A 72,089-nucleotide genomic window follows, 5' to 3' on the forward strand; every position below is an offset into this window, starting at 1 on the left:
GCGACTATACTTCTGGTGAGAGTATGGCGAGTTTAAAGTGACCTGATTGGTCGAGGAAATAGGGTCGGGGCGTGGCCAATGGCGCTAGCTGGCCTCGGGCATGGCCATGCCTCTTTTTGCTGATGCGGCTCCCTGTTTTTTCTTATTCTGAGCGAGGTTCTGCACCTGCTAATCCATGGCGGATTAATTAATTAGTTTGCTTAGGCTTAATTTTGACAAGCAAGGTCTGGTATATTACGCGAGGCGCGAAACCGTAACTTCTGCAAGTTAGTCAGGACGATTGACTGAACTCTATGTGTCGACACACAGCTCTTTTAAGTTCGTTTCCAGAGAGCAGCATGCTTTTCTGATTGAATACCTTATGCAGAGATCTTATTCTTGATACTTGAAGATTCGTGCTACTCTGCTGCGAGTGAACACGAATCGTCATGCCATATAAACATTAAGAGTTCAGCCGGAGAACATAGCATAGAAGGCATTCAGAGGAACTTATATTAAGTGAATATACGCGAGGCGCCGAAATTTACAGAACATCTGGGATTCGCCAATCTGGATAAATTTCATGTAAGTATATTGAGCGGCTCAATGAATATGCCAGTGGAGAGGATAGCACACGTGGCTCTGTTTCCTTGCAGAGTGACGTCACATCAGATGCAAGGTTTTATGATTTTAACCCTAAGCTAAAAACCACCATCAACACACGGGTCTTGGACTGTGAAACTGATCGCCATGATCATTGGACCGTCAGTCCCCAATATTTTGTTAAATCTCTCCTTTTCGTTTTCCCTTCTTCTGGCAAGACCTAGATAGAGGACCCAGGTAGAAAAATTGATGTAAAGATCTAGGTGGTCGAAGTTGGAGGTACCTTGATGAAATGCTTAGTGGAAAGACCTGGTGGACACCGATCGACTGTGGAAGTTATGAATCCCGTCTAAGAATTGATGCTTGCATGTCGTATGCTCTGGAAGCTGTAGGAACCTCATACGACGTTGGAATTCGATGCTTGACCCCAACTTTTGAAGCTAAGAGACTGGGTTATCACATGAGGAAAGAATCACTCAATTTAGAGTTGTTGAAGTCATCTAACGAAGCGTACACATTTGTAATCCAGTACAGAATTTTCAGATTTCATAGACCTGGCAGTAAAAGCCATATCTTTCAGCTCGTATGTACGATTGATGCGCCCTTTTGGTATGTTGTAGAAGAGATATATATGAACATCTTTTGTTGAGGAAGAATTGTCCCATTCTTCACCCGTTTTTGTAAACCCATGGCCCGAAGTGTGTTGTATCTCATTTGTAGAGGTGATGAGAACATCTTGTAGAAGACTTTGGCTTGTGCCCGCCCGTCGTGCAAGCTTTGGGAAGACTTTCATGTGAACATGTTTTCATGTATACACAACTTGATGTGAATCATTAGTGCTTGGAGACGTCCGCTTCATCGAGTAACACTTCGGAGAATGGTTAGTTGATGAAGCCATGTTATGAGGATGCTGCTCCTGAGACCGTTGTTGATGCTGAGATCACGATTGAATTTTCTCCATAAATTCTTGTTGATGTTGAGACCATGGAAGGATTTCCACCATATATCCTTGTTGATATCAATACTATGGTCAGAGTTGCTCCAGATATCGAAAAGGCTAGAACCATGATTATCGACATGTTGCTCCTCCATCCAGTGAGCCTTTACATTCACGAACTAGTTGGTGGATTGAGCATCTATAAGATGAAGGTGTACTGGGGTTCAACCTAAATTCTCCTGAACAATATGTTGGTGCCTATTGTTGTATCCTTGAATAATCAAATAGTTAGTCCAATTCAAGCTCGGTATGATTAGAACCTGAGTAATTTGGTGTCTATTACTTGAATAACAAATAAGCAATCATCGTAACCATCTATGTGAATTCATCATGCTAATTAATTTTTGTTTTTAATCTCTTACAGATTTAGGTTAGATAATTTTGACCAAACTAGACATGAATTCCTGCATATCTTTTGCGTGAGTCAACAAAATGGTTTCCAGTGTAAGTTTTTCAAAGTTCATTTGCTCTCAGTTAGTTATGTGTTTCAGGAAAGTAGGTGCAAAGTTAACCAGCTAAACGAAATATTGATTTTGGGTTTCAGAAAGGCATCAAAGATGATGATTCTGCATTTTCCTCCATTATTTTACGTGAGCCTAAACCTACTTACAATATATTGTTTCTTTAGGTATTTGAAAAGACATTCAGTTCTTCGATGGGATTATGATTTCTAACACTGATTATCTGTTTGGACCAATCTTATTAACTGATTATCTGCCAATATATTGTTTCTTTAGGTATGTGAGGACTTCTTTCAATATTTCTGACTATTAAAGATTTATTTTTAGTGGTTTCACTTTAAGTGTTTGTTAAATCGCTTCAACAAAAAAGGCATTACAAGTGTTTGCACTTTAAATTGATAGCCTATTTGTAGTCATGTGGTGAAATCGATTGTTATGCATCAATTTTTTAATTGGTTTCGAATTATATTTTGCAGGACTTGGATGAGTTCAGAAACGAACTTGAAATTAGTAAAGGCCAGGAAAAGCCAGAGAGTTAAGGAAAGATATCTTGGCTGTAAAAAGACATCAGAAAATTAAAACTCCTGAAAATACTCGATGGTCGAGAAAGCCATTGGTAAATAAATTTACATTGTTTAGATTGTCAGAAAATTATCATTGTTAGTTGAATCTGTTTTTGCCCTTGAATGTGTGAGGGTTATTGCAAAACTTTGGGTAGTCAATGTTTGCTCCCATGAATTGGTTATAAGGTTAACTTTAGTTCTTAGTTTGGAGTCGATGTTATTAGAATTTTCGCATTGGAGTAAAGAAATTGTATTTGAATAGTTGTTGCATTGGGGGACGATATTGAGTATGTTTGTGAAAGTGAGAGTTCTAGATACTTTCTTTGATTTCAATACAGTGGGGGATTATATTGAGAACAACGATGAGTACCATAAAACCGTAATATTTTTTCATCAGTTCTGTAAATTGGTTTTCAGGCTTTCAAATAATTTCCCCTGATCTTCTATTTAATTTTCTTACAGTCTTCGGTTGGTTTGGTCGTAGATTTTGGCTGCACCTCACTATTCTAAAATTGTATGAGCTTTTGAGATCTGCATTAAGAGAAGCCGGTAATACTGATGAAGGGTCATATACTTGGTCTCTTTCTTATATGCAAGAAAGTGAGCACTTCGTACACCTTAAGAAGTCTCCGTTAGTCTTTTTCTTATATAAAATCATTCTCTGAATTTTTATTTTTCATAGAAATGTTAAATATATGCAAGATAAAAATGACAGATAGTTAGAGTGTAAGACATCATTAGCAGAGATATTTGATGGGGATCGTTACTTGAGTAATTACATGTGTGTTCCAAGGAACATGAAACAAGGGGCTCAAATGTGAATGCAGTAAAGGAATCCATAGAGGCGGAAGGAACAACTATAGATATCTTTGTCATTACAATTTCAAAAGAAACAACTTTCAAAGACTCTCACGATAAGGAAAAGAAGCCCAAGCCGGAAGGAAAGGTCTGTAGTTGGATAATAGTGTTCTAAAGCCTAGAATCTTTGCTAATGCCGAATGGTGCTTCTAAGACAATTCCTCTTGGAATTTCCTCGGGAGAAGCCGAGAAGGTTAATCATTGAGGTAACTTAAAACTTTTCTTTTGTTACCTGATGCATAAGGATGATATAGGGGATCGCAAGATTGTTATACTCTTCCTACCATGTAATGTGTTAGTTGAGTGTATATCACTTCCTGTTATGCTTATTAATTTTACTCTATTTGTTTCAGCCGAAAGGATGATTTGATTCACAAACAAGGATTTTCTTAAGTATTATCAATTCATCATGGCACTGGCAACCGTCAAGCAGTGATACAATTCTTAATCCACCGATGAAGTGAACAAAATTGTTGGTACTTTGGTATGTGTGACAGTAGTTAATAGTACTAATAGACTTCTGTTCATTACTCTTGTGTGTATGATACCTTAATAAACCACCTAGAAGAGTATGTTCTGAATTTATCGCCAGACTATGATGGAAAATAGATATGGATGGAACTGTACAATCACTGAGAGATTTCGATATTCATCATGTCTGATGCCGACAATGAACGGTATAAAATGGCGAAACCTGGTCTTTGATTTTTACTTTTTTGACGTTGGTTCTTAAAATTACTAAAAGTGATGGTATGTAATTGATTTATTGGATTCGGGTAATATTTAAGAAATGAAAATTTTGTAAAAACTGAACAATTTGCAAGCTCTCAATCGTTTGATCATATTTTTGCTTAAAAAAAATTGATCATATTTTGAGTGTTTGTGGATGCTAGATTATTGTGTTTTTTTATTTCCTAAATTCATGTATAAGTTTACCTACAAATCTTTCTATAAAACACAAATTGGTTCTGAGCTATGACAATTTAGCATTGACTGGCTATCAACAATGGATGACTAATTTTCAAACCAACATGAATTAGACTATAATCCCATTACGAAGCACGGGTTACTATCTAGTTATATAATGAATTCAGATATTGATTGTTGGATCAACATAAATTTATTAGTGTTTGAACTTGCTTAGAATGATGATTTGTGGAGCGCTTGTTCAAAACCCTAATTTTTGGTCAATTGTTCGTCAATTGATGAACTGCTGAAAATAGGTCATGAGTGAAGGAGGGACCGCCCACATGGGATAATGGACGACCATGTGATGCCCAATTGCTAGAGTGAGCGTGCACCAGGGTTCTGAGTTGACCAGTTGGTGAAATAATGATGATTAAATGCGGGTTTCATCATTTATTAAAATAGTGCTCGTCTGAGCATTAGGTAATAAAACCTAATTATGAAAAAGTGAGGGACCGACCAAGAGGACATGAAACCGGCCCTTGGTGGTCGTGGGACCAGCGGATGGTCATTTGAGAAAATTCCAAGTTGGTTGGAAAGAGTTTGGACCCAATATGAGCAATTGAGCAAATTAGGTCAAAATTATAAGAATGTGTGGGACCGGCTCCTTGCAAGCCTTAGAGCCGGCCTTGGTCGGTCAAGGAAGCATGCCGTGTCACCATTATGTCCGTGTCTCAATCCTGAGAGTTTCAGTATTTTTCTGATGTGCGTTCGAGCAATATCTTGGATTTTCAGAAGAGTTTGATCTTCGACTGAAATTATTGATTTTACTCAAATGAGCAAGTAGACTTTGCTCGTTCGATCAATATTTTGAGAATATTAAAATAATAATAATAATTTAATATTTTTCGTGAGTAGCCTAGTCGGTCATGTGACCATTTGACTTTTTGGCTTTTTCATGGTTTGAGCAATATTTGAGAAAATATGAAGGAACCATGATTTTTGCTCAAACTGAGGAGTATCATGAGATGAGGGAAATAATAATTATGAAAGACTAGGTATTGTAAGGTGTGGGACCGGCCACGGCTAGGGCATGGCCGGCCGGATAGGTTGCCTGGTCCCGCAACACTTTTCCCTATTTTATTATTTTTTCATGAAACCGTAAAAATATGGAGAAACCGTGAGTTTTGCTCAAACAAGGAAAGTTGCTCAAATGAAGGAGTTTTCATGAGTTCATGAAAACAAGAAAATAATAATAAAAAATAGAGGGAAGAGGCGTGGGGACCGGCCGGCCGGTGGGCCGGGTCCCTAGGCGCCTTTTTATTATTTTTATATTATTTTCTCTCTCCTTTTTTGTGTAGGATTCCTCATTTGTCCATATTTTTGAATGCTCGTTCGTGCATTTGGGTGCTCGTTCGTGCATCATTGTTGAGTACACTTGCACCATTTTATGGGGCTTACTCGGTGATAGTCCAGATGCCCGGTTGTTGAGTATTCATTACTGATTCATGAAAGTCAGTGGAGAATGATTCATGAAACCGAGTAATAAAAGTGAGTAGTTTTTTTATTATCAATCCATAGGATCAGCCGTGGATTCGACCATGAATTTAGAATAATAAAACGAGTATTACCATTCCATGGGATCGTGGATTCGACCATGGAATCAGAGTAATAAAATTATCTATTATCATTCCATGAGATCAGTCGTGGATTCAATCATGAAATCGGAGTAATGGGATAAAGTAGATTATCTTCTAGGAATTCAGTGGTGAATGTCACGGTAGAATCAATCTATTGCAGAAGGGATATCAGCCGGTTAAAGCGTCATACCCGTTCTGGAAGGTGCATAGTCAGGGAACAGTGAGCGTCACCGACGTCCTGAAGGCGTTAATGCTCTCAATCTTATGGAGAACCGCCCAATCGTTCTTCTATGTAGAGGGTGGTCTCTCTATGTAGTCAGGGAACAACGAGTATCACCGACATCCTGAAGGCGTTAAGTTCTCAATCATACGGAGAACCTCCCGATTATGTTATTCTACATAGAGGGCATGATGAAATGTGAGGCGTCGAACGCTCAGCTAGTGGAGGCCTTTCGAAAAACATATTCATCGTGGCTCATAAAATGTGAATCGTCACATGCCTGAAGCCGTGTCAGAAACATGCAATATCATGATTTTACGATTTGACCTTTGTTGAAAATCCACCATCAACAAATGTATTCAGGAACGGATGACACTTTTGATCCAAAACGTTATTCAGCCATGAAAGGAGCGTTTGAAGATTTTTCCTTTTGCAGAAATTCCTTTTTACTTATTGGATCATCAAAATAGCCATTTGTCCTTATAACATTATTCTTTTTATAAAAAGGTTTTGTGTTATCTTTACAAGCAAAAATTGGCTCATCACAACACTTTTCTTGCCTGAAGGTTGGACTTTTAAAACCAGTAATATGAGAAACAAGTTTGATTACTTCCTTAGACATCCAGAAAAGAATGTTATGAAGTTTTTCATTCCGCAAACAAAAACGACATCTCCTTTCAAGCTGACCTTTGTTTTCGCAATAATAACACTTGAATGGAATGTTATTGTTTGTTCTCATATGGGCTGTCTTTGGAGGTTGACTGCCCTTGTTCTTTGAAACTTCTGCCGCTAAAGGTAAATTTTTACTTTTGCCATCAGTGAGATTTTTCTGCTGGAAAATACTATTAGAACCAACAAAATTAATCATACTACTACTTGGAGCGTCTATTCCTTCATAGCCCAAACCTCGTGTATCACGATGTTTTTTACAAGCTCCCAACATAGTGGACAAATTTGTTGAAATAACGTTAAACTTATTCAAGTTTTCTTCCAGCAATTTGACCTTATTGTAAGCAGCAAATAGGTCAGCCTCCAATTGTTTTTCTCTCGAGAGAAAAGCATTTTCTCTGTCGTTAAAACAACATTGTTGGGAGAAACATCTTGCTTCATATTCTGCAAGTTCTTCTTTCAACACAAAGAGATTTCGACGAAGATTTTCACATTCAGAAATCTATGAACGTACATCTTCTTCACAATCTTTAAGAAGATATTGTAAGAGATTATATCCACAATCGTAACCCTTAAGGAGTTTTCTCATTTTCTTGTTTTCTTGACAGAGAGGAGTCAGAAACTCAGTCAAACAAGATGTTGACTTCTTTTTCTTTATGTAATGGTCAAAAAGCTTGATATGTTGTGAGACTTCCTCATCAATATCTTTTCCATCATTTGAATCACTTTCATCTGAAAAATCATCTAGCTGTTCGTCTAGGCGTGTTTCCCAGTTATACACGGTTTCAGTTAATAAAGAAGACGTGAGAGATTCCTCAAGAGAATCACGGCTTTAACCAAGTCAGAACGTTACTGAACTGGTGATGCGATGTTTGAGATAGCACATCTGTCCATAGAGTCAGATTGCTACAAACACAGACTTACGAGGTCTTTAACGTGTTTGCCTGCTTTGATACCAATTGAAAAAGCGGGGGTATAACAACCACACCCAATAATACGTTCAAAAATCTGTATGGACTAACTCGAATATAATTCTGAGAGCACCAGCTTATAAAGCGAGCTCAATCAAGAAATATATCAAAAAGTTATATCTCAATTTCTCAATACAATCTGCAATCGAACAGACAAAAATATGTGAGCCCGATTGATATGAGAAATAACTTGGAAGACACCAAAGACCAATGCCCATGTGCCAATCAATTACTATCCAACAATCAAGGTCGGATTTACCAATTGATTGAACTATGCACAACCTGTGATATTTCAATTATATAAACAAATATAATGCGGAAAAGAAATAACACAGACACCAAAAGTTTTGTTAACGAGGAAACCGCAAATGCAGACAAACCCCGGGACCTAGTCCAGATTTGAACACCACACGATATTAAGCCGCTAAAGACACTAGCCTACTACAAGTTAACTTCGAACTGGAATGTAGTTGAGCCCTAACCAAGTCTCATACTGATTAAGGTACAGTCGCGTTCCTTACGCCTCTTGAACCACGCCGGATATTGCACACTTGATTTCCTTAGCTTATCTCACGCACAACTAAGATTTGATACGACCCAAAGTCGAAGACTTATAAAAAAAATTGTCTTCCACATATAAGTCTATTCTGATAGATAAATTTGTCTCCCACATAAGTACCTATGAAGTTTTTGTTCCGTCTTTTGATAAATCAAGGCGGACATGAACCAATTGATAATCATGTCTTATACTCCCGAAAAGCAGCCTAGAAATATCAATCACCTCACAATAACTTAACTATATGGTAGTAGAAGAAGTTATTGTGGAATCGCAAAGAATGAGACGAAGAGCTTTGTGATTACTTTTTATATCTTACCTATCGGAGATAAATCTCGAGCAATCTTAGAGAAGATAGAACTCAGTACGATAGAAAAAGTACGATCAGAACAAGTACGATCAGAACACGCAACTACAGATAAAATAGTTGGGTCTGGCTTCACGAATCCCAAATGAAGTCTTCAAGTCGTTAACCTATAATGGTTTTGGAAAAACCTAGGTTAAAGGAGAATTCGTCTCTAGTCGCAACTAGGACACATGAAAGTGTCGGGATTAGGTTTTACAGTTGCTAGAGTTCTCCCTTATATAGTCTTTCAAATCCGGGTTTGCTTTCAATCAAAGCTAAGATAATTTAGTAACAAAGCATTCAATATTCCCCGTTAGATGAAAACCTGATTTAAGATTCAAGCTAAGTCTGCTTAAAACCAAAGCAACATCTCTCCACCGTTAGATGGTCTTAGCTTGTTATATACAAATGAAATATAGCTTCATTTAGATTCGGGTAACCGTACCTAAACGTGTATATTGAGTTGGCTCAATAATAGTTAACCGAAGTTAGCTATATGAACAATTTTGTCTTAACCACATTCATCCAACACTTCTAGATCAACTATGATGATCAATCAATCACGAAAGATAATCAAATGAATCTAATTGTGTTTCAAATAGCATTGTTCAATTTTTCACTATTTCGCAGAAATATATATCAACCAATTGAATCAAAATCGGATTGATTCATAAGAATCAATTCATCAACATTAAGCCACGGTTTGCAAAGATTGCATTCCTTAATTCATAAATGTTTTTGTTCATGAGTATGAAAAACATACTTAACCGATTTTAAAACTTTAACCACTAAGTTTGCAAACATGTACGCAAACTATAGCTTCTGTACTTTGGTCTTGTCCAGCAGTTTGCAAACAGGTATGCATGTTGTCCCAGACCTTAACTCAGGTAGAACCGTTCGCATACTGGTATGCAAACTTGGTTCCCGGACTTTAACAGTTAAATCCGTTCACATGCTAGGTATGTAAAAAAGGTTCCCGGACCTGAATCATACCAAAACAGTTTGCATACTAGGTACGCATACTGTGATGTATCCAGACAAAGGTTTTTGTTCTAAACTCCCATTTCAATCATTGAAACATCCTTAGAAGACGACAATAGCTGTCTCACACAAACTATTAACTAATAAGTAATTTTCAAGTGATCGAATGATCAATCCAAACTTTTTGAGTCGACATCAAATGATTGTCTCACACAAATCATGTAAGATGTTTCAAGGCAATTTTCGCATGATCATCTTTTGACTTATTATTTAATTTTCAACAAATATATTGTTTCCAACTAAACTCGCCAAGAATATGATGAACGTAGCTAAAGCAAAAAGCTTCCAACACATATTTCGAGAAATAGGTAACCGAGTTAAACTCATCTCGAAATATCGAATGTGTATAACATAAAAGTCTATATAGCTATACGACTTAGTCTCATTAGGAAATAAAATAGAATAGACTTCTGAGTGTTGGATAAGTTTTAGTCTCCATATAACTTTTGTTGATGAAGTCCCTCCAAGCTCTCCTCAGTAGATCTTCGTCTTCAATCGATGAACGTCGTGAAGTCTAAAGCTCAACTACACATTTTATCTTAATCCGAGACATAGCTATAAGTAGACTAGAAATCATACTTATAGTCTTGATCAACTGAACTTGACAAACAAGCTTAAGATAGCAAAGCTTGCGATTTCGACCGAGCAATGCTCTAACAAAAGGGAAGCAACGCTTGCTATCTCAAGCTTGTTTGTCAAGTTTAGTTGATCAAAACTATAAGTCTTGATTTCTAGTCTACTTATAGTTATGTCTCGGATTAGGATAGAATGTGTAGTTGACCTTTAGACTTTACGGCGTTCATCGATTGAAGACGAAGATCTACTGAGGAGATATTGGAGGAACTTCATCAACAAAATGTATGTGGAGACTAAAACTTATCTATCACTCAGAAGTCATGTTCTATTCAATCTCCTAATGAGACTAAGTCGTATAGCTATATAGACTTTTATATTGTACACATTCGATATTTCGAGCTGAGTTTAACTTTGTTATCTATTTCTCGAAATATGTGTTGGAAGCTTTTTGCTTTAGCTACGTTCATCATATTCTTGACGAGTTTAGTTGGAAACAATTTATTTTTTGGAAATTAAATAATAAGTCAAAATATGATCATGTGAAAATTGCCTTGAAACATCTTACATGATTTGTGTGAGATAATCATTTAATGTCGACTCGAAAAGTTTCGTATTGATCATTCGATCACTTGAAAATTACTTATAAGCTAATAGTTTGTGTGAGACGGCTATTGTCGTCTTCTAAGGATGTTTCAATGATTGAAATGGGAGTTTGGAACAAAAACCTTTATCTGGATACAATGCAATATGTGCACCTAGTATGCAAGCTGTTTTGGTATGATTCAGGTCCGGGAACTTGTTTGTATACCTCGTATGCGAACGGTTTTAAATGTTAAAGTCCGGGAACCATGTTTTCATACCAGTATGCGGACGGTTCTACCTGAGTTAAAGTCCGGAACAACAATATGCATACCCGTTTACAAACTGCTGGACAAGACCAAAGTACGAAAGCTATATTTTGCGCACCTGTTTGCAAACTTAGTGGTTAAAGTTCTAAAATCGGTTAAGTATGTTTTTCATACTCATGAACAAATACATTTATGAATTAAGGAATGCAATCTTTGCAAACCGTGGCTTAATAATGTTCATGAATTGATTCTTATGAATCGATCCGATTTTGATTTAATTGGTTCATATATATTTCTCTGAAATAGTGAAAAAGTCGAACAACTCTATTTGAAACATAATTAGATCATTTGATTATCTTTCATGATTGATTGATCATCATAGTTGATCTAGAAGTGTTAGATGAATGTGGTTAAGACAAAAGTGTTCATATGGCTAACTTCAGTTAACTATTATTGAGCCAACTCAATATACACGTTTAGGTACGGTTACCCATATCTAATGAAGGTATATTTCATTTGTGTGTAGCAAGCTAAGACCATCTAACGGTGGAGAGGTATTGCTTTGGTTTTAAGCAGACCTAGCTTGAATCTTAAATCAGGTTTTCATCTAACAGTGAATATTGAATGCTTTATTACTAAGCTATCTTAGCTTTGATTGAAAGCAAACCCTGATTTAAAAGACTATATAAGGGAGAACTCTAGCAACTGGAAAACCTAATTCCGGCACTTTCTTGTGTCCTAGTTGCGACTAGAGTCGATTCTCCTTTAACCTAGGTTTTTCCGAAAACCATTATAGGTTAACGACTTGAAGACTTCATTTGGGATTCGTGAAGCCAGACCCAACTATTTTCTCTGTAGTTGTGTGTTCTAATCTTACTTGTTCTGTTGTATTGAGTTTTATCTTCTTTAAGATTTGCTCGAGATTTATCTTCGATAAGTAAGATACAAAAAGTAATCACAAAGCTCTTCGTCTCATTCTTTGTGGTTCCACAATAACTTCTTATACTACCATATAGTTAAGTTGTTGTGAGGTGATTGATATTTCTAGGCTTATCTTCGGGAGTATAAGACCGGATTATCAATTGGTTCTTGTTCACCTTGATTTATCAAAAGACGGAACAAAACTGCATAGGTACTTCTATGGGAGACATATTTATCTATCAGAATAGACTTACCTGTGGGAGAAAAATTTGTTTATAAGTCTTCGACTTTGGGTCGTAGCAACTCTTAGTTGTGGGTGAGATCAGCTAAGGGAATCAAGTGCGCATAATCCGGAGTGGTTCAAGAGGCGTAAGGAATGCGATTGTACCTTAATCGGTGTGAGACTTGGTTAGGGCTCAACTACATTCCAGTCCGAAGTTAACTTATAGTGGGCTAGTGTCTGTAGCGGCTTAATACAGTGTGGTGTTCAAATTTGGACTAGTCCTAGGGTTTTTCTGCATTTACAGTTTCCTGATTAACGAAACTTCTGGTGATCTGTGTTATTTATTTTCCGCATTATATTTGTTTATATAATTGAAATATCACAGGTTGTGCGTAGTTCAATCAACTGGTAAATCTGACCTTGATTGTTGGATAGTAATTGATTGGCACTTGGGCGTTGGTCTTTGGTACCGTCCAAGTTATTTCTCATATCAATCGGGCTCACATATTTCTTTCTGTTCAATTGCAGATTGCATTGAGAAATTGAGAAATACCTCTTTGATATATTTTTTGATTGAGCTCGCTTTTTAAGTTGGTGCTCTCGGAATTATATTGGAGTTAGTCCATACATATTGCCGAACGAATTATTGGGTGTGGTTGTTATACCCCCACTTTTTAAATTACATAGGGCAATTGGTTTGTCATCTGCAGGAGTAGATGGAGTCTTAACTTTTGGGACAAACATGATTCTTGTATGTTTTTGCCCTTACTGATGTATCCAGATGTAAATAAATTATGCACCATATAAATTACTTCAACCTTACTTTTGTATTAAAACCTGGTGGGAAGCCATCAGGTCCTGGTGCTTTCCAAGGTTCCATGTTTTTTAGAGTATCAAAGATCTCTTTATCAGAAGGAATGCTAACAAGAAAGTCATTGTCAGCCTGAGTAATAACATTTTGAACACTGCCAATTAACTCTTCACTAATGTCTGGATTAGTTGTAGTGTTCATGCTTTGAAAATGATCTGTGAGGAGTGAATAAAGAGAGTCTATGTCAGCACCCTAGTGACCATCCTTATTATTAAGAGCATTTATTTTGTTTCTTGATTTTCTCTTGTTTGCATTGACATGATGTACTTTTGTATTACAATCCACTTCCTTAAATAAAGTGTCTCTAGACTTCTGTAACCAAAACTCTTTTCTAATGTTATCTCATTTTTCAATATCAGCCTCAACTTAAACAATTGAAGATGTAATGTCTGCAATCTCAGAATTTTTACGAAGAATATCCAACTAAGTGTGAGAACTTTTAATATTTGTATCAATGTTTCCAAAAACCTCTTTGTTCCAAATTGAAAGCTTTTTCCTTGTAAAAATCAACTTTTGATTCAATTTGTAGGCAGCAGAATCATGTACTTCTTTCTCCCATGTTATTTCAATTTGTTCTTTACAAAAAGAATTTTGTAACCAACAAGCAAAAAATTTCCAGTTCCTACTAGAAAAATAGTTGTTAGAGTACAGGATTAACATTATAGGAGTATGATCAGAGCCATAATGAGTAAGATGAGAGAGTTTTGTATCTGGAAAAGACAATAGCCAGTCATCATTGATTAATGCTCTATCTAGCCTAGACTTTATCCTACCAGTCCCATGCTTATTATTAGTCCAAGTAAAAGACTTCCCATTATAACTCGGGTCAGTAAGGCCACCATCATAAGTATTCAGAATCACATGACGAGACTTAGAGCTAGATGCAGTTTTCCTAAAATCTCTATCTTTATTAGAGAAAGTAACATTTAGATCACCAATAAAAACCCAACGTATATTAACTTCCTGTCCTAACTCTTTTATATAAATTCTCATTGGGTCTTTTTCTCATTAGGTTTACAAGACCCATACACATAAGAGAAAATCCACTATGATATGGGGGGATCATGTTTAACAATACAATGAAACATATTTTCAGAAGAATGAAGAAGTTCAAAATGGAAACCATCTTTCCAAAGAAGAAGAAGACCTCCAGATAAGCCTACTAAGGGTTCAAAAACTGAATTAGGGAAGTTTAGAGCTTTCGAAAGTCTTAATATTTTATCAGAACAAATTTTAGTTTCTTGTAAAAAGATAATATCAGGGTTATGGATTCTATTTAAATTCTTAATATGATTCTTGGTGTTTTTATCATTAAAACCTTGGAAATTTCATGCATTGGTCTTTATGGTAAAATGAAACTCCAAAATATTAAAATAGTAAATGAAACTAAACTGAAAAAGTGGAGACAGAAGAGGGTATACTTGAGCAATATGCTGACCATGCATGGGCTCGACTTGCACTGTTTCAGAGCTTCTGTTGTTCATCTCAAATGTCGGGTTGTCAATCACATTCTCCAAAATAATTGGAGGCATAACATGAATATTATGAGATTCACTTGTGGCTCTTGGTTAAGGACAAAATTCCTCATTCTCTTGGACTGCTTAGGAACACCAGTTGAAACTCCATCCTCTAATTCCTCCAACATATAATTTGATAAACTACGTTCATCATTTACTTCATAAACATCACTCTCTTTTTATAAAATATCTTGGTATTTAGCAGAGTTCAAACTGCCTAGATATAAGAGATAAGCCAAATGAGCACAAGACTCTGGTTGGTGATCAATGAAAAAATATGTGACGCAAATTTTCTTTGGCTGCAACTCCCAATGATAACGAATCCAGACTCCATCTCCAGCAATGGTCTTCCACCAGCCTCCCCGATGTAGTGGCTTTTTAAGATCCATTTATATTCTAGCTTTCACTGTATTCCCATATTTTGGTTTACATTTCTCTGTGTTTGTCTTGATTTTACTCTCCATGGAGCCAATGGCTTCATCAACTATTGCCTTGTTCAGATGTTCAAGTTTGAGGTACTTAAACTGGTCAATAAAGACTTGATGATTAAAAACATAATTATTAGCATTTGTACAAGCAACAAACTTCTTCACTGCAAATAAAACTTCACCAATAATCCAAGGACCATTCTCAATAACCTCATCTTGTTCTTCTTCACTATTTAACCTCACCAACATAAGATTGTGGCCCATGATACAGATCTGCTTATTTCTATATCTTATCCATAGTGATCCATTCCTTAGTTACCTTCATTTTTATCATATCTTTATGCATGAGTTGTCCAAGCACAACATGTGACCATTCCTCCATAGCTTCATTGATATTCTGAGCCAAACCTATTGTTCTTCTCTCTGATGGTATCTTCAGAGAAGCATTCCTCAATTGTCTTGAAATCTAATTGATTTTGCTTGCACGACTGTTTGAGCTTGTCGCCATTGTTAGGGTTAACCTTCTCGAGCAAATGTTTTTTGGTCTGGAGATATTGATTATTAGCTTGATAGGTTTTATAGACTGAGTGGTTTCATATATATACTGCCACTAGATATTTATTATTAACTCATAATCCCTAATATACTTCCTTTGTTTCAAAAAGACCGTCCTCTATTCCATTTTGGCCTGTTTCAAAATTGTGTCCAGCTTCTGTTTATAGTCATATTTTTTCAATGAACTCTCTAATATACCCTTAAGTTTTTATATTCATAAATTCTTTTTTAATGGGACCCAATCTAAAATATTAATGAAATTTATATAATTGAGGAAACAAATATATCCTTCATTCCTTTTTTGTATTTCCTATTTTCAATCCCATAACAATTTTTGGTAGTTTTTATTACTAACAGTTTTATTGAAATAAATTAGCAAAGTAATTAAGGGTAGGCATGTAAACTGCTAAGGTCTCCTTAATATCTCAACAAAGTCAAAGCGGACTGTCTTTTTTAAACGGAAGGAGTATTGCTGAAAATCTTTGGAAGTTGATAAGTAAGTATAAAAAACTTGTTTACGGTAAATAAGTGTTGCATGGGGATAATATGCATTTAAGACTCGATAATGTTTCCTTTTGATAACTGCATGAGAACGGGTTATAAGAAAGGAATTTCTGAGACATTTTAAAAAGGAAGGGAAATGATATAAAAGAGTAACAACCTTGTTGACTTGACCTAAAGTTGTTGAAGTTACGGATATTGCATTTCCAAATCATATGAGGGAATTGATGGGTTTGAAATTTTTTGAATTTTGAAACTAAGGGAAATATCTCTTGAAGAACATGAAGATCTTCAGATTTGGATTTCCTGATTGACACTATGGCATGAGATGTCACTATACTGCTAGTAAAAATCATCACAACAAAGATGATCGGCACCACTGCTTTCCACACAACTGTTTTAGGTTCAGAAAGAAGCATTCCGAACTCCACCACTGGATTACCCATAAATGATTAAGATGGTGATATGCACATAAGAAATTACCATTTCATAGGAAAATGTTTAGTTTTTGAAAGAATAATTAAAAGATTGAAAAATAACATTAATAGATTACGTTGATTTGATAACAAAATCTAAGATTAATGAAAGAAACTTTTTTTAAGATAAAAAAGAAATTCATTGGATAGTTCCACAAGATCCAGTTAATTAATAAACAAGAAAACAGATAATCATAAAGAACATGAAAAAAAAAGATTAATAATAGATAGAAAGCATAAATTATCAGTTAGATTCTTAAAGTGAACGAAAACAACAAAAACCAAAGGGATGCGGAAAAAAAAAAGTTTTTTTTTTTTGTTAACAATGACTTGAAGCTCAAAAACTGAAGATCATCTTTGGGGGTCTAATTTCATGCACACTCCTTTATAGAGTGCGCACAAAACAACTCAATCATATTAGGTTAAAAACTTTGATAAAAAAGAAAGTTAATTTAATATAAATTGACAACATAACAAATTTTTTTACTAGTTTAAGCCGGAAAATTATATTTTTTAAATTTATCAATGTATCGACAAGAATAATGTATTTCATTATCGTGTAGATTGGAAATTTTCTCATTTTATCTTAAAAGTTGTTTCCTTGAAAGTGTTATCCATCATTCTTGGTTACGAGATTGTTTTTATCTTATAGATTGTTTTTGAACCTTCAAGCTTTTGTCAAGCTGTGTCGAACCAACAACATATACCAACTGTCGTGATACCATCTCAGTGAAAATACATGTAACTATTTGTGATATAAATACATAGTGGAATTAAAATTTAATGGTAGAAAATAATTGATATCTCAGTCCTCTCAGTTATGAGTGTGGAATACATATACACAATTATTGGTCGTGTATATCTTGTACATGACATTAATTGAGTTCCTCCCACTATCCTAGAAATATTTTTGATATCTAGAAGGCACAAATCAAATTTGTTAGTATGTGTTATGCCACTCCACATCAGTGATTTTTCTTTTATTTTAGAATCACAACTTAAGGAACAAGTGATGGAAAGAGGACATTATACATGAGAAGATTCGTATCAAGAGTGTAAAGTGTCTGGATTTAGATAGGTGCTGAAGAACCTCACAAGAACAAACACCCTTACAGGGTTACAGTGAATATCTACTTTTTTTAAAATGTTACTATTAGTGATCCTTTTGTAGTTTTTCTCAATAAATCGATAATCCAAGGCCATAAGGTTTAATCATTTAGGAGAACGTAATAGTGGATCCAAACTTAACATAGGAATTGATCTCATAGTGATCATTTTGTAAATTTTCACTATAAATCGACAATCCAAGGCTATCAGATTTAGTCATTGAGGAGAAGGCAGGAGTGGATCCAACTGAACATGGGAAATTGTCTCATCATATTAAGCACCACGATGACAAAAACGAGACTAAGCATGGGTTGTATAGTCGTTGGTACGCTGATATAATTACGTACATTGGGTGACCAATAAGTGAGGTCCCATCTCTAGTTTCAACCAATATTTATTTTATACTATAACCAAAGAGGAAAAAGAGGCAATTACAATTACTTCTTCAGCATGGTGGGCTAGCGTATGCACATGAATTGAAATTATTAGAAAAATTTACTATGTGGTTCATTGGTTACTACTGGTGCTATTGATCGCATTTACAATGAGACTAGGGTGAAAATGAATGGGGCGTAATGTTTATTTTGTAAGATATCCACGCCTTGTGAACTCCGGCAATGCCAAGATGACAAGGAAATGTGTTGGCTCGTGCTCAACTTGATGTTTGATGAGCTTCCAGGTCCACAATAATTTTCTATAACTGCTAACACATTGTGGCATCTTTTTTCCATAACTCGATCAACAATTTTGAACTCCAAACACTTTCTCAAAAGTACCTTTGGGATACTTTTTTTTCTCCCATTTCCTCTCTAGTTACTTTTGGATGGATTAGATATTCCTACTTGTCTGTGACCAACAAATTTAGATCTGCCTAAATTTTGTGGTGATTTCTTACTAATTAATTGAGCACTTCTTAGAGCATACCCACTGGATATTTCGTCTGATTGCTCAGATACAATACTTCTTTTCTTGCCTTGGGAAGGCCGTATTAAAAACTCATCTTAATAACTCTCTAATTAAATCTCTTAAATCATCATCCAACTCTTAATACCCTAAAGAAGAAGACGTACATAAAACAGAGAGATCTAAAGAGATAATGAAGAACACCAATGAACAACGATTAGTAAACAAATAATGAAAGACAACAAATAAAAAAGGAAAGAAAATAACCACACAAATTGATGTGTTAAAAACGTTACACAACAACATACAGTGAACAAATTAAAAAGAATACACACAACTTCAATATCAATTAAAAGGAACATACTCACTAAAACACACAAAACATCAAGATCAAATCAAAACACACAAAACAACAGGATCAATGGTTCGTAAAGCATTACTAACACCGCATCCTTCTTCAACGGTTATTTCCCCTCCTACTGTCTCGGTGAAAATATATGTAACTATCTGTGATACAACTATGTGGTGAAATTATAATTTAACAGTAGAAGATAATTGATATCTCGGTCCTCTTATTATGAGCGCGAAATACATATACACAATTACTGGTCGTGTATTTCTTGTACCATGGCACTAATAGACTTCCTACTATTATCCTAGAAATATTCTTGATATCTAGAAGGCATCAATCAGATTTGTTAGTATGTATTATGCCATTCTTTAATAGGACTGAGCATGTTTCGGACAAAAAACGTGTTATATAGGAAAAAACACATTTTTTATATATTATTTTAAAATAACGGGTGCTATAACGGTTAGTTAGAAAATAAAAAAGAATTAAGATATGCAATTGCTACCTAACGGTTATAACGTGCGTGAAACAGTTATAGCGGGTGTAATAATGTTGTTACAACGATTTATATATTTTATTTTTAAGATTTTAATTGTAATTTTTAATCTTTAATTTTAAAAATAAAAGATTATGTACGAAAATATTTTTGTATTATTTTTTTCTAAAAAAATGGTTGTGACGGGCATGAAAACAGGAAAAATGGTCTAGAAAACTCACGTTAAAATGTTATTCAGAAGAAAAGAAATACAAATTCAATTAAAAAAAAAACGGTTATGACGAATCCAAATTTGGAGATAGAGGAAGTTAGGAAGTTTCTTGTCATTCTTAACACTTTTTAAATTTTAACAGGGTTGAAGCTAAATTTGGAAAAAAAACTCAATGATTAGTGTTGGTGCAGATGAGAAGATTCAAGAACTGGCAATGGAGTTGGGATGCAAGGTGGAACAGTTGCCTATAAAGTACCTGGGTTGCCTTTAGGGGCTACTGCTAGAAATGTTTCTATTTGGGATGAAGTTATTCAAAGGATGCAGGATAGGTTGGCCACCTGGAAAAAGAAGTTTTTGAACAAAGCAGGGAGATTGGTGTTGATTAGAAGTTGTTTAGCAAGTTTACCAATCCACTTTTTATATCTTATACATATGCCAGCAGGTGTGGAACTGAAGCTTACACAATTGATGAGAAATTTCCTTCGGGATTCAAATGAAAATTAGAGGAAGATGATTTGGGTTGGATGGCCTAAGATATGTAAATCCAGAAAGCTAGGAGATCAGGGTGTTAAAATTCTAAGGCTAACTAGTAAAGCACTGAAGACTAAGTGGGTATGGAGAGATGCTAAGGATAATATAAGGCTTTATGGATGAGGATTGTGCAGCTGAAATTCAAAAATAACAGTGAATGTTTAATGCCAAGTGATGATGCAAAACCACGAGGAAGGGTGTTATGGAAGAACATTTTGAAATCTACTTCTTTCTTGGATGTTGTTGTGTCTTTTCTGTTGAGAAATGGGAAATCCATTAGATTCTGAATGGATAAATGGACTTCAAATGATCCATTGAAAGATAGATTTCCAGTTATTTTTAAAGGTGTGAGTCAGAAGAATGCTTCTATTGCAGACATGGTGGCAAATGGGAGGTACATTGCAGTTCTCGAAAAAAATTGAGTGTAGAAGAGCAGCTGGAGTGGGATAGATTGTGCAATGAACTGGGTCCTACACCTGTTTTTGCTGAAAAGAAGATGAGATTTCTTTTGAAGGGGAATTTTCTGTGCAGGAATGCTATAATAGGCAGTTGGAGGATAATACTGTGTGAAGTTTTGAGAAGTTTGTTTGGAGGAGTGACATTCAATCTAAAGACAACTTCATGCTACGGGCCAATTTTCATAATTATCTTCCAACTTCGACAATGTTGAGCCACAGGGGTGTCAATGTTCAAAGTAAGTTATGTTTATTCTGTCAACAAGAGGAGGAAGTTGCAGATCATATCTTTCCTCACTGTTCCTATGCTGCAGAGGTATGAGCTTATTTTATGAAGGCTTTCAAGATCTCTTGGAGCTTTCAAGCTACTGTTTTGAAGCATTTTGAATCTTGGAAGATGAATAATCTTCAAGGGAGGTGTAAGAAGATTTGGTGGCTTGTTAACTATGCTATTTTCTGGCACTTATGGAAGGAGAGAAATTCTAGAAATTTTGGAGGGAGGCATAAGTTAGCAAATGAGATTATTATGCTCATTCAAAACACTGTGATTTTGTGGTGTTTTGAAAAATAGGTTTTTAAAGGGTTTAGTGTTAGTCAAATCTTGTTTCACTGGGACACTGTGATACACATGTGATGTTTGTGTGTGACTCTGTCTCTGGTCTTATAAATATATTTCCTCTTTAATATAATCTTCTTTTTCAAAAAAAGAAAAGGAATCTAACTAACATCGTTATGCCCTATTTATCCATACTATTGACCCTCACAGACACATTGCATGGCCATTTTTCTAACCTTGATGATTTTTCTTTTTTCTCTTATGATTTTTCTATATAGATCTACAATCCAAGACCATAAGGTTTGTTTGAGAAGAGGGTAGGGGTGGATCCAACGGAACACGAGAATTATTCTCATCATATTACACCACCACAATGACAAAAACTATACTAGGCACGGGCAACATGCTCGCTGGTACACTGATATACTTATGTACATTGAGTGACCAAAAAGTGAGGTCCTATCTCTAGTTTCAACCAATCTTTATTTTTCAATATAACCAAAGAGAGTAAAAAGAGGCAATTGGGTCATAATGTCTATTTTGTGAACTTTAACAATGCCATGCTGACAAGAAAATCAATAATTATTAAAAACATTTGCTACAAATGGTAGAGTGATATTTTCATACATCCTAAAGTAATCTACCTCCTTTGAGGAAACATATTACTGTAGATAGTTTAAAAAGTTGTGCAAGTAGTAAGTACGACTATGTAATGTAAGATCTCTTGTAATAATGCAAGGCAAGCTACAAATGATATTATGTTCTGTGCAAATGGAGAGGCGGTTAATGAAAACTTAGCGAATTTTTTTTATCCAACGGTAAGGACTGGGCATTTCAGACGGAATTTTATATATTGGATTAATAGGCAGGGGCGGAGTCAGACCATTGCAAGTGCAAGGGAGGTAGTTACTTACCATACTGGGATAACTCCTAATTCTTTTTTATCTGTAATATGGGATTTGGAGACCATTGTTACACATTTGCCTACCTTAAAATTTTAGGATTTTGTAAATTCCTAACTCCGCCCCTGTTAGTGGCCATGGCCCAAGTTTGCTAGAGCTAGCATTTGTCAATGCCACAGCCGTGGCCAGAGCATTGCTAGCATTGGTACTGCCCAGTGCCATGGCCGTGGCCGCGTTGCTGGTGCTAGCACTTAGCAGTGTTGTAGCCATGGCTGAAGCAGTTATATTGGCGTCGACGTCTTGTCATATTTTGCCATAAAGGCCTGTGCACATGCATGGCTTGCGTCATAGCGTATTCTAACACCAGGCATACTTAGCGCTTCCCAATGTTGCATGAAATCTAGTGTTGGTATTGACAGTGGGTCGGTGTCATATTTGGATGAGACGACATGCAAGTTTTGCAAATACATCGTATTATGAAAACCAAGTATGCAACATGTTAGAAGAATTCAGCTGTAGAAGTTATGCGACTCGAGACAAGTCCAGTATTACTTAATAGGGTTCTAAATATATGAAACGAGTTTAAGGGATTCAGCTGTGGGATTATTGCAACTGAGAACAGGTTCAATATTAATATCCATTTAGGAACAAAAGTATATTCTGAATGTATATTTTGTATAGTTAGAGAAAACCTAAAGAGGAACTGCAACCAGCACCAGTGACATTATGACGACATCATTTCTCTATACTAGTGGCCAATCCATATAGGAGTTGTCCAATCAGTGTAGGTTCAATACATAGTGGAGTATGGTATAAGTACAAATATAATTTATAAGTATATATAGAATACTGAGAGTCCAGCTGGGTGAAGCCCTAGCACATACACACTTATAGGTATGTCTCTAATACAAGTACATAGGCGAATTCACAAGTTTTACCCTTGTCAAAAACCACCATCAACAACCTAACTTTTTTGTTCGTGAAGCCGTATGTACATTCGAATATGAAATTCATATTCAAGATTGTAAAACAGGAAAACTTTGATATGATCAATTAATATACAAGTCTACAAGGTTAACCTAGTATGTAATTGAACCTTCAAGTTCAAATTCAAACAAGATAAAGTCTTGTATGATATATATCCCAAGATATGAATTCAACAAGAATAAGTCTAGTAGATCTTTAATATCAAGCGAAAAACTATATAGGTTGATTAACTTACTACTTGTGATGTTTCAATTACACTAGTAAAACAATATAATACGAAAAATAAGTAACACAAGATACTAGATTATTTTTTTAACTGAAAGCTTCATCAAAGGATTAATTTATTAGAGTTCTAACAATTCATTGGAAAATAACCCCATTTCTACCATCTATTACAATGTTAAAAACAAAGTTCGAGCATGTATTATCCCAAATTTTGGTTGTTACTGTCGTTGGGATTTTGAAATGACAAGGGTTCCCAAGTACACCATAATCTTTTCGTATACGATTAATAAGATGTTTTTACAATTAAATAACTTTTAATGCGAAAAAAGTAAAAACACACAAACACAACAATCTTGTTAACGAGATAACCGCAAATGCAGAAAAACACCGGGACCTAGTCTAGTTTTAAATATTCTCAGAATTAATCTGCTATACAAAGAACAAAGCCAACTTCGTATAATTTACCCCTAGTTACTTAGTTCCCTCAGTATCATGCGCCTACAGCCGTCTGGCCAACACATGTGAATCCCAAGATAGAAATCACCACCTTAAGTTGCTTTACCGATGTAAAGTCTTAAGCACGCAGATCCTTTTGATCGTCTTCCAAACAGTAAATGAACAAAGCTGTTTGGCAAACACTCTATTAATCTTTAAGAAAGGATATGTTTAGTTTTGACAAAGTCTCTTCCATTTAAACAAGTAAACTCCTTTGTCGGGTAAGATCAATCAAGATCCGAAATAATCAGATCGGGATTCACAACTATCAGTTTCGGATATTGAAGAATATCACTAAATGATAGTTGTCGATCTATACGACTACTTGATCAAATCTACCAAAGATAAATTATATCTTAGTCGGATCCCAACCAATCAAGATATGTGCCTAAAGTAATCACAAGATGCGAAACCAATCAGAAAAATTTTCTTGTCTTCAAATTTTCAATTATACCTGCACAAAAAAACTTGATTTCACTTATGATCGATCACACACAAAACAAAGTCTGTTAACAATGGATGATGACAAGTTGTTTTCAGATCAAAAAACAGTTTTGAAGATCCTGTCGATACTCTGGTCTAAATTGAATTACCTTATGTCGGAAGAGAAGGATTTCAGGAATAATCAAACTAGGTGCAATTAAAGTTCCAACAACCGTTAGTCAATCAAATCAATAATCCAAAACTAAATAACAATGTTGTTGTCTAGTTTCCCACCAACGACACTTGTTAGAGCTTCTTGATCCCAAAGAAGTCTTTAAATGAGCCGACGTAAGAGATTTCGGCTAATTAGGGTACTTTCCTCTCTGGTATAATATTACAAATAATACTAGTAGTCGGATCCGCCGGAAACAATGAAGTTCGCCTGGATAAGGATAGTTTGTAAGAAGAACAAACTTCACTATTTATAGACCAAGGTTGTTTGGACAACAAGGAAATTTCAAAATCGAAAGATTCTAAAGATATGCAATAAAGTACATAATTTCAGTTTTCATGTTATAAAATATCTAATATTAGTTTAACACTTAACTTATATGGCTTTTTTAGAGATATGTTTTGATTGCTGGAAAATCAGAAACATATAATTCGAAAATCTTAATTAAAAGACTAATATTTCCGTTTGGGATCACCTTGAGTATCAAGGAATACAATATCTTTGAACAATCAATGGTAAGAATTATGTACATGTTCACATTATGTCAACATCTGGAACTTTCCTATCTAGTAAACCATAATTCCAAACTCACACAAAACCCTAAAGTGGTATGTGAATATTGAAAATTGATTTTGCTCTTGAGACCGGTTCTCCATGACTCCTTAACATAGGTTAAGATCAATTTTACCAAGTCTCCAAATATATGTCGGGATCGATTCTACCATGACTCCCAACAATAGCTAGGATCGGTTCTACCAAGACTCCCAATATAGGTAGGGATCGGCTCTACCATGATTCCCAACAATAGCTAGGATCGGTTCTACCAAAATTCCCAATATAGGTAGGGATCGGTTCTACCATGATGCCCAACAAAAGTTAGGATCGGTTCTACCTTCTACCTTCCATGCTTGAGTTCGTGTTTCGAGATTAGTCAAGCACAAGCTTTAACTCAAAACTTTTTCATTGTAAGTCAGTGTATATACTAAAGCCACACGACATTGTCTCTGAAGATAGAACGGTAAAAATAATGAGTAAATTAATAGGATAGTCAGTTTTCACTTACCTTTGTTGATGAAGTTTTCGCAAATGTCTTCGTTGTTCTTCAGTCTTCGAGAGTATTCAATAATTTTTGATACGTAACTACCATGCTCTAATCCTAGTTCACACTGACTTTAATAGACAATAAATCAAGAAATAATTTTGGTCATCTGATATTGACAACAAGATTGACATACCAATACTTGTGGGTTCAACTGACTGATGCTCTAACAAACACTTTCTATCATATATGATGTTTGAAGTTATTCAAAAGAACACAATAAAGACTTTATGCTGAAAGCAGCCAAGACGATTTCGTGAAGTTTTTGAGAAAATATATCAATGTAGTAGGTAGACTAACTTGTCTAGTTACCAGATGTTTAGGTTGTGTATTTTCTTTTATCTGACCTGATTGTGTCTTCTATAGTCTTTGTAATATCCATAGTCGATATGAGGGGACTGGGAAAGACCACTATGGATCAATTTATCTACAAGTCAGTAGAAAAACACTTCATAAAGCCAATATGTGTTTGCATGTCTGATGAGTTCAACATTTACAACATCTTACTAAACATTATGGAGCCCATTCCTAATTCTAAATGCCCGAAACTCTGTAGCTTCAATGTATTGGTTGATAAAGTTAAAAACGAATCGGAAAATAAACTTATTTGCTGGTAATTGATTTAAAATTAACAATATGCACTTGATCGGATAGAGCGTGAACAATATTTTTATGACACGAATGAGTTTCTTAGGTAGGGGTAAGTTTAATGGTTAGGCTATGTCCAGGTTGACCAAACCCTATTTTGTGCATCATTTGTTGAACTACAGTCATACTTGGTCCTTTTGAATATTTAAGCAGTTGTTGACCGTTGACCGCATGTGATTAAAAACATAAACGGTGGTTGTGTTCTAATTATGTATAATTCGATATGATATGAGTAATAATGATTGACGAATTAATTCCGCTAGGTCATTAATGATATTTTAGTTAATCTCAGGTTAGCTTCAACTATTTATTTATTACTTTAAATCATAAATTATACCAACGTTTATCACAATTGTTTTGGTTTGAGAGCTTGTTTGGATACACATATTAAAATAACTTTTCGACTTCTAGAAGTCAAAAAACAAAAAGTTAGTTTGGGTGTAAAATTTCGGAACGACTTCTAAAAACAAAAAGTAAACTTTTTGGATACACATTCAGAAGTTGCTTTTTAACTTCTGGAAGCAAAAAAGTCAGAAATTAGTTTGGGTATACGATTTCAGAATGATTTTTAGAAGTAAAAAAACTTATTTTTAGTGAAACAAAATACTTTTACTTCTGATTTCTGTTCCTCACTTCCGATTCAGATATCAAAACGTAGTATAGTTTTGTTTTTGACTTCTACTTCTAGTATCTGCACGCGTCACTAGCTTGTGCTCAACCTCAGGAGGACATCTGAGATCAACGGACGTACCGTATTAGTGCCCGTGCCAAACTTTTTCAGATTTGTAAAGGGTAATTCCGTAAATGGCGAGATTCACAAATCCCGACAATCCCCTAAACTCTCTCTCTATCTCTTCTGTCAATTAAATGACGACGAAGTCGTAAGCAGTCCTCAGTTTCTCACTTTCGGATTTGGAAAAAAAAAGAGAGAGTTAAAGACTTAAAGAGTAGTAGTAGTTCCGTCAAAATTAAACCTTTCTTCTTCCCGATTTCATCTCTTCCGGTAACGAGACCGCAAACCAAAACGGAAAACCTTCCTTTTCTTCTTCTTTTTCTTCTTCTTCTTCTCGATGTTGTTACTTTAAAGAACTAGTTTTGAAATTTGCGTTTACTGTTAGCAAAAATGGCGCAAAAAGTTCAACAACAGCTTCGAGAAGTTGGATCCAAGCTTGAAAATCCTCCTACTGTTAAAGATGCTTTGATTGAGCTGCTAGAGGTTGGTTCTTTTGAGACTTCTCCTCTCATTTTCTTTTCTACTTCGAGGTCCTCAAATTCACTGTCAATCTTTGAGAATTGAGATACAGTTCTTTTTAGCTTCGTTTGGTGTTAATTTTGGGTGTTCTACTTTATTATGAGTGTTTTGGGTGGTAAATTTGTTGTTTTTAGGGCGAGTTTGTGGATTTAGGTTAAGCTAGGGTTCATTTGAGTGTGAAAACCTAGTTTTATGGGAACAAAGAAATTTCTTAGGGAACTTATTTAAAGAGTTTCTAGGTGCTTTTGGAGTAAGAGTAGAGTGTTTGAAGTGAGAAATTCAAGGTTATTTCTTTATTCAGAGTGTTTTGGGTGTGAAATTTGTTGGTCTTAGGATTTAGGTTAAGCTAGGGTTCATTTGAGTGTGAAAACCTAGTTTTATGGGAACATAGAAATTTTGTAGGGAACTTATTTGGGGAGTTTTTAGGTGATTTTGGAGTAATAGAAGAGTGTTTGAAGTGAAAAATTCAAGGTTATTTCTTTGTTACAGAGCGTTTTGGGTGTTAAATTTGTTGGTCTTAGGTCGAGCTTATGGATTTAGGTTAAGCTAGGGTTTACTTGAGTGTGAAAACCTAGTTTTATGGGGAAAAAAAATCTTAGGTTACTTATTTGAAGAGTTTTTAGGTGCTTTTGGAGTAACAGTAGAGTGTTTGAAAGTAAGCTAGGGTTTACTTAGAATTCTGAGAAATAGGGATGGATGAGAATTGACTCACCAGAACTGAACCGTTGTCTGATTACTGCTACTCCTATTCTTAAAAGTTGAGCAGTGATGATCTCAAGCATAAATGAACACTTTTTGCTGCGGATTCTGAATAGTGTATTAACTAATGATAAAGTGTTGAAAGTAAGTATATATAGATCTTTACTTCGATAGGATAGAAAAGAAACAGAGAGATCCAAGAATGTGCCAACTTCACTGTTCAAAGGGTTCCATATCATTAATAGATGTACGAGTGCTCACCAGGATATTTTACATTTGCGCCTGTTCTTCAGAAGTAGAGGATTATTACTTAGTACAATCTGATACTTTCAAATTCTATTCAAGGTGGAATCATACCCCATGTGAAAATTTTAATATGAAGATGTTCTCAAGTTAACCAAATCTGATATATGTATAGCAACCTATTTCTAATTTGTTTATTTCAGCTATATTATTCTTCATCCCTGGGTATCTCTGAACCCATCTAATAACCAATTGTCTTAAAAGATTTTTAGTCAAGGCATAAGGGAATTCTTATTTAAAACTCTCACCTCTGCGGTTTTCTAGTTTGAGGTCATTTGTGTACACTTTCTCTGGCCAAAAGTAATCCTACTTCTGTTTGATACATCACTAACTATCTGGGCTGGTTTTTAAAGAAAGCAATCTTATGCTGATGTATTTGCTAAGTGGGTGTAGATTCAGAGTCTCACATATGCACCCACTATTCTGTAAAAATTCATAGGTTCTGATAGGTTTGGCCTTCCTAATATGCAGTCTCTTTTGTTTGTTAGGTTTATGTGTCCCCTTCTTCTTGTTTCCTCTTTGTTTTCTAATAAATTGCTCATTAGGAGTTCATTCAAGAAAAGAAGAAGAAACACTACCTAGATTATTTATGAGTTGACTGCTACTTTCATTTATAGGCCAGTTAAAATTGATGTTTACCGTCTCTTTTTAATTACCTTATTTACGGTGGCATATCCATTTTCTTGTTATTTGCATGATAGCTTATGCATGATTGTACTTTTTTCTTGTATAGCAAGCTGTAGTTTGCCTTTCTAAGCTGGATCAGTCTCCCTCGGCATTGGTATTAGATTCGATGCAGCCTTGTCTTAATGCAATGGTGAAGTCAGAACTACTGAAGCATCAAGATGGGGATGTGAAGCTTCTTGTGGCGACCTGCCTTTGTGAGATAACTCGAATTACCGCTCCGGAAGCTCCTTACAGTGATGATATTTTAAGGGTAAAAGAGATAGTTATGATTTATTATTTTCTTTCACATCTCTTATACCATGCTGATCAGGGTAGTTGTACTGCAGGATATATTCATCTTAATTGTAGGCACCTTTCATGGATTAAGTGATACCAGTGGTCCATCTTTTGGAAGGAGAGTTGTTATTTTGGAGACTCTCGCAAAATATAGATCATGCGTTGTGATGTTAGATCTCGAATGTGACGATCTAGTGAATGAAATGTTCAGTACATTTTTTGCTGTTGCAAGGTACTTGTACTATTGTCCTTTCACGCCTCGCTCGTGCAAGATTTTCTTCTCTTGATAAACTTTTTTAACTAAGACAACTACCTCCTGACATGTTTGTTATTTAGCCTCAAAATCGAGCAGAAATATACATAAGCTTTATGTTGGTAGCAAATAAGGTTCAGTTTTTCTTTTGTTGTGGTATTGTGTTGGTGAGGATTCTTCATGAGAAAAAAGATTTACAAGCTTAGATGAGAAGGTTCCCAGATGCTATAGAGACTGCATGCTCAATTTGAGTTGAAGGAACAAAATAGTTTGTGTAAGAGATTTGCAAGATGTTCACCTTTGAAGGCAATGATTTCTTTACTGGATAATTATGGAATCATGCTTGAAAATAATTAATTAATGAGCTTCTGGTCATTACATACTAATATGTTTCAATTGTGCTTAGCTAAACTTGAGTTGGAACATGTTTTAGGAAGAAGTTCCTGCCTTCCCTTTATTGCTTACCTACCTTTTTGGTTTCGGCACCCAAATGACACTTGCAAATCTATTATCACGTGTAAATTGGTTTTCTTGTAGTTTTGTGAAATATGATGGTTATACACATAGTTTTCCCACCCTCAGCTATATTCTTTTAGCTTGTGGTACTGAAAGAACTCTTCAAAGATAACACTACTTTCTCTGTTTAGAAGTGAACCATGAGTAATGATTTTGGAGCAGAAGGGAAATTATTTTTCCTATTCTCTTCCTCCAACCGATTAACATTTGATTATGTAGACTTCTTCACTATTCTTATGGGTATTCTCACATGTGCAGTGATGATCATTCAGAAAGTGTTTTAACATCAATGCAAACGATCATGGTACTTCTTTTGGATGAGAGTGAAGATATTCCAGAGAATCTGTTAATTATCTTATTATCGGTTCTAGGTCGAGGGAATAGTGTAAGTTTCTTTATGTGTTGTCTGCCCTCGTTCAGTGCTTTTATCTGAAGTGTATTTCTTCAAAGTTGTATTTGTTGTGATCTCTTGTACAATGTTCTGTTTCTCATGATTTAACACCTTCACAGAGTTGAGTTTACTTTCTTTTGTAATTTCTGACAATAGGATGTTTCTACGGCTGCACGGAGGGTCGGTATGAAAGTAATAGAGCTTTGTGCAGTAAAACTTGAACCTTGCATTAAACAACTGCTGGTACCATTAATGTCTGGAGATGGAACTTCTTCAACCAGTAAATTTTGATTATCACGAAGTTATCTATGACATTTATCGCTGTGCTCCTCAAATACTCTCTGGGATCCCCGCATCTAACAGAGAACTTTGGTACACTCACCCACTGTGTATAACATTTTTACATAGTTTTTTTCCGAATCATAATTGTTACATAGTTACTTTTCCATAAAGGCTACTTTACCTTGTCTAACAGCTTCCTCGATGTTTTAAAAAATACCAGTTTTTCTTGTATGTTTCAATTTGTTTAATCTTGTAGTTTTACCATGCATTTAGTCTTATATACTTTTTGAAGTAAAATTTGCTTGGGTTTATCACTTTTCTCCACTTGACTTGATGATTAACTTAACGAGCAAGTCCTCTCTACCAAATTTGAACCTACACCCATTCATTTGTTAGATAATCGTTCTAATTATCCCTCCATCTACTTGGGATGAATAAAATGCGACGCTATTTTTAGCTTCTAAAACCTCTAACTTCCAGTTTTGAACTATTGCAGACAGATCAGTTGGCTATTCGTCTAAAAGCGGTGAAGCTACTTGGAGATTTATTTGCTCTGCCTGATTATCCAATCTCTGAAGCATTTCAGCCATTATTCTCTGAGTTTTTGAAAAGGTTGACAGATAAAGTCGTTGAGGTTCGAGTTGCTGTCGTTGAACACATAAAAGGTTGTTTGTTGTCAAATCCAACTCGACCTGAAGCTGATCAAATTATATGTAAGGACAACTATCTGTCTTTTCTTTTCACATGACCTTTGCTATGATGTTATTAACTCCACTCACTTTGTGACTGATGAATGTTCCAGCTTCTCTCTGTGATCGGTTGTTAGACTATGACGAGTGTGTCAGGAAACAGGTTGTTACCGCACTTTGTGACATAGCATGTCATAATTTGAAATCCATTCCAGTTCGAAGTGCAAAACTCGTTGCAGAGCGCCTTCGAGACAAATCCGTATTACCACATCCCCCTCTCTCTTTCAAACTATCTATATAGGCCTCTCTCTGGATGTCTTTAGATCATTTGGTATCGAATTATTGGCTGACTTATATCGTCTGTTTTTAAAATTTCCAGCTGCTCGTCAAAAAGTATACTATGGATAGGCTAGCTGAAATATACAGACTTTATTGCTTTAAGTGTTCAGACGGGTCAATGAACTGCAATGAATATGATTGGATCCCTGCGAAGATAGTGAGATGCTCCTATGACAAAGATTTCAGGTAAGGCACCAATTAGGTCTGCGAGGAATATGATTCAGAAGATTTGTATTGTTTCGGTTTGTGGGATGTGGAGTGTACATATGTTTGTGCTGTTGAAAACATATGTCGAGAGAGGGTAATGTTTTCCATTATGAGTATCGTCCATTGGAGTTTCTCAAATGAGCGAATTTGCATTTTTTTTCTCCTTTTCGTTTCTTTTGTTGGTGTTTCTATAAGAGACGGTCCACTGAAATGAAAATGCAAGACTTAAACCCTGGTTCTGAGCCAGTACACATCTCTCTGCCCTTAGGCTTAAACTCTCCATGTAACGATGTTAACAGATGTAACAAGTGGTGCACTTAGTTCCGTGTTGAAGGTAGAACATTATCGAAACATTTTGTTTGGGTATTGTCTGTATCTGCTAGGTAGAACTGTATCAAAATATTTCGTTCTGGTTTTGTCCATAGCCGCCAACATAGACCTGCTTGACATCCTTCATTTTAACAGGTCAGAAACAATCGAAATGGTTCTGTGTGAATCCTTGTTCCCTGGTGATTTTTCAGTCAGAGATAAGGTGAAAAATTGGGTTAAAGTCTTCTCTGGATTTGACAAATTTGAGGTTAAAGCACTTGAAAAGATTATGGAGCAGAAGCAGAGGTTTGTTTTGAATGCTTGATCTTGACATCATGCACATTGGTGTGACGTATGGAGCTCTCTTTATTTAAGTTTCATGTATTTGATATTTTGTGCACGGATTTTCAGGGGATTTCCTCTTGGATTGCAGGTTACAGCAAGAAATGCAGAAGTATCTGTCCCTCAGACAGATGTATCAGGTTTGAAAAGTTCTGAAAATTGACTTCCGACGTTAAAACCATTTAGCGAAGTCCTGCAATCTGATGTTATAGAAGTGCAGGATGGAGATGCCACTGAGCTTGAAAAGAAAACTTCACCTCTATTTCGGTTCATGTCGCGTGGGTTTATTGATCCTGCAAAAGCTGAGGAGGGATTTAAGGTTCTTGATCAATTACAAGATGCTAATATGTGGAAAACTTTAATGAACCTTACTGATCCTAACACCACCTTTCAGCAATCTTGCTTGTGCCGGGTAACTTGCACTCTGATTTAGGCTTAAAAATCATAATCGTTTCAAGAAGAAAAATTTCTTCTCTTTATAGATAGGATAGTTTGATTTGGGCAAATATTATTTCTGGAAAATTCCTAAGGGCTGCTATTGCCATTATGTGCAGGATGACTTGCTTAGAATATTTGGTGAAGAACACAAGCTTCATGACTTTATGAGTGCCCTCTCAGTGAAGTGTTCTTTTTTACTGTTCAACAAAGAATATGCGAAGGAACTCATATCGGAGGCTACCACACAAATGTCTGCAGGAGATGCGCAACTCACTCACTCACGCATTGATCTACTTGTGGTACAAAATATTTCATTCTTCCTAGTTCCATTAATAATATTTGCACGGTCAGTGGTTCATGAATCCTGGTTTGTGTATTCTTATTTGTTGTACCTGATAGGTGTGCCTCTTTATCCATTAACGAGAATAACCTTTATGTTCCACTTCTCTTCCTCCATGGGAGAGGTAAATTTGTCATTTAGGAGAGTCAAGGTAATCATGTATATTAAGTTTTCATTCAAAAAGATGAAAGGATAGCCGATTACCTAGTTTGTGGTACTGGTCATGCACATAGCCTAGCGTGCTTTTGTCGTGCTTTCTTCTATAGGGGTCGCTTATACCGAATTCCGTGCTTTGTTTTCTCATTTATGTACATGTTGCGCTAAAATTTCATGTTTTGCTGGTTACAAATGAGTAAAATTGGATTTTTATTTTCCTTTTAAATAAGATCTTTTTCCTGACTACTACTGTCGTCAATGTGTTACAGATGGTTGCACGATTCTTTCCGTCACTTCTAAGTGGGACTGAAGAAGACCTTGTAAATCTTCTTAAAGAGGACAATGAAATAATTAAAGAAGGTATTTTGCATGTTTTGGCGAAGGCTGGTGGATCCATCCGGGAACAACTTGCCTTGACTTCTAGGTGGAAGTTTGTTATCTTTGATTCTTATATTTAAAGAGCCAAAAGGTATTTAGGATGCTAATACAATTTTCATGATCACTTGCAGTTCAGTAGACCTCATATTAGAGAGGCTGTGTTTGGAGGGTAGCCGCAGGCAAGCTAAGTATGCTGTGCACGCTCTAGCAGCAATTGCAAAAGATGATGGGCTGATGTCGCTCTCTGTTCTCTACAAGGTTACATTTAGTTCTTCAGGCATTATTTTGCTGTAAGTATTGCCCTGATACTTTTGCGTGCTTATACTTGCATAACTGATGCTGCTTACTGAATCTGCAGAGACTCGTTGATATGCTGGAGGAGAAAACACATTTACCTGCCATATTACAATCCCTTGGATGTATTGCACAGAGTGCAATGCCAGTTTTTGAAACTAGAGAGAAAGAAGTTGTAGGCTTTATTACTAGCAAGATTCTGGAGTGCAGCAGTGTATGCTTCTAAAACATATAATGACTCGCTACCTGTATCGTGCCTTGTCTGCTTACTCTCTAATATCAATTTTTTTTTTTAAATAAATTTATCAAAAGAACTTTTCTGTTTACTCTCTAATTCAATGTAAATATGTTTTCTGTTTCTTCAGGCAGCAGATGCTGTAAATGGATCCCTTTGGGATGAGAGAAGCGAACTTTGTTCACTGAAGGTCAGTTTGAGGGTGTGAGGTTTTGTTGTGTTTGATTGTATCATTCTTTCTATGTTTTGATGTCTGCTTATCCAAAATAATTTAACCTGATAAATCCTTGTTGACTTGGGAACTGCATCTTCTGTTTGTGCATTTCAGATTTATGGTATTAAGACGTTGGTGAAGAGCTACTTGCCTGAGAAGGATGCTCATCTGCGGCTCGGGTTTGATAATCTTTTGGGAATCCTTAAAAATGTTCTTACTATTGGCGAAATTTCTAAAGATATAAAATCAAGGTGCTTATTCTAGCATGGATTATCTTCTAGAACACCGTTGCTTGTTTTATTGTGCTCATTAAATGCTCATACTGAATTTTTATCTATGTTTTTGTTTTGCCTTCCAGTGATGTTGAAAAGGCCCATATGAAGCTTGCTTCGTCAAAAGCGGTTCTGCGCCTGTCCAAGCACTGGGATCACAAAATACCTACTGACATTTTCCACTTAACTATAAGAACATCAGAGGTTGGCATCTGTTATGCTAAATCTTCTTGATAAGAGCCCTGTAGTAATCATCAAACTCTAGCACCACTTGACACTGTAACCAAGTAGCAGGTGTTGTTTAGTTTATACTATTTTTAGTAATTATTTACATTTGATTGTTCCATTTTTCTTCAACTCAGGTTATGTACCCTGAAGCTAAGGGATTGTTCTTGGGGAAGGTGCATCAGTACATCAAAGACCGACTACTGGACCCAAAATATGCTTGTGCCTTTTTATTTGGCATTTCTGGTTGCCAACTTTCAGAGTTTAAAGATGTTAGTATTCTTGTCAGTGTCAATTGCTCCATAATATTTTTCTTTTGCTTGAATGTGCACCAGTTCCTTCGCTATTTGATATGATTTATTCATTGTTTTATTCTGCAGAATAAACACAACTTAACTGAAATTATCCAGATGTGTCACCAAACAAGGGCGCGCCAACTTCCCATCCTATGTGATGCAAGCCCACTCATGACTTATCCAGAATACATTCTTCCGTACTTAGTCCATGCACTTGCGCATCATTCTTCTTGTCCTAATATTGATGAATGCTCAGATGTTGAAGCATTTGAAACCATATACAGGTATCTATCTGTATTTAAACATTTACACTTGGTTGTAAAACACACTCCTCGATGTGGTGTGTCTGCTGAAAAGCATTAGTGGTAGTGTAGCAGTGGTCTAGTGGTACTGATGATGTTACCATAGTATATAATCAATAAATTGAAAGGTTACATGTCGGCTACTCCTAGGAATTTAATTAGCGATCCTTGAGTTCTCAGTCTGTGTGATCAAAAGAGAAAAGATAAAAAGGGTATGTTCAATAAGTTAATAAAGCTCGGTTTGCAGTTAGCTTGTGCATTTGTGCTAGACCTTGTTAACATATGTCTATGCATACATGTGTATATATCCACTAAAAATTAAACGTATTAGGTGTGTGGTTACCCTTTTTGCATCTGCCTCTTGATTATTTCGTTGCTGTTCAGTTGTCAAGATTTATTACCTGGTTGTATGCCTAGATGTATGAATAACACAAGTGACTAACACAACCGTCAGTTTGGGTTTAATGAGTTGTTTCTCATTGATTGCAGAGAATTGCATTTATTTCTTTCTGTGGTGGTGCATGGAGACGAAGATGGGAAATCAGAGGATTCTGTGAAAAAGAAAAAAGAATGTCTTTCTACATTGATTGCTATCTTTGAGAGTATCAAGTGCTCGGAAGATGTACTTGATGTAAAGAAGTCAATTGTAAGTTCTGTATCCATACTTCAGATTCTTCCTCAGTTCGTTATCAGCGGTTCCTAACTTTAGGAGTCTTACCAAAGCTGAAGCTATTTTTATGACTAAATAATTGCAACTCGCAGAATTCTCACGCAATATGTGACCTTGGAGTGTCAATTATCAAACGCCTGTCTCTAAAGCAGGATGCAGTGGCCGAGTCCGTAAAGTCAGTTCCATTACCTGCAGCACTGTACAAATCATGTGAGAAGAAACTGGAGGCTGAGTATCTGGTAAAACTCGGTACCTTACTTTCAGTAGATTTTCCATGTTTGTGTTATAGTATTAGGTCTCAAGTCGAGTGCCTTTGTAGATGCTCAATCTCAATACTCATCCTTGTTTTTTTGGTTATTTTTTGAAAAAAATGAAATTTCGTGTTGGGAGTGTAGGTTTCACCTTATACTTCCCAGCGTTCTAGATGATTTTGCTGCTAAAAATGTGAAATTCTATCAGATGATAGAATCATATGCACATTCAGCCTTCTTTCTTAGACACCTCAAAATCTCTAAGCTCTATTAACAAAATCTCACAACAGCAAGTTCAAATGTTTGTGCATCTTCTGCCAGTAAATTGTATTTTTGTCGAGGATCATCGCTAGTTTAGTCACTAGTTAAAGAAAACCTACCAGTATCAATACTCAGATCACTGAAACAAAGAAAGACGCCTTGCCGAGACTCATATTTTCTTTAGACAAAGATGATGCCGTTGATCCTCCCCATAAAGGGAATTACCCCCGGCCAATGACTTACACCAGTGGCTTGATGCATTCCATCTTCCTTTATCTCTTGTTTTCCATGTTCCTTAATCTCTTGTCTTCCATGTTTCTCTGCTGTACTATAGAATCTCCCCAAATCTACATATCCGAGCTACATTAATCTTAGACTATCCTTCTTTGGGAGCCTTCTGCAATCTACTAATTACTCTCAGTGACGATGAAAGGAATGTGTTATTATTTTTACAGCTTCCCTCGTCCATTCAGGTTGACCATAGAAGTGTCTTGGATGAGGCAATTTATTGTGTAAATTATGTCGTTGTCAAATAGATGATTCTCAATGTTCGTCCCTATTGTGGCTTAATATGAGTTGTTTGAAATTTCTGGAAAGCAGGCCAGTGCATATGCTTCGATAACTTGTTTCCCATACTAATGTTTAACTACAAATTTTTAACTTAAACCTGCTGTTTTTTTTCTTTAGGCTAAAGAAGGGAATACCTGGTTGGCTGGTGACAGTGTGTTTGCTCAATTTGAATCACTCAAGTTGGAACCTGATGAAATGGTATGTTCTATTACACCAGTGATGATTTTGTTCCCTAATATTCCTTCAGGAAATCAACTTCGTTTTCTGGATGTATTTTCCTGCATATATTTATTAACAGTATCTTGACATCCTCAGGGTACAGAAATTAACGAGGGTGAGGATGAACTCGACGCCGTTGACAAAGATGGGAATGAAATATCTTTACGGAAGGTGATGAAAAGTTTGAAATCTAAGGGAACCAGGACCAGGAAAGTAGGGAAGAAGAAGGCTCTAACTGGTGAAACTAAAAAACAAGACCATGGCGATGATATTCTTGGAATGGTAAGAGAAATAAATCTGGATACTTCGGGGAGATCTCTAAATGCGGACTCCGGGAACATTCCAAGTGAAGAAGAGAACGAACAAGTTAATGGTGTCAAAATTCCTGATTCTGGAAAAAGGAAAAGGGGAAAAGTTGGCCAAACGACATCTGTGGCAGCACCGAAACGCAGAATAAATTCTTCTGCTAACAAATCCTCTCGCTCAAGGAGCACTACAAAGGGTTCGAGAAAAGCTTCTGTAGATGATTCACATAACGCGGGCACTCGCTCCTTGCAATATCATACGTCAGATGGGGAGGCTGACTCTGGTTCTGATGATAAAATGCCCGACTTGAAAGAAAAGGTGAAACCGAAGACTTCGGATTTGCTATCATCATGCTTACCATCTAGATTAAGTAGAGGGTTTCCATCAAAACCTAAGGGCAATGGGACCAATAAAGGTTTAAAAAAGGCGGCAGATATTACTGGTGAAACTGATGACGTTGAGATGGATGTAAGCATCTGCACCATCAAATCTGTGAAGGAATCAAATCTTGCAAATGTTTATCCTGTGTGTGGTTGTGGTTATAATATATATATATTTTTTTTTTGCTTCCATATGCGTGCAGAACTCCTATGAGCTGGCAGGAAGAAACACCCCAATTAGCACTGCCAATTCATCCATGAATTCTGACAGGAATCTTAAAAGAAATGTTACAGGGCTTGCCAAGGTTATCCCTTTAATGATGTTCTTTTTGCAGAGGCTCACATTCTATAATTTCCCTTTGTTTTCTTTATCTATTTCCTTTTGCGCCGTTAAATGAAAATGTAGCTTACTCACATTTCTAGAACTTGGGTTTCATCCAAGTTCCTTTCAATTGATTTTGTCATACTCTATTGATTTTTCTTTTTTTCCTCCCTGCAGTGTTCGCTGAAGGATGCAAATATTCAGAGCTCAGAGATGATTGGCTACAGAATAAAAGTTTGGTGGCCGATCGACAAGAAGTAAGTGCTACTTCAGGTTTAGTTACTCGGGTTGTAATACAGAAATAGACAGCTACTGAAAGGAATGGTTGATGTTTAGTGTAAGGTTTACTTATTCGATGATTAAAAACTCTAATTGAACTATAGTATTAGGTTTATCATTGTAATGCAGAAACAGACTACACTTTAAAATGTGTCTTGGTAGGTTGTCTCAACTCCAGTATGATGAAATTGCAGAAATGGTTGCCTTATCATCTGGATTTCTGTGTAGACAATTGTTTCTACCCAAATTCCACCTAAGCAGCACATTGCATTTGCTTGCACTTAACGTAGATATACATTCTTATTAATCACAGGTCAAGGCTATTTTGCCTACCATGGTCACATATCTCTCATGTTTCATGTAGCACATCCACCTGACTAGATCCAGTGTTCTTTTTCCAATGCGTGTTACTTATTGTTTATTCCTTGCACGCTTGCAACAGGTATTATAAAGGTGTGATTCAATCTTACAACGCAAAAAAGAAGAAACACGAGGTAACATGCTCTTCAAACATTGTCATACACTTTTGCAATGTCTGCTCATATTCTGAATGTAAGTTCTCTTACTTGTGCTGTTGAAGATATTGTACGACGACGGAGAGGTGGAAGTACTTCAGTTAGGCCGTGAGCGCTGGGAACTTATATCTGATGGTCAACACCCTAGAAAGGTATCCACATAATGGTTTTACCATATTGTGAACTTAATTACTTGCTGTCCTTGGTTTATGTGATGGTATAGCATAGTTTTGCGAATTTCTGATATTGTGAACTGATCAAACCTGTTTACAGCGGCTAAAGTCATCAAAGAGTCCCCCTTCTAAAGGAATGTAAGTAGTTATGATTTTTAGTTATTTTTTTGGCCTTGTCCATTTTCTATATCTTGTTGAGACTTAAATTAAATGTGAGACGTCTGCTGAGAGGAAATTCATTATAGATGGCTAGCACAAAAAGTATGTACTGTTCGTGTAGAAAATTATGTTCACTTTGTTTTTTAATGGTGTTATAGGTCTGCACAGAAGAGGAAAAGAACACCGACTGATTCTAAACTAAGTATCAAATCCGAGAAGAGGTGCGCAGAAGCTTGTACTCCTGATGCCTTATATTAGGAATCATTCATTTGCTTAATTGTTTTTTTCGAGTGGGATTGCAGATCATCATCTTCTGGGGTGAGGCAAAAGAGAGCGCCAAAAAGAAGTGTGAAGCCCAAAAAGATTATATTACCAGAAAGTAGCATCAGTGGTTCAGATTTCAGTGATGCTGAGGGGAAAGAGAACTCTGACATAACCCCAGAACCTGTTACGACATCAAAATTCAGTGATACAAACTCAGGCAAGATCCTCTGGCCATCTGTTGTTTCTTTTTTTTTGTTTGACAAAAGATGTTGAAGCTTTATTTGTCCTTCATGCATTGGGAAATTTAGAACATTACCTTAATTCATTTCCTTGTTTTCTCTTCTTCTTTTTCTCTATAGGTGATTCTGAAGAGAAACAATCGTTGAAGAATCATTCAGACACTGAAAAATCCGACAAAGAAGAAGACTCGGATTCTGAAGAGAATCATTCACCTGATGGAGATAAGAACCCAATAGATGAACAAGGATCCGATGAAGAGAGAACAGATTCTGAAGACAGAAGTGTTGAAAAATCTCAAAAGAGCTCAACTGAAGTGGAGGAGACAGGCAAAGAAGTGAAATCTGATTCCGAAGTGGACAGTGTGGCACATGAGACACATAAAAGCTCCTCTGAAGCCGAGGATTCTGACAAAGAAGAGAAATCAGACTCTGAAATGGAGGAGGTAGAAGAGACACAGAAGTCAACAGAAGCCGCCAAGGAGCCTGGCAAACAAGAGGAATCAATTTCTGAAGGGACAGGGGTAGAGGGGTCTGTGAAGGGCCCAACAGATGTCAATAAATTTGATGAGGAGAAACCGGAACTTCAAAGTAGGATGGAAGAAGATAGAGAGAATAACCCAACAGATGCAGAAGATTCTGCTGAAGAGGTTAAGCCAGAATCTCAAGATAGTATGGAAGAAGATACAGAGAAGAACCCTACAGATGCAGAAAAATCTGATGAAGAGGAGAGACCAGAATCTCAAAATGGTTTGGACAAAGATACAGAAGAAGGCCCAACAGCTTCAGGACAATCTGGTGAAGGGGAAAAGTCAGATTCTTCCAAGTCCGACAGTGCAAGTTCTGGAGACTCGGACAACGTGCCTCTAGTATTATACTTAACCTTTCTTATTATATACGACGGGTCAAGATCTGTTTACACTCTTCAGGTTTTTACACTAGTTACACCCTCCATGGATATATGATCCAAGTACTGTTTTCTCGATGGGGGCATGATCTTCTCCTTTGTAGATATGACTCACCAGAAAAACTGATTGTTTTGTAACACCTAAACCCATATGACTTGGTGGAGATGGTAAGAGAGCTTATTGCTTCAACCAATATATTACGGGTTCAAGGTGTTTCTGGAGAAATCAGTTTTTGGATCATCTACTGAGAGAGGTTTGACAAGTGTAAAACTGAAAATGGTGACAAATAGATCCTGACCTATGTGCTAAACTATTGCTGAATAAGTTTCTGGAGAATCTAACTTTATCATTTGGCTAATGCAGAGTGTGTGGAAGCGCAAGGCAAGGTAAGCAGGCTAAAGCACCATATTTATTCCCGAGTTATCCATGTGCCGCTGCCCTCGACTTTATTTTGAGATGGTGTTATGTATCTAAACACATGCACAAATAATGGGTCTGTCAGGAACTCAGGAAACCATGTAACATAATTGTTTACTCTCCTTGCGGGCTCAGTTCATTCCTCTCATCTGACTGATTTTTCCACATTAGCTTTCTTATGTTTAGGTTATATATGCTGGATGTAAGCATTTTTTGTAACTAGAGAGGGGATTATATTTGATTAGTCTTGCTTTTCTTGTTTTTTCGCGACTATTACTTCAACAGTTCAGTTGCCAAACAAAGACTCAAATGTCGGTAGGTTTGAAAAACCTGTACTCTTTACAATCTACCCTATTGAACCGACAAAAGCTATAATTCGAAAAATGGATTTCAGCTTGGAAGCTGATTTCTTTGTCCTTAGGAACTCACTACTTTGAAGCCTATGTAAGTGATATTCTCAAATACTAGGTATTGCGCCTGAAATATTCTGTAGAAAGTGAAACTAAAGATTGGTAATGTTATAAAATAGGTAATCAACAAAATAAAAAATGGAAACAGTAAAATTAATCCAAAATAATAAGATCTTACATTAAAAGGATTTATTGTAATCCTACTTATTCTTGAAAGTGGCGTTATATTTTTTTTCCCTTGAAGACAAAAATAATTGAACATACCAAAACTATATCAACTAAACGCCTCATTACCACTATTGCATTTATGGTTCCTGGTGGTAGTATGCATGATAGAGTTCTGAAAAAACTGTCTGCAGCATGGGTTCTGTGACCACTGGTATCACGTACAGATCTAAAACGTCATGTCTTGAGACTTGACAGCCCTACAACTTCTTTACTCCCTTGTAGAAGCCAAGCACCGATTGGATTTCTGTTAATGTAGGGTCTGTTTTGAAGTTTTTATTGGATAAGTGTTTCCCGATTGCACTTAACAATTATAACATAGACACACTTTCCCTCAAATCTCTTGCGTATATATGCCTTAAATCACAAAAAAACCTTCTAAAGCATTCACATAAAAGCCTTCTAAAAGCCAAAAGTATGCCATCAACACAGATGGATTAAAGCAATTACTAAGAAGACATAAGAGAAGCGAGCCGGGTTTAGGAAACAATGTGTACTTTAATAGCTTAAGCATACCCAATTCAAAAATGAATATTAAGAAATTACCTATTTCTGACATAGAACATTACCTATTTCTGTCAATTTTTTTGTTTCCATTTGGATTTAATCTTGTAAAGTTGTTTTTACTGCTCATGAACATAAAGGATCGTTCGTCTTTCCCTGAAAGAATACTACACACGGCAAGCTTACCATACTGGGTATAAGGTTATGCAGCTGTTGTCCTACTAACTACAGATCACAATTATTATAAGCTTAGTTTACCAAACCATGATAATAATGGATGGGATTAAAAATTTTGTGGTTAGTTTTCTCTACATTTATGTCACGCGACAGTAGAATCATGGAAGAAGATGATGACGTCAATACATTACCAGTCTATTGTGCTAAGTCTTGATTCATTACACTTCCATTATGCCATGCACACACATTAACACATTACGATAATGAAAAATCTTTAGCACATCGGAATTAATCAAACAAACAAAAACTCTATAGACACCGTTATCCATATATAGTAACAAAGAATCAATCTACTGCCATGGTAAGAAAGAATCGACAGTAAATAAAGATTTAATTGAAACTATGATAAGATAAATACTAAACTTGGTTCATATTACCTTGGTCTCGATGGAATTTCTTCCTTCTAGATAAACCCAACCATGAATCAACATTAATCTCTATAACAAACAAAACAAAAGAGTTACCTAATCATATTAGGGTTCTGAAATCAGAGAAGTGAGAAAGAGAATCGGGAAAACAAAGACGGGCAGGGATGGAAAATAGTTAGGATTTTAATACCACAAAAATTTACCTGTTCAATTTTTCTTGGAGGGTTGTCCTTTTTGAGTTTTTTATTGATTCATGACAACTAAGTTAAAGTTTTCAACACATGAAATCTTTTTTAGGAAATTTTGCAGAGGATAAGAAAACCATCTACAGTTTGACGAACAAACACCTTGCTAATCACCAAATCATGAAATCGATCCAATATAATACACCGTTTAGAAACTTATAAAACTTGCGTTTTTACATCCATATTTAGCTATAATCTCATGAAGATTAATAGTTCCAAGCAAGTTATTATCAAAGTAACATCTCGGATTCACAACATTCTCTCCAGCAGCCTTAATCCAAGCAAAATCAATCACAACATCAAAACTGTCACATTTTTTTCACAACCCAATCATCTAAATACTCATAATCATTCTTAAAAACACACACTTGAAAATCCCAAAAAAGACTACCTACGTTAAAAATTATATCCTCTTATTTCTTAAGATATCCAAGATGCAACTGTAGTTTCTTAGGATACCTTTGAACCAAACACTCAATTTTATCAATTCCAAAAATAATAAGTACAATGGATAGCTAGATAAGCAAATATACTTTTCACAAAGATTTCCCACTATCATCTGATTCGATCTGATAACCCACACCTATAATATCAAAATCAGTGAAAGGTTAATTCTTGACAAATAAGCAAACATGTAAGACCATGATCATCTAAATACTCATAATCATTCTTAAAAAAACACACTTGAAAATCCAAAAAAAAACTACCTACGTTAAAAATTATATCCTCTTATTTCTTAAAATATCCAAGATGCAGCTGTAGTTTCTTAGGATACCTTTGAACCAAACACTCAATTTTATCAATTCCAAAAATAATAAGTACAATGGATAGCTAGATAAGCAAATATACCTTTCACAAAGATTTCCCACTATCATCTGATTCGATCTGATAACCCACACCTACAATATCAAAATCAGTGAAAGGTTAATTCTTGACAAATAATCAAACATATAAGACCATGATTATGTTAAAATTCAAACAAACTTATATCCAAAAATTAAAAAAGAAAAAAAAAAGATAAAGAGTAAACCTAACATTGAAAAATAATAACACATGATGACAAATCGTATTCGATATAACCAAAGTTCCTACTGAGGAAAAATCGTGTCTGATGAAATCGTACCTGTTAACAAATTAAGAAAACTTATCACGAGACTGGAACTTCGGAGAAAACATGCCGAGTAATTTTTGGTGTCGTGTGAAGATTAGGGATAGGAAACAAAAAGAAATCAGTAAAAGGAAAAACAATAAACATCATTGAAACAATAACAAAAAAGAAAAAAAACTAAAAGAGAGCAGCAACCGGAAAAGTTTTACGGGGACAAATACAAAGAAACAGATGAAGTGAGAACAAAACAACATGGTTAGGAAGAAAAAACGGAGGTTATTAGGGTTCGTTCTGATACATTCTTAGATTTCAAGTGGTGTGGTAAATAGGGAATATTGGTGGTGTGAAATAACAAAAGATTCTTATTGGCTGAAATATACCCCGATGGGGCCAGAAGCTCTCAGAAGAGAGCTTTGTTCAGCTTTTAACCACAACAGAGGAAATTCACCTGAAATCATATTATTAATATTGCTTCCGGCATATTGGTCCCTTGACAGTTTAGTGGATAGGAATTTTGGTGTAGTTGTCTTGTCGTCATTTGTTAGGCTTCTCTTAAATGTAGCCCACACTTTTATTAACCATAGCCTAAAAAGTTTAAGCTAAAATGAAAAAACAAAGTTACCAACCATGTCTTAATCTTTTTATTAATAATTCTACTTCTTCCCCAAAATCAAAATATAAACCCTAACTTTTTCTTTTCAAGATCCAAACTAAGTTATACTCCAATTTATTTTTAATTGTTCTCTCACTATTCTTATAAATTATCCAATTATAAATAATAAATTTTACTTTTTCCCCAAAACAATCTAAACCCAACTTTAAATATTTGGAAAAATAACACATTTTCTCTAAAATGGTGTTATTTTTTCTAAATCATGATTATAGTATATCAATTGAGGTTATATATTCTAATCATTCCTTTAAAAAATTTCCACAACAATATCAATCGAAAACGAAATGAAATCAACTAAGGTTTTGATTCTTTTCCAAAAAATCATTTTTTAAAACTCCATAAACACTATTATTCTATAAAAAAAATTCTAAGATGATGTCCTTTTCTCCCAATCATGATTACCATAGATCTTACATAACTTTAATTATGAAATTTATGTAATTAAATTTATTTTATTTTTTGGCTTAGGGATTTGAAAATTTATTTGGGCTATATAGAAAAATTGTGTTCAATTTTATGGGTTATGTTAATGATTACTCCCTCCATTTCACAAAGACAGTCCGCTTTGACTTTCTCAAAATATTAAGGAGACCATACTATTTTACTTGACTACCTTAGTTACTTACCTATTTTATTTTAATAAAAATGCTAGCAATAAAAACTATCCAAAATTGGTGTGAGAATTTAAAATACGAAATATAAAAGGAAAATTTAAAAAATATTGAATTTAAGAAGTATAAACTATAAGGAATCTAATTTTTAGAGTTAAATGTATATTTCCTTAAAATGAATGAAGGATATATTTGTTTCCTCAATTATACTAATTTCTTTAATATTTTAGATTGGGTCACGTTAAAAATGGATTTATTTAAATATAAAGAATTCAAGGGTATATTAGAGAGTTCATTGAAAAAGTATGACTATAAACAGAAGCTGGACACAATTTTGAAATTGACGAAAAAGGAATAGAGGACGGTCTTTCATAAACAGAGGGAGTATAAGAATCCGTTTGGTTAGATTAATGACTTATTTTATGTGGGTTATAGTAAAAGCATGGGCTATATTTAAGAGAAGCCATTTGTTATACAGAGTATTCATAAATTTTGGTGTAGTTGTCTTGTTGTCATTTGTTATACCGAGTATTCACAAAACTTTTTTTTTTTTTTTTGAAACAAAGAAAACATCTTCATTAGCCGATAATATTACATAACTTCTTGTTAACCTTCCTTTCACCCCTAACAAGATTTTCATAAGGTTTAGGGATGTTACATTCAAAATCAAAGGAAGATTTCCTAGCTCTAGCATCAATAGCTATTACATGAGCTATATTGTTAGCTAGTCTTTTAACATGACTTACTTCAGAAAACATAAAGTTCTTAAGTAGATGCCTTATTTCATCTATATAGCCTTGGTTCATCCAGTGGACTGTTGGCTTGACATCACTGATAGATGTAATTTCATTTTTACAGTCAGATTCAAAGATAACACTGCGGAGATTAAGTTCGTTGGCCCAAAGAACTGCCTGTTTCATTGCCCAACATTCCGCTTGCTCTGGATCTAGTCCTCCATTTGAGTATCTGCCCCTGATGGCTCTTGTTGTTCCTGCATGATCTCTGAGAATTAGACCAATTCCTACATCCTTATTATTATAATCAAATGAAGCATCCATGTTTATTTTGAAGCTGTTAAAAGAAGGCGGGCACCATTCAGGCGGAGTTTCTTCTGTCTGCAATTTAGACTGACTTGAAACCTCCAGCATGCATTGGTTTACCATTTGAGTAATATAGGAACATATAAGCCGACAGTTCAGGACATTGGTATTGAAAACCTTAGCACATCTGTTTTTCCAGATATGCCAAGATGTACACATTAATCTTGAGATCCATAGTTGGTTCTCCTCAAAGTCTGTTTGAGTAGAGGTAAACCAACTCGATATCCAAGATATTATCTCAATGTGCTGTGACTGCATTCCTGATACATTCACATTCATTTCCAACCAGATTCTTTTAGCATGATCACATTCAATTAATAAGTGCTGCAGAGATTCAACTTGTGTTTCACAGAGATTCATAAAACTTTGTAACTTCTTGTAACTAATCCTACATGTAGAGATGTTTGTATAGGTTCGTGGTAACCTCCCATTTGAAACGTATTCCAGTTTCATCCCAAATTCATGCATCTTGCTAGTTGCAACACTAGGCCTTGACTCCCAGGAACCAAATTTTGATACGAAGCCCAAAACCGTAATCCGAAAATAACGGTGTCGCAGTGTATTGATTGTTGGCTCGATTTTACTAAGTTAGGAATCTTCCGGAATTTGTTCTTGAATAAATATCGTAAAGTGAAAACTATAAACAGGAGTCGTAACCCTTTAGTTTAGCATCGCGTGGATTCTGGGAGGTGTGAGGGGAACTCTGAAGTTCTGTATTCAAGTTTGTTTTGTTGTAGTTGGAGTAGGAACTAGGCGCATCGCGGAACGATATTTCTTTTGAGTTCTTGTTAAATTTCCGCGTAGTTTTTATTGTTTTTGATATTAGGTCTTGGGGTGTTTAAGAAGAAGTATCCTAACAACAACAACAACAACAACCTCGACCTTTTCTCAGTTTCTAGAATAAAGAAGAAGAAATTAGACAGCGGCCGGAGACTCGTGATGTATATTCCAGGCGGGATCCTCTTGCGTTTACCTGTATATGCTAAATGAAAATTCAAGTGTGTATGCAAAAACTGGTGCAGGTTTCTTAAACGCAACGATCTGAGTTTGTTATATAGCAACTAAACCATTCTATAGAAGAAAAAACCCAAACACCGTGTCAGTTTGAACTGAAACAGTTAGTGTCACGTCTGAACGCACAAATAATCTTTATTTACTAGCAAAAACGAAGGTACACAGAAGCTATGCTCGTCGCATCTCTTTCAAGCCATCCGTCACTAGCGACGGAACCAGGAATTTGTGCCTGGGTGGGCTAAATTTTTTTTCTTCCATACACCCATATTCAAATAAGCTAAATGTCTCAAAATTATATACAATGAGAAAGACGTTGCGCGCTGCTTCGCTTTTAAGGTTTAGGGATAATTTTTAAATTGCGCAGACAATACACGTATAGTAAAAATTAGTATTATTTTATGAAATTGCGGCCGAAGGCCGCCCGGAATTTTACAATGTTATTTTCTATATATTTGTATGATTTTCATATGGAATCACAAAATTATGAACCGATACATCGTAACACTTTTTCATCAATTTTTTTAATTGTTTGTAAAAAGGAATGAAAATAAAGAGAGGGGAGAAAAACTCTATGTTAACAAATTTTGATACTTGGGCTAATTTTTAGTTTCCACATGGCCAAGTAAACAACATAGGCTAAATAGATTAGATTGGAGAGGGGTTGGAGGTAAGTTCCAACTTCCATCATCGTTGATTCTAACTAGAAATACTGAAAATCTAAAGAAGTCATGTAACAAATGGGCTAACTAGAATTCTTACCTGGGCTAATCAATATTTTTTCGATAATTAGGCCAGTGTAAACAAGTTTTTCCACATTTTTTTTTGGGCGGTGTGTGTGTGTGTGTGTGTGTGTGTGCTGTAGCCTACCTAAGCCACCCCCACCTCCGTCCCTGTCCGTCACTCTCTTCAGCCTCTTCTTAGCAGCAACACTGGCAGGTTGACCGGTTGTCAGCCGTGCAAATATAAATTTGAACTTTCTCACAACTCAAAATAAATAATATAGCAAGGGTAAGAAAGGATCGTTCCCACAGAGAGGATCTAGGTTGTCAAGTTGTTTCGGTTTCTTAAATAAACAAGGGGGATTTCTGATTTTTATGTAAAGGAAAATAAACTAAAAGCAAATAATGAAATAAACAAGCAAATCAATAAGATGAAGATATTGGTCAGGGATTAGTTTTCATTCACAAACATGAATTTGTAACAATAACTAGAATTGAAATTTAATCTCAACTTTTATCAAAAGTTCTAGGATACCTTGATCGCAAGAATATCCCGCTAATTACCTCTTGTCATCAACAAACACATTAAAAGATGCGAAAGTGAATTCTTCCTAGAAATCAACCTAAAGTGTAAAAGCACAATTAAGTTTAACTCGCTAAGAGCACTAAGTTCTATGAAGTAAGACTAATCAATGCAAACGAACGTGTAAAAGCACTAATCCGTTTTAACAAAGGTTATGATCCACATGTGACTACTAGGATGTATCACTACAAGCAATAATCACAATTATGCTACGTGTATTCAAGGTATATCACGTTTACGTATAATAAACCCTAAACTAGCAATAAATATGATTACGAGTTCTACCAATTTGCAACTTGACGAAACTAACAATCAATCATACATGCGATATTTCTAGCGAATCATAATCGATAATTGTGAGACAAAACTAATTTATTGAATGAAAACCCATATTTGGAAATCCAACTTATTCCTTAACCAATAATAAAATCTAGATACTCATCGCATAAGAGTTCATAACAAGGAGAAAAACAAAGGATTTCATCTTTCTAAACCCTAGAACCAAAGTAGAAGTAGAAGATAATATCATAAAAGAACCCCAAAGAGCTTATATAGCTTCCCCCTGTTCTGTGAGTAGCTTTCCTAGGGATATAACTCGACCAAGCCTGACCACCTTACCACTTTTGTTCCAAACCACTAGCAGCCACAGCCCGGTTAATACAGGCCCATGTCCTTCACACACATATTAGCACAATAAAATAGAAACGAAGCTATTAACCGATAAAAGTTTCCCCCACACTTATTCTTGTCCACACTTGGAAGTGTATAAAGAATGTAGAAGTCGGGTACTTCCACGGTTTCTTGTTCCAAGACCTGCATACTTTGAGAATCAAGTATCTTTAATGGCGAAAATCGAGAAACAAAGTCATTCAACAATATTCTCAAAGCACATACATTCAAACCAATAAGAGGTAAAGAAGAAGAAACAATATGCAAAGGGTTAGACAAACCTTGCACAATCTTTTGTATCACATAATCCTCTTCATCCTTGAAAAACTCAAGTGAATTATGCACCTCTTTTATATCATGGTCCTCTATCAAACCTTGCAACCATTCTTCGTCCGTTTCTGCCTTAACCAAAATCTCGGCATCAACATCTTCATTACAATCCTATGCAATCTCAATTGGGTCTTCCACAATATTGGTCATATCGGTTTCATTCTCAACACACTCCTCTTCATTGTAAGGCACATACTCTTTTGCGGATCCAAATTTTATCATAAGAAACTTTTTTAGAACACTCAAAAATGCAACATCCTCAAGCTTCACCCTTTGAATAGGCTCTTGATCATTATTAAGATCAATGCTTGAGTAATCTACACAAGTGTCATTATAGTCCTTTTCATCTTCATCTTGATCCTAGATTTTAATGTACACCTTTGGGTAATGTCACCATGAGTTACTTCAAACGACGTATCTTCATAATCATCGTCAATTTCATAGCTAACATAAGATGGGTTGTCGCTGAATTTAGTGTTTCTAACCTCAAACTCATCCTTTTGAATAGGCGAATGATCATTATTAAGATCAAGAGTTGAGTTAGCTACACAATTATCAACGAAAGTCCCCAAAGGTTGGCCTTTTTCAACATTAACATCAATCAAATATTCATCACACACCACATGCACATTAGAATAATTATTTCTTTGAAAATAAAATTCTTCTTCATACCTTTCTTCCTTGTATTCATCAATGCTTCTTCGTAAGATAGCCATACCTTCACGAAGTTCTTGGAGTTGCTCGGTTGTAGCCTCTGTCTCTTTTTGAAACTCTTGTCGTAAAAAGTTGGAAAAGTTGTCTAACAAGTTAGAGACTTGTTGTTCACGAGCATAAGAATACTCAAATCCTTGTGGTTGTTCACACACATACCCGCCATAAGGTTGTTGAGGAAAACCATAAGGATCCATGGAATATTGGTCATAGCCAATGAATTGGTTTTGATTATACCCTTGGAATTGTTGGAAGTTGTCATGTTGTTGAGATTGTTGGAAACCGTATCCATTGTTCCAATATGCTCCATCCATGAGAAATAAGTACCTGAAACAAGATTCTCAAAACAAGGTTAAAAACCAGAAAATAAAACAAAACTAAAAACAAGAAAATAAGAAACCAAAAACAAGTGACAACCGCCGCCTTCCCGGCAGCGGCGCCAAAATTTGACCGGTTGTCAGCCGTGCAAATATAAATTTACACTTTCTCACAACTCAAGTACACCTTTGGGTAATGTCACCATGAGTTACTTCAAACGACGTATCTTCATAATCATCGTCAATTTCATAGCTAACATAAGATGGGTTGTCGCTGAATTTAGTGTTTCTAACCTCAAACTCATCCTTTTGAATAGGCGAATGATCATTATTAAGATCAAGAGTTGAGTTAGCTACACAATTATCAACGAAAGTCCCCAAAGGTTGGCCTTTTTCAACATTAACATCAATCAAATATTCATCACACACCACATGCACATTAGAATAATTATTTCTTTGAAAATAAAATTCTTCTTCATACCTTTCTTCCTTGTATTCATCAATGCTTCTTCGTAAGATAGCCATACCTTCACGAAGTTCTTGGAGTTGCTCGGTTGTAGCCTCTGTCTCTTTTTGAAACTCTTGTCGTAAAAAGTTGGAAAAGTTGTCTAACAAGTTAGAGACTTGTTGTTCACGAGCATAAGAATACTCAAATCCTTGTGGTTGTTCACACACATACCCGCCATAAGGTTGTTGAGGAAAACCATAAGGATCCATGGAATATTGGTCATAGCCAATGAATTGGTTTTGATTATACCCTTGGAATTGTTGGAAGTTGTCATGTTGTTGAGATTGTTGGAAACCGTATCCATTGTTCCAATATGCTCCATCCATGAGAAATAAGTACCTGAAACAAGATTCTCAAAACAAGGTTAAAAACCAGAAAATAAAACAAAACTAAAAACAAGAAAATAAGAAACCAAAAACAAGTGACAACCGCCGCCTTCCCGGCAGCGGCGCCAAAATTTGACCGGTTGTCAGCCGTGCAAATATAAATTTACACTTTCTCACAACTCAAAATAAATAATATAGCAAGGTTAAGAAAGGATCGCTCCCACAGAGAGGATCTAGGTTGTCAAGTTGTTTCGGTTTCTTAAATAAACAAGGGGGGATTTCTGATTTTTATGTAAAGGAAAATAAACTAAAAGCAAATAATGAAATAAACAAGAAAATCAATAAGATGAAGATATTGGTCAAGGATTAGTTTTCATTCACAAAAATGAATTTGTAACAATAACTAGAATTGAAATTTAATCTCAACTTTTATCAAAAGTCCTAGGATACCTTGATCGCAAGAATATCCCGTTAATTTCTTCTTGTCATCAACAAACACATTAAAAGATGCGAAAGTGAATTCTTCCTAAAAAGCAACCTAAAGTGTAAAAGCACAATTAAGTTCAACTCCCTAAGAGCACTAAGTTCTATGAAATAAGACTAATCAATGCAAACAAACGTGTAAAAGCACTAATCCGTTTTAACAAAGGTTATGATCCACATGTGACTACTAGGATGTATCACTACAAGCAATAATCACAATTATGCTACGTGTATGTATCACGTTTACGTATAATAAACCCTAAACTAGCAATAGATATGCCAATTTGCAACTTGACGAAACTAACAATCAATCATACATGCGATATTTCTAGCGAATCATAATCGATAATTGTGACACAAAACTAATTTATTGAATGAAAATCCATATTTGGAAATCCAACTTATTCCTTAACCAATAATAAAATCTAGGTACTCATCGCATAAAAGTTCATAACAAGGAGGAAAATAAAGAATTTCATCTTTCTAGACCCTGGAACCAAAGTAGAAGTAGAAGATAATATCATAAAAGAACCCCAAAGAGCTTATATAGCTTCCCCCTGTTGTGTGAAGTAGCTTTCCTAGGGATATAACTCGACCAAGCCTGACCACCTTACCATTTTTGTTCCAACCCACTAGCAGCCACAGCCCGGTTAATACAGGCCCATGTCCTTCTCTGTCAACTCGGTATAACTCGCTGAGTCAACTCAGCCATAACTAATTCCTGCCGAGTTTTGACTGTTCAGGCTTGTTTTCCCGGCCAAATTCAAGCCATTCCAACCCTGTAAATATCCTAACATTCATCTATTGATATCAGCTCCACTTGTACTGCATAAGCTCAAAGCCTCAAACACCACGTGCACAATGCTAGCACATTCCCTGTAATTCACACTGCACTACCATTGCTACATCATCTCCTGCTTGTTCTCATTCTCTGTAAGCAACAATATCAGTTCCAACTCCATCTTCAATTCCATTCTTGTATTGCACCTGCAGTATCCTTGAGCTTCAATCGTTCTTCCCATTACAGTTCTCTGCAACACAGCACCAGAGTATATCCAACCTCCACTCAAGTCACTGCACCTGCAATTCTGAACTCAACTGCAGCTAGCAATCCACCATTTTCCTTCTCCACTTGCAATGCAATTGCAACTCACTCCCTTGGCAGCAACCACCAGTACCAACTCAGATCTAACACCTTCCAATAATCAACCACTGCACCCATGACAATCACCAGCAAGAACACTACTTTCTATCATCTCATCACCTGCAATCACCATTTCCATTTCAGTTCATACCTGCACAACCATTGCAGCTGTATCACTTGCGTATATCACCAGCTTTATTCCTTCTCTACATTGCCGCATTCCATTAACTCGAACGCTTCTTGCCTCAGTTTCCCCAGAATCCATATCTTCTTCGCAGTCCACCTGCTAACTCAGCTGCCATCATCCCTTAATAGCAGAACTGCAACTGCAACCATCCTTTATTCAAAACCCATCTCCATCTGTGAATCGAGTTCTCATTCTCCATCAACTGTTTCACCTTCTAGGCCTTCACTTGTTTCTCAAAGTTATCCACTAACTTCACACCACTGCCTCATACGAAATCTCATTCTCTGCAATCAGCTTCTTACTTGCAAGTCATGTTCAACACCAGAAGCACCAGTTAACAGCCCCAACTTTAGCTGTAACTATCACTTACCTGCATTGCACAAGCTCAGCATATTCATCCATATCCTGCAATACAAATCTGCAGTTCAATTCATCATATTCGCTGTCGAATTCTCTAGCCCAACTGGAACAACATGCATTCAAGCACAATCTCGTCGTCGCCCCCTCGAACTCAGAACCATTACAAACCCATCACACATAATCTGCAATGCTATCTCCCATTGGTGACAACAACACAAATCTGCAGCTGCACCAGTCCATAATTCAATCACCATCAGCTCCAGATGCATTCAAATTCCTTGTAATCTTTCATGGCAATACACACAGAGAACTCAACCCTTGAATCTCTTCACCCGAGTCATGATCCATCTTGCATTCTTACTAATCTTCAATCAGCAACAACAATATCAGAACCCATTGATTCCGTATTCTTAACTTTGTACAGCAGCAACAACTTCTCCTCTTTCGATTCACAACACAGATCACTCAATGGAGAAACATCAACCCCAATTCCAGTTTGAATTCAACCCTAGTATTCAATTATCGAAACCATCACTACCAAATGCAAATCCAACACAAACCCATTGTTTACAGACCTTTGAATCCACAGAAACTCGCAACTGCTTGATGATTTTACTCCCTTCATCTCCATTTTCTACGACACCAGCTTATTGTTCTTGATAGAGTTTTCGTCTGAGAATTCAAACACAAAATAAACTCTTACAAATTCGACTTTTCTTACCCTTTTACAACTCTCTGGTCCGACGACGTACTTCACCAGACCAGACCTGAGCTTTCCGGCGTGAACCATTCTTGGCAAGGAACTGAGAGCGGCGAGATTTGGCTGAGAGAAGAACTGGTCTTGTAATGACCAACTCGACCTAGTTTCTAGTTTATAAGGAAAACGGATCTATGATACCCACTCATTAGGATAAGGGTCACCCAAATGGAGGTGTGACAATTCAGTTCCCAGCGTAGTTCTTCTTGTTGTTTCTAGTTCATTCCTTATCTCCTTCTTGTGAAACCTAGCCTGCTCCAAATATAAATATCGCATGTGAATTGACCTTTTTGCCTTTTACGCTCCAAAAATACGATTTCTCCTTCTTTTGCTCCAAATGACTCCAAAGTACCTATTAAACTCAAAAGCAAACATAAGATACATAATTTACATGAAAACATACCAAAGAAAGCATAAACTATAGATATAAATGAAGGTGTTTATGACACCTATCAAATTCCCCCACACTTAGACTTTGCTAGTCCTCGAGCAAATCAAACAAAACAAATACTAAAACATACATACAACTCCGTGTCGTCGAGGCTATGGTCACACTTAGCACGTATAACAAGCCTTAAAACCCCTAGGTGTCCCTAGTGGACGAGTTTTAGTCTCGTGAGGGTTTACTAGAGATATACCCACAAAACCTATTTTTCCAACTTACTAGTTCTCCGTAATGATAGCATCCAACGCGCTAAGAAGACATAGAAATTCTGCACACTAGTAAGAAGTTAGATACATAAATGAACACAATCTCATCCTTCAAAGTTGAGAGAGAAATAACCATCCCTTATCGAAAGAAATTCGGGTTCGGAGTGATCGAAAGTCTCGACTCTGCCTCACAAGAAAGGGTTTTATGAAGTTGCTTTCAATAATAAATAGCTTTTTATGGTCACACATGTGTCGAGGTAAGAATGAAGAGAGAATCCCGCGACACGTTGAATGGTAGGAAGGCAAAAACCCTCCGAATTGTTTTGAAAACCCACATCTTTTATTCATATTGAAAACCCTTTTTCTTACGATCTCTAAGAAAGGAAATCAACCACTTAACGAAGGTGGGAATATGCTTACTTACCTCGTTATCCGTTCGGCGTGCAGTTAGCACCACTCTCAAAGCATCCATAGAAACGTCTTCGGTCTTCAACTCTTGATGATGAAATCTTGAACTTTGGTCTTCAACTGTCGATGATAACTCTTGAACTTCGTAGAATCTTGACAATGTGATTCTTTCGTCTAATTCCTTGATGCTTGAAACTTCATTGTGGATATTCTTCTTTCCATTGGCTTTATTGAAAGAAAACAAAACTAAAAACGAACTATACAAACCCAAAATATGATACAAAGGATTTTTTTGTCTCTTTTTTTTCTTTTTTCTATTGAGACGAGAAAATAAAACAAATATAAAATAAAAACAAAACAAAATAATAAAATTAATAATAAACCTAACGAAATTTTCTCTTGTCTTTTTTTCTGTTTTTTTTTTCTTCTTTTTTTTCTTTTTTTTCATGAGACGAGAGAAATAAACCAAATACAAAATAAAAACAAAACGAAATAAAATAACAAAACTAATAATGAACCTAACAAATTTCCTCTAGTCTCTTTTTTCTTTTTCTTTTTTATTTCTTTTTTTTTCATTTTTTTTTTTTTTTTATTTTTATATTTTTTTCTTTTGATTTTTTTTTGATTTTTTTTGGAACAAGAGAAAATAATGTACAAATATGATAAAATAAAAAATGCAAGTACAAAGGTCATGGTGTAAGTACTTTACCGCTTGATTCTTCACAACTTATATGTCTCGATATCATAAACTTCTTGAATTCTCATCTTGATAATATTCGCTCTCGTACAATAGTCTTCAACTTGTAAAAATTCTGCTTCTTGTCTTGTTGCTATACTTGAATCTGAAATCTGCTCATTTATGTATTGTTGCTTGTAAACCTTGAACGTCTTCAACTTTCCTTCGAATTTGTGATGCTCCTCTTGTTGATGATGATGGTGTTTCTATGGACCTGTTGGTGTAGAGAGATAAAGTGGATGGTGCTAACTGCGAACAAGAATACAAGTGGTATGTAAGTTAGCAGTTCGATGTCACCATTCATGATTGATAAAATAGTACTCAAGAGATCAAAATAGTGCTTCTATTGGTGGGAGGTTGGGTAGCTCACCATTCTACCCGAAGTTTACGTACGGTGACACACACTCTAAAAGCACATATTTAGACAGGTACAATGAAGTGAAAGTCGGTGCCTCTCATGACGTAACATGGGTAGTCTCCACTATAGGGGATCACAAATCTAATACCGAATTCAGTCTGCACCTCATTTGCCACTGGCATGGTTAAATCCAACTTTAACTCTCATACAAGTAAGAAACCCGATCACGTTCTCTGTCATCTCTAAGTTCAGTCACTCTTATGAGAATTTCGATGTAATCTTAGCGACATGTATACTATGTGACTCTAAACTAACTACAAGTTGGAGTTATTCATGCACTAATTTACAAAAAAGTTGAAAAATCATGAAAAATTTACAATGCAAGCTTAACCACTCCCCCACACTTAAACTTCACATTGTCCTCAATGTGAAAACCGAAAATTCTGAATTCTGACGTACCAGCAAATAAAACACACAAACTGTACAAATTGGTAAGGAATTTGGCAAAACACTATTCACGAAAGTTGTTCGCCTACGTCTTTTCTACACAGTGTCAAAAGGGCACAGTGTTTCGATAAACGGTCTGACATTTATGGTCTCTGGACTGAACTACGCGCAGTCTGAAATTTTCTGACGAAAAGGTATTCGTCATCATTTTCTTCTAAAATAGATTATCGACTCAAGGAAGTTAAACACGGGGATGCAAATATGATATGAAAAACGAAATATAGAAATACAAACTCAGTGGGTTGCCTCCCATTTAGCGCTTAGTTTAACGTATTTAGCCCGACTTGCACGACGAATTCCCCATACACCAATAATCGGAAAAGTTGGGGATCCACCCATAGCACCTGTTTTACAAACACTAACTTCACACACATATTAGCACAATAAAATAGAAACGAATCTATTAACCGATAAAAGTTTTCCCCACATTGTCCACTTGGAAGTGTATAAAGAATGTAGAAGTCGGGTAGTTTCTTGTTCCAAGACCTGCATATTTTGAGAATCAAGTATCTTTAATGGTGAAATCGAGAAACAAAGTCATTCAACAATATTCTCAAAGCACATACATTCAAACCAATAAGAGGTAAAGAAGAAGAAACAATATGCAAAGGGTTAGACAAACCTTGCACAATCTTTTGTATCACATAATCCTTCATCCTTGAAAAACTCAAGTGAATTATCACCTCTTTTATATCATGGTCCTCTATCAACCTTGCAACCATTCTTCGTCCGTTTCTGCCTTAACCAAAATCTCGGCATCAACATCTTCATTACAATCCTATGCAATCTCAATTGGGTCTTCCACAATATTGGTCATATCGGTTTCATTCTCAACACACTCCTCTTCATTGTAGGCACTACTTTTGCGGATCCAAATTTATCATAAGAACTTTTTTAGAACACTCAAAAATGCAACATCCTCAAGCTCACCCTTTGAATAGGCTCTTGATCATTATTAAGATCAATGCTTGAGTAATCTACACAAGTGTCATAGTCCTTTTCATCTTCATCTTGATCCTAGAATTTCATTGTACACCTTTGGGTAATGTCACCATGAGTTACTTCAACGACGTATCTTCATAATCATCGTCAATTTCATAGCTAACATAAGATGGTTGTCGCTGAATTTAGTGTTCTAACCTCAAACTCATCCTTTTGAATAGGCGAATGATCATTATTAAGATCAGAGTTGAGTTAGCTACACAATTATCAACGAAAGTCCCCAAAGGTTGGCCTTTTTCAACATTAACATCAATCAAATATTCATCACACACCACATGCACATTAGAATAATTTTCTTTGAAATAAAATTCTTCTTCATACCTTTCTTCCTTGTATTCATCAATGCTTCTTCGTAAGATAGCCATACCTTCACGAAGTTCTTGGAGTTGCTCGGTTGTAGCCTCTTCTCTTTTTGAAACTCTTGTCGTAAAAAGTTGGAAAAGTTGTCTAACAAGTTAGAGACTTGTTGTTCACGAGCATAAGAATCCTCCAATCCTTGTGGTTGTTCACACACATACCCGCCATAAGGTTGTTGAGGAAAACCATAAGGATCCATGGAATATTGGTCATAGCCAATGAATTGGTTTTGATTATACCCTTGGAATTGTTGGAAGTTGTCATGTTGTTGAGATTGTTGGAAACCGTATCCATTGTTCCAATATGCTCCATCCATGAGAAATAAGTACCTGAAACACGATTCTCAAAACAAGGTTAAAAACCAGAAAATAAAACAAAACTAAAAACAAGAAAATAAGAAACCAAAAACAAGTGACAACCGCTGCCTCCCCGGCAGCGGCGCCAAAATTTGATCGGTTGTCAGCGTCAAAATAAATTACTTTCTCACAACTCAAAATAATATAATATAGCAAGGTAAGAAAGGATCGTTCCCACAGAGAGGATCTAGGTTGTCAAGTTGTTTCGGTTTCTATAAATAAACAAGGGGGGATTTCTGATTTTTATGTAAAGGAAAATAAACTAAAAGCAAATAATGAAATAAACAAGAAAATCAATAAGATGAAGATATTGGTCAAGGATTAGTTTTCATTCACAAATGAATTTGTAACAATAACTAGAATTGAAATTTAATCTCAACTTTTATCAAAAGTCCTAGGATACCTTGATCGCAAGAATATCCCGCTAATTTCTCTTGTCATCAACAAACACATTAAAAGATGCGAAAGTGAATTCTTCCTAGAAAGCAACCTAAAGTGTAAAAGCACAATTAAGTTAACTCCCTAAGAGCACTAAGTTCTATGAAATAAGACTAATCAATGCAAACAAACGTGTAAAAGCACTAATCCGTTTTAACAAAGGTTATGATCCACATGTGACTACTAGGATGTATCACTACAAGCAATAATCACAATTATGCTACGTGTATGTATCACGTTTACGTATAATAAACCCTAAACTAGCAATAGATATCCAATTTGCAACTTGACGAAACTAACAATCAATCATACATGCGATATTTCTAGCGAATCATAATCGATAATTGTGACACAAAACTAATTATTGAATGAAAACCCATATTTGGAAATCCAACTTATTCCTTAACCAATAATAAAATCTAGTACTCATGCATAAGAGTTCATAACAAGGAGGAAAATAAAGAATTTCATCTTTCTAACCCTGGAACCAAAGTAGAAGTAGAAGTAGAAGATAATATCATAAAAGAACCCAAAGAGCTTATATAGCTTCCCCCTGTTGTGTGAAGTAGCTTTCCTAGGGATATAACTCGACCAAGCCTGACCACCTTACCACTTTTGTTCCAACCCACTAGCAGCCACAGCCCGGTTAATACAGGCCCATGTCCTTCTCTGTCAACTCGGTATAACTCGCTGAGTCAACTCAGCCATAACTAATTCCTGCCGAGTTTTGACTGTTCAGGCTTGTTTTCCCGGCCAAATTCAAGCCATTCCAACCCTGTAAATATCCTAACATTCATCATGATATCAGCTCCACTTGTACTGCATAAGCTCAAAGCCTCAAACACCACGTGCACAATGCTAGCACATTCCCTGTAATTCACACTGCACTACCATTGCTACATCATCTCCTGCTTGTTCTCATTCTCTGTAAGCAACAATATCAGTTCCAACTCCATCTTCAATTCCATTCTTGTATTGCACCTGCATATCCTTGAGCTTCAATCGTTCTTCCCATTACAGTTCTCTGCAACACAGCACCAGAGTATATCCAACCTCCACTCAAGTCACTGCACCTGCAATTCTGAACTCAACTGCAGCTACAGCAACAACTTCTCCTCTTTCGATTCACAACACAGATCACTCAATGGAGCAACATCAACCCCAATTACAGTTTGAATTCAACCCTAGTATTCAATTATCGAAACCATCACTACCAAATGCAAATCCAACATAAACCCATTGTTTACAGACCTTTGAATCCACAGAAACTCGCAACTGCTTGATGATTTTACTCCCTTCATTTCTATTTTCTCCGACACCAGCTTATTGTTCTTGATAGAGTTTTCGTCTGAGAAATCAAACACAAACTAAACTCTTACAAATTCGACTTGTCTTACCCTTTTACAACTCTCTGGTCCGACGACGTACTCCACCAGACCAGACCTGAGCTTTTCCGGCGTGAACCATTCTTGGCAAGGAACTGAGAGCGGCGAGATTTGGATGAGAGAAGAACTGGTCGTGTAATGACCAACTCGACCTAGTTTCTAGGTTATAAGGAAAACGGATCTATGACACCCACTCATTAGGATAAGGGTCACCCAAATGGAGGTGTGACAATTCAGTTCCCAGCGTAGTTCTTCTTGTTGTTTCTAGTTCATTCCTTATCTCCTTCTTGTGAAACCTAGCCTGCTCCAAATATAAATATCGCCTGTGAATTGACCTTTTTGCCTTTTACGCTCCAAAAATACGATTTCTCCTTCTTTTGCTCCAAATGACTCCAAAGTACCTATTAAACTCAAAAGCAAACATAAGATACATAATTTACATGAAAACATACCAAAGAAAGCATAAACTATAGATATAAATGAAGGTGTTTATGACACCTATCACAGGTGTGACCGCTAAGAAAGCTTAATTCTTTTTCAACCTCCATGTCGCAGTTTCTTAATGCGACTGGTGATAATAGGTAATGACAATGGGTCTGTTAGACCCGCCACCACACTGACCATAATGAGCACAACTATGACTATTTTCCGGTGCCGTCTCTATGGTTGGACTATCCAACGGTGTTGATGAAGCAGACGAGATTAATGCTTGCCTATATTTTGTGGGGGTTGAAAAAGAACTAGGCTTTCTTGGCGGTGGTGAAACATGGGGAGGAGATAAAAGTGGTGGTGATGGTGAAACTAAGGAAGTGGTGGTGGTGATGGTAGTGTTTAGTTGAATCTTTCGAGAAAGAGAAAAAAGATTGTAGTGCCATATCCTGAACATGGATTTGTAAAGATTACACAATCACATTGTGGGCAAAAAATACCGCACAGTCATTTTGTATACGAAATAACTCCTTTGGTGGTAAGCGAATACGAACACATGCAACATATCCAGGATGACGAAATAGATGACGTCACCTAATCACGAGTAAAGTGTGAAGAATTGTGCGGCAATAAAAAAATCGTGAGTCAATGATAAAGTCTACGCGACATTGACACACGTCAGATCCGAAATTAAGGGCTTTATTAGCTGTCCTCCACCATATAAACTCCTATATAAGGAGTCGAGCGCCTTTGTAGAAGGGAGAGATCTTTTTAGTGAGCTTAGAGAAGAAATTTAGGAGAGAGAAAGTTATTTTCTCCCCAAGTTAGGGTTTCTTCATATCTTTGTACTTGTTCTAAGATTTTAATAAGAGTTTTTGAGTATTTCAATATGGTTTCTTAGATTGTTTCATAGAATTTACTAAGGGTGTGGTTGTGAGATTTCTCGCAACTACATTTTGGTGCTAGAAATCAGCTCGGAGGATATACCCTGTTGGTGAAATTCTTTCAAAAAAGGTTCAGAATCATTCATGGTTTTTCTTCGCTTCATCTACAATCTTTGAGAGTTTTAGAAGTTTAGATCTGCAAAATGCAACTAAAAGTTCTCATCTCAGAAAAATACCTTACATTAATAACAACCTCAGTTCTTTAAAAAGTACTTTTTCCTTTGTCAAGAGAAAATTTTGTTCCAGGAAAAACAGATGGTAAGACAAACATCTACAAAAGAACAAGTTATAACAATTAGGAGGAGCAAAAGAATCGCAGGAAGAAGAAGCGGAACTGAATCATCAAGGATGGGAGAAAGGAATAATCGAGGAAACCAAGTCCAAACTCAGATCCAAGCGAACCGGCAGAGAACAACACCATCAACTATGATGCGGTAAGTGTTCATACTGCAAGTACAGATTCGACATAAGAAGACGAGCAAAGAACTGGAGATGGATGATCAATAGCAGAAAATGAAGAGAATATGACCATAGAGGAGCTCTGACAAAGACTAGTCGCTGAAAAAAGGAGAGAAGAAGAAACACGTGCGAATTTGACGCGTCAGAATGATGAGCTAAGAGAAGAGAATAACAGATTACAAGAGCATAGGTCACCAAGTACTACACGTGCAAGCTCAAGATCTAGAACAAGCAGGAGCACGTCAAGGCATAGCTGATCTCTCCGCAGGGATACTAGACAGGAGTAGCTCTTAGATAACAACATTGTTGAAAACTTTCAGGTAGGCGATAATATAAGGGAGGAGCGCGGTGAACATTGCATAGAACAACAACCAATCGATGATCGGTACGCACAACAAGGAGAGAATTATCGCACACAAGAAAACCGCAGAGGCAATCGCAATGAGCGGCATGATGGACATGACCACATACATCATGATCAAGAAGATGAAACTGACGAAGAGCAGGGAAGAATGATATTGCAAGGAAGAGAAATGCTAAGAAATCAACGCGACCGGGCAGACGAAGCTGAAAGATACAATGACGCACATATCAATGCAATGAACGAAAGAGATAGACGAAGGAGAAGAAGAGAAGAAGCTGAAGAACGAGAAGTACAAGAGGCAATGCGTCAGAATATGCACAACAACAGAGTAAGACAAGCAAGGTTGAAAATACCTATGCAACAAGATACAGATCAAATCATGAACGAAACAATCTTAAGAGGATTAACAGAGTAAGAGCAATGATGGCCACAAGGAGAGATGGAGGTAGGCGACAATTGGATGAAGCAATAGAAGAAGCGGGAAAAACACCATCCGCAAGGCAGATACAAATGGCAGCAGTTCCAACTAAATGCACTCTACCTATATTCACTAGTATTTTCGATGGAACCACATGCGCAGTGCAGCACATAAAGGCGTACAAGAGATCTTTATTGCAATGGGAAGATAAAAATGCAGTCTTGTGCACATATTTTCCCGCCAGTCTAACTGGAGAATCCTTACAATGGTTTGAGGGATTGCCTATGGGAACAATCACATCATTCAACCATATACATACCATATTCTTAGGATCATACATCAGTAACAACATGTTACGACCGGGAATAAACAAGGTGTTCAGCTTGCGATGAAGGACCAATGAGGGCTTGCGTAACTTAACCAAGCGTTGGAGGACCATGTGTAGTGAAATGGCTGGAAGAGTAGACGAGAGAAACCTCATACTAGCTTTTATTAACGCGCATTTTGCAAAAGACTTTTTGTATATGCAGATATTCAAGATCAAGGATACCATATCAATGACAGAGCTGCGCAAGTATCAAGAAGAGTACATCGCTCTTGAATAAAAGCAGAAAGAAATGGAATCTTACCATGTTGCGACTACAAACAAAAAGGATGGGAACGCAATCTTACTTCCAAAGATAACAAACACAGTTGCAAAGACATCCCAAGGAAGTTAATAAAAGATGGTGATGGAAGATAAGCAAAAGCTAGTAGCCATGGGCAGCAGAGATCAAGAAATGTATGAGAGAGAATATGGATAAAGACAATATAATAACAATGCAGGTAATAGCAAGATTCAAAGGCTTGATAGCTAAGAAGAAGGTTATGGAGGACAAAAGAGATACTATAATCAAGGCCAGGGAGGAAATAGAACAGTGTGGGAAGAAATAAAGATGCCGCATCTAAATACCGCAATAGACAAAATTTGGGAGGCGGTGATCTTAATGGAAGACATACCAGAACCACCAAATATGGGTCATGAACCACCACCAGGAAGAAGAAGCAGAGAATTTTGTGCTTATCACTGCTTCCACGGTCACACCACCAGTAACTGTCGAAATGTGCAGAAAATAATACTAAGAATGATCGATCAAGGTAAGCTAAACCATTTCCTAATACCACAACAACAGAATTTACCACCACCACTAGAAGAGCAGGCGTCAGGTATGAAGACTAGAAAGAAGACATATCTGATTGAAGTGGGAGCAAAGGCAAAGAATTTATATCGTAACTCAATACTACACTCATTTAGAAGCATAAAAGACTTTCACGATAATGTCTTAAGTCGAGTTTACGCAAGAGACAATGATGGAAAAGAGATACTCAACCTGGAAAAAATATCACCACTGAAGGATTGGCAGAGGCAACCAATTTTATTCAATGCAGAAGAAGCACTAGGGGGCGGAGAAATGCATGAGAGTCCATTACTGGTCAAACCGGAGATCAACCCAAAAGCAAAGACTGATGAAGAGGAAGATGATGACGCAGACGCATGGGCAATAAATATGATATTAATAGATCCTGGCAGCTCAGTTGATATACTGTTTTACCATACTTACAAGACTATGGGCAAAAGAGATGATGAACTCATCCCATCAACTTACAAGATTTATGGTTTCAATGGATCAGTCAACAAGCCAAAAGGAGAAATAACAATGTGGATCCCACTCAAGAGCATAACCAAAGAAATAGTATTCTGCATAGTTGATGTAGAGTCTCCATATAATGCCTTGATAGGCAGACCATGGATACACAACATTCTGGGAGTGGCTTCAACTTTTCATCAATGCATCAAATTTCCTTTGCCTCAAGGCGTAGGAATAATAAGAGGGGATCCAATCGAGGGAAAAACTGTCATGAGATTGATGTCGATGAAAGTGAAGAACGCGCGAATAAGCGAAGAGACTGGAAAAAGGAGATACGAGAAGGAAAGCGATGTGAAAGATTAATGGTTGATGTTGTGAACAAAGGTAGATAAATAAACAAGACATCTGCAAAGGCGACAACCTCCGCACAAGAAAATGTGTATAACAAGTGTGTCAAAAAGAACGAGTTCCAGATAGGACATCTGGTATTGAGACAAAAACCGCCCTACCAGAAAAATGGAGACAGAGAGTTGAGGAACGCATGGGATGGGCCTTGCATCGTTAAGAGAGTTATTAGAAATGGAATGTATGAGTTTATGGACAATAATGAAGGGGTACAATTTAGCCAACCTTGGAACCAAGCATATTTGAAGAAGTATGGTCCATGCGGCAATCATAACACAACAAAGGAAATAGATCGTATGCGAACAAGTATATTAGAAAGTATACGCTAACTTAATGAAGCTCAGAAGGCGAAAGAAACAAACAAGTCATATCAGATATAGAGTCTTTTAAGAGGAAGTTATTATGTAAGAGAATAAATGAAAAAACAAGACATCAGAGCTGTATTAATCAAGCGTACGAATGAAAATGAAAAATTCTTCTTCTTTATATTTCATATAAGAAAAAAGGAAAAAATAAGACCTTTAAGACCTTAATAGGAGGCAATAGAAGTAAAACCTCTAACTAGGGAGGCTAGGATCCAATTATGGAGTGCACCCTAGTTCGCATAATAACAAGAGACAACAATAATACCTAATGATGAGTGCTAAAAAGTACATATTTCTATATATTTTTCTTGGCAATTAACTCGTCTTTTGTGTTCTAATTCTCCATTTTAACCCATATTCTGTATTTTCATTGTTTTCAAGAATAAATACTTTTCTTACTTAATTTTGCATTTTTAGGTACCAAATAAAGTCTAGATGAGTTGCGGAGCGAAAAGAGCAAAGAACCGGCAAAGACTCCCGCTAGGAGGAAGCGAAGATTGGTGTTTGCAAGAGCCGGATCAATTAGAAGTGGGCTTGAAGAGGAAGAATTGTTCTTAAAGAAGATATGGGCTTGGCATACCCAAGGCCCAAAACCCTTACCCAAATCCATTTCCAAGATCCATACCCATTTCCATGAGAGCCGTTAGATTGGATCACATCTGAATCCAATGGTCGCAGCATTGCCAGTACATCAAAGTCTGAAGCTCCTGTATAACACTACAACACCTAACTCCATCTTGAGCCGTCAGTTTCGTTGTATCAGGCATCCGACGGTCGATACCAGCCTCTTCACTTGTAGCCATTAGATCAATCTATCATTTCCGCATCCCACGGCTGAGCTTCGCAAATCATCAAGATTGCTATCCCCGCCACACACCCAAGCACCTAACAACTATACCCCGCACCAAACAACCCATTCTCCTATTCTCCATCGAATCCATCTTCTCCTCCACTCCGCTGCAGAGAAAACCCATGTCCGCCATCACCGTAACCACCACCTCAACCACCACCATCTCCTCTCAAATCAACCAAACACCATAACCCATCTCCACTACCATCATTACAACCTATCTAGCCACCTAATTTCCCATTTTTATACACGTTTTTCTGAAAACCCTAACGTGTGAAAAATTGGTAAATTAGGTGAGTTAGGAGAGCAATTGGAGGCGTGGGAAGCATCAGGAGAAGAATTGGAAGCATGGGTGAGAGTTATCATTCGTTTTCAGAGATTAGGTAAACCTAATTTCACTTTATTCGAAACCCTAGTTTTATGAATTGGGAATTTTTGGGGGTCGAGCTAGACACAAATTGGAGGTATGGGAAGCAAGAGAAGATGACAAGGAAGATTGGGTCGAAGCTATTGAGTGCTATCAGTGATTAGGTAAAACCTAATTTCATTTTTCTATGCAAACCCTAATTTCATTGAATTGGGAATTTTTGGGGTTTTTGATTGTTGTATAAATAGGGATGATGGGTGTGTGTTAGAAGGCATGCCTGGACTAGCCAGTGCACCACCAAGAGGACTGGACTAGCCAGTTCCTCAATTGTTCATGTCCTGTTTTTAGTTCAACTGTTTTGTGTTATTTTCAATTGTTTTGCACTGTCAATTATGTTCTAACATGTTCTTCCAGGGTTGAGATGAAGCCCTAGCTTATTGCTTGTTATTCATGCTCTTGTCAGTAGCCATGATGTGTGTAAATGCTCATAGTGAAACTCCATCTTAGGGCTTCAACACTAGTCTTTCACATTGGATGTCAGGCATCCACTGTAGTTAGAATCATCTAGTGTTGCTGAACTGCAACTCATGCTTAATTTTATATATTGTTCTTTTGATTAATTGTGCTTTAAACAGACAGTTAATACTTAGGGAAGATACCTTAGTTGTGATAGGAGATTTCATATCAAAATGACCCTTGCTATATAGAGGATTGACATCCCTCTTGCTGGTGGTTATAGAAAAACAATGTTACTGTCAGTGATGAATAATCAGTGTGAGTTAGAGGTAGATTCAAAAGCCCTAGCATGTTCCTGTTTACTTGCTTTACATTCTACTGTTTTTCAGTTCAGTCACTGCCATCATCTCAAGTGTGTTTTAACACAACCAAGACTCTTTGTTACAACTTAGTTTTAGTAAAATCTTAAGCTTCAACTACACACACCTTGTCCCTGTGGATCGACCCGCACTTGCACATTAGCTACATCGACGCCGTGCACTTGCGGTATTAGTTTGTAGGTCTTTTAGAAACCTACCAAGTTTTTGGCGCCGTGGCCGGGGACTTGGCATTGTGTGGTTGCTGTTTTTCCTTGCTTTCTTTCACTTGCATATCTTGCATTTAGTATAATCATTTAGCTCATCATAACTTGCATTTTCATCTTTGCATAATTTTTCATCTTTGCATCATTTTGCCTTGTTGTTCTTGTTGTTCTTAACAGCTTCTATTGTTTTTCTTTCCTTGCTCATTTGCTTGCTGTTGCTCTTAGCTTGCAGCTGCACTTGCATCATTTGCTGTTTACATTGCATTCTTGTTGTTTGCATCTTCATCTAGTTGTTTGCTTGCTATTCTTGCACAGCATCAGAGCATCTTCTTGCCTGTTGCTTTAGTGCACTGCTGTGAACTGCTTAGCCCATTTGCACCTTTGTTGCTGAATCTGCCCCTGGTGCTGCTGCTGCTTGCACTGCCTTCTGCACCTGTTGCTGTGCTGCTAAGGCTGAAACTTGCTGAACCAAAGCTGCAGCTAGAACCCAAGCCAAACTGGTCTGTAATACAAGCCAAAGAAAATTGAACCAAGGCCAACTGGGCCTTGAGTGTTGAAGCCAAAGCTTAGGATGATCCAAAGCCCAACTGGGCTTTTGCAACCAAACTGAACAGCTGGGCTGTGCTTCACAGGTAAGCCTAAACCCATTAAGAGAACCCAAACTGTGGGCTTCCATTTTTAATTTGTGGGCTTGTAATAATTTTTTCCATTTTTTTGTTGGGCTTGTAATTTAAGTTAACTTTTGGGTTTGTATTTGAGCTTAACTGTGGGATTGTCCTTATCAAAATTTTGGGTTTCAAAAACCCAAGAAACAACCTAAACAAGGTTAACTGAACCTACCAACTCAGCTGGGCTTCATTAGTTTATGGGCTTGCTGAAGTCGTTAGTGGGCCGTGTACCCAAACTCTAGGCCGAAAGTTGGGCTCTGTTTCACAATAGTTCCCAAAACCCATTGCCTCACCAAAGCACAACCAAAACAGTGGGCTTATCCCAATAAGAACCAAATTTTTAATCCCATAAAAACCAAAGTTTTCAAAACCCATAAAAACCAAATGTTTCCCATCAAAAACCAAATGTTTTTCATTCCCATCAAAACCAACATTTTCCCATAAAAAACCAAATTTTTGAAAACCAATTAAAACCAAATAGTGGGCTTTGTGTCTTTTCAATATGGGCCAACCTCGTGCTCTCCATGAATACATGTATCCCACAATAAAAATTCCATTATCATGTATTGTCTTACCTCAAACCAATAACCCTTTTAAAATAAATGCAAGCATGATACAAATACTTCCTATATTTCGAGGGTTCGATTCTGAGAACCCCTATACTCATGTAAGAGAGTTTGAACAAATTTGTTGGACTATGCAACCTGATCATATGTCCGAAGACTCTCTGAAATTGCGTTTGTTTACATTTTCTCTAAAGGAAAGGGCCAAAACATGGTTTTACGGTTTGAGACCACAATCAATCAACACTTGGGACCAACTCACAGATCTATTTTTCAAAAAATTCTTTCCACATCATAGGACCATCGCTATTCGTCAAAGTATCAATTGTTTTGTCCAATTGGATGAGGAAACTGTTTTTCACTATTTTGAACGTTTTAATGATTTGTTGAGCGAATGTCCGCACCATGGATTTGAGAAGTGGAGACTTGTCGTCATCCTCTATGAGGGACTAGACTTTAAATCTCGAACCATGGTTGAGTCTATGTGTAATGGTAAATTTATTGATAAATCTGTGGATGATGCATGGAAATTTTTAGCTGAAACTGCAGAGAAAACCCATCAATGGGAATCTGTTAGGGAAACAGGGACAACGCCACATGGTATGAGTCACCCCCATGAGTTAGAGTCTTATTCTTTTGATAGCTCCGACCTTAGGATTGAAAATTATCCTAGATTGCAAAATCCCTATCATGATGATGATGATGATTATGATGTTATGTTAGAAGAACATGTCTATACTGAAAATGTTATGGAACCTTTGGGTTCAAATACATTAGGCTTCTCTGCCTCGACCTTCATGAATGATGTTTCTTCTAGTATTCCATATACATGTGATGTTGATACTGATTTTGAGCATGTGCATCTGTCCTATGAAGATGACTTAGGTAATATAGAATCTTCTGTTGACACTAATATGCATGAAAATATAATTGTTGTGTCTGATTCTCTACCTGGGTCACGTTGTGATATTTCTCCTGATTTGCCGATGCATGAGAATAAATCTGTTGATGATGTTGATTCTGATTATGGGCTTGCTAATTTATTTGATGAATGTGAGCATGTTGTGACACTTGTAGAAGACTTAGGAGATATTGATTTGATTAATAATGATGTGCCTATCGTCCTGCCTGAGTCACAATATAATGGCCTTCCACCCAACCTAGATTTGGTTTGTACCGATATTGTCAAACCAACTTTTCTGAAAATTTCCAACCTAGGTTTGGAACTGTGTGCCTCTCAAGTCCTCTTGGACTATTTTGCATCTAAATACAATACTTTTAAGGAGACACAGTTGGAATTAGCATGTGTACCCGTCCCTAGCAAAGTTCATTTCGAGCTAGACCTTGTGCATGATGAACCCCCAAAACTGCGAGATTTTGTATCCAAAATTTTATCTGTTGAAAAATCCAGGTTTGGGGGTAGCTCATTTTGTTTCACAGCTTCACTTGCATGCCTATCATATTATTATTGTGTGAAGCTGTTAAAACCTCTACACTTTGTCTTTTGGGTTGATCCTCAACTCTTTAGAATGTTAGTGTATGGTGAATTTTTTGTATATAATCCAGTAGATAAAATTTTTAAAAATCCTTTTGTTCCTTTTGTATATATTTTGCTAATCCAATATGATCTCGGTGACATATGTTGGATTCTTGCCTTGAATAACGGAGTTCTAATATTGCTTTCGCCGAAATCGGGTATTCTCTTTCCTTTTTCTCTACTCAACATGATCCTCTTCATATGTTGTATTATAATTTTGTTCATATTTTGAAACATTGAGGACAATGTTTAGTTTAGGTTTGGGGGTGAAAAGTAGATACTTTGACAATATG

General features: G+C 36.3%; 2 protein-coding genes and 1 pseudogene across 2 annotated transcripts; 2 read left to right on the top strand and 1 right to left on the bottom strand.

The window, feature by feature from the left end:
- Positions 1-27,226: 27,226 nt before the first annotated feature.
- LOC113348895 lies at positions 27,227-42,249 on the top strand (annotated as a pseudogene).
- Positions 42,250-46,932: 4,683 nt separating this feature from the next.
- LOC113351800 lies at positions 46,933-47,922 on the bottom strand. Its single transcript, XM_026595732.1, has one exon. It carries the CDS (start codon positions 47,920-47,922, stop codon positions 46,933-46,935), a length of 990 nt encoding a protein of 329 aa, XP_026451517.1.
- A 17,387-nt stretch (positions 47,923-65,309) lies between these two features.
- On the top strand, positions 65,310-66,365 carry LOC113351801. The gene has a single exon (XM_026595733.1). The coding sequence runs from the start codon at positions 65,310-65,312 to the stop codon at positions 66,363-66,365; it is 1,056 nt and encodes a 351-aa protein (XP_026451518.1).
- The last annotated feature ends 5,724 nt before the right edge of the window (positions 66,366-72,089 follow it).

This window comes from Papaver somniferum, chromosome 2 (assembly GCF_003573695.1).
Source record: "Papaver somniferum cultivar HN1 chromosome 2, ASM357369v1, whole genome shotgun sequence".
Taxonomy (NCBI): domain Eukaryota; kingdom Viridiplantae; phylum Streptophyta; class Magnoliopsida; order Ranunculales; family Papaveraceae; genus Papaver; species Papaver somniferum.

Excerpts from the sequence above, each read along its gene's own strand:
- LOC113351801 (XM_026595733.1), top strand. The coding sequence starts at position 65,310 with ATGCCGCATCTAAATACCGCAATAGACAAAATTTGGGAGGCGGTGATC.
- LOC113351800 (XM_026595732.1), bottom strand. The coding sequence starts at position 47,922 with ATGCATGAATTTGGGATGAAACTGGAATACGTTTCAAATGGGAGGTTA.